The sequence below is a fragment of the Rhopilema esculentum genome, chromosome 13 (genome assembly GCF_057945365.1).
Source record: "Rhopilema esculentum isolate cy_ngs chromosome 13, ASM5794536v1, whole genome shotgun sequence".
Classification (NCBI taxonomy): domain Eukaryota; kingdom Metazoa; phylum Cnidaria; class Scyphozoa; order Rhizostomeae; family Rhizostomatidae; genus Rhopilema; species Rhopilema esculentum.
Genome location: NC_142827.1, coordinates 8798377 through 8849944, shown reverse-complemented (window position 1 = coordinate 8849944; position 51568 = coordinate 8798377). Strand labels below are relative to the sequence as shown.

The 51568-nt window shown below is 36.7% G+C and overlaps 3 protein-coding genes across 8 annotated transcripts; 1 reads left to right on the top strand and 2 right to left on the bottom strand.

Annotated features, from left to right (window-relative positions):
* The first annotated feature begins 950 nt into the window (after nt 1-950).
* On the top strand, nt 951-4721 carry LOC135692317 (uncharacterized). The gene has a single exon (XM_065210432.2). The coding sequence runs from the start codon at nt 951-953 to the stop codon at nt 2532-2534; it is 1584 nt and encodes a 527-aa protein (XP_065066504.2). The 3' UTR covers nt 2535-4721.
* Nucleotides 4722-10760: 6039 nt separating this feature from the next.
* Nucleotides 10761-32985, bottom strand: LOC135692313 (FAD-dependent oxidoreductase domain-containing protein 2). 6 transcript variants are annotated; one of them, XM_065210427.2, is made up of 23 exons: nt 32754-32985; nt 25885-25996; nt 24462-24533; nt 23995-24057; nt 22146-22261; nt 21422-21573; nt 20882-20939; nt 20425-20491; nt 20048-20114; nt 19455-19502; nt 18961-19019; nt 18193-18264; nt 18021-18079; nt 17389-17506; nt 16666-16737; nt 15450-15565; nt 15031-15076; nt 14120-14182; nt 13754-13826; nt 13264-13440; nt 12629-12725; nt 11882-11936; nt 10761-11605 (listed from the first exon to the last, which is right to left on the bottom strand). In XM_065210427.2, exons 2-23 carry the CDS (start codon nt 25982-25984, stop codon nt 11526-11528), a joined length of 1830 nt encoding a protein of 609 aa, XP_065066499.2. In that variant the 5' UTR covers nt 25985-25996; nt 32754-32985; the 3' UTR covers nt 10761-11525. The 6 variants fall into 6 exon arrangements, with proteins under 6 accessions (XP_065066499.2, XP_065066497.2, XP_065066500.2 ...); XM_065210425.2 differs by lacking the exon at nt 32754-32985 and adding an exon at nt 32625-32753; XM_065210428.2 differs by lacking the exon at nt 32754-32985 and adding an exon at nt 32336-32467.
* Nucleotides 32986-34463: 1478 nt separating this feature from the next.
* Nucleotides 34464-50473, bottom strand: LOC135692315 (rab11 family-interacting protein 3). Its single transcript, XM_065210429.2, has 14 exons — nt 50165-50473; nt 48851-48944; nt 46985-47070; nt 45891-46225; nt 45311-45355; nt 44547-44676; nt 44098-44201; nt 40957-41047; nt 39375-39424; nt 38799-38880; nt 38511-38648; nt 37871-37984; nt 37203-37280; nt 34464-35906 (listed from the first exon to the last, which is right to left on the bottom strand). The coding sequence occupies exons 1-14, from the start codon at nt 50294-50296 to the stop codon at nt 35745-35747; spliced, it is 1641 nt and encodes a 546-aa protein (XP_065066501.1). The 5' UTR covers nt 50297-50473; the 3' UTR covers nt 34464-35744.
* Between the last annotated feature and the right edge of the window lie 1095 nt (nt 50474-51568).

The following is a 51568-nucleotide window of genomic DNA, read 5'->3' as shown; positions in this document are numbered from 1 at the left end:
AATTCAATTCAATTAAAAATAAACGTAGATATTCAAGTTTATCATCATATTATCATCAACCATTATTATTATATAAATACAATAATTAGGAAATAAAGCTTGTAACACTAGGCTATCCCTGACAAATTAGAGCTTTTACCAGTAAAATTATTCAAAGAAATACAATGGCTTAGAAGCAACAGCAACAACAGCAAGAATACATTTTATTTTTTAAGCAGTAATGAATACAATGGTTAAGACTATTTTTTGATAAGACATTGAAACTAAAAATCAAAAGCAAAACATCACCAAGCAGCACAGAAGCTACGACTTTCAAGAAAATAAATCATGTTAAGGCCAACGAGAGAAGGAGCAATGCTCAAAACAAAGGAACATCCGGTCGTAAGGATCGTAAAGATGAAAAGGCTTTTGATATGTCTAAAATCGGTTGAGATATGGCTAATGAAAGATTTGAAGTTTGCTAACGAATCACTGTTATTTTGGCTCTGTTCATAAAGTTATGAACAGAGACCAAAATACAGAGGTTTGATGGAGAGAGAACCAATAAAAAAGGGGCCATATCTCTGCCATTTCGTAATACACTTGCTTGATTTTGCACATTTAGAAGTATTTCATGATGCTCTTTCAGGCTATGGGATCCAAATTAAAAAATTCTAAAAATAGATTTCTGTGACGTCATCACAGAAAAAATAGATTTAGAATTATTTTACGATTATGATTCTTGGTGTTTTCACTTGATCATGAGCGTCATAAAATCTTAAAATTACGCTTCTTACGATCCTTGCGACCCTTATGACTCTAGTGAAAACTAGGCTATAGAATACGTAGAGGCTCTAATTGCTAAAGTACTTTTCTATTGAATATGATTTCTCTTTTTAGGTTAACTTCAGCTTCTCACGTCCATTGCCATGCTTGCTGTAGCCTAGTGACAAATTATACTGGTTTGGACAATGCTGTTCCAGCTACTGCCTCTTGCACTCCTATCTTTAGGGCTTGCACAATCTGCAAACAAAAATGGCCTAAGTAGGCTTGAGGAGGCTTTGTACAAAGGGTATGACGAAGTTTGGCCTTTCTCAGTGCAATTTCCAGCGGTCTCTGACTTAAGAGTGAAAAGAACAGACCTGTATGAAGGCATTGCAAACCTAGGACAGTGGTCAGAGTATTCCTTAGGGAAAATCTTAGAGAAAGCCCTCGATAAGAAGAAGATAAAGATTCTTGTTGTTGGTGAATCAATAACACTGGGAGCCAATTTGGGCTGTCACAATAACAAAAGGACGTACCACTATGGCCTAACCAGATGGTGGCTAAGGACAATAGTAAATGCGACTGGCAGCAAACTTGCGAGGCATCAGATTGCAGTAGGAGGGGTCGGTACTAATTACTTTGATCGTTGCTGGAAGGAATACCTGAACGCGAACGAAACATTTGATCTCGTCCTTTGGGAATTCGCCTTTAATGATGCACAAGCTGTCAATCAAAGCAAAGCAATCGAGAGGTTCACACGATCTGTGGCTGGTCTACCAGAAATACCTGGCCTTATTTTCATTAGCTTTTTCAGGAAAAGCTTTTTCGAAAGTTACACCTCTCGGAAATCTGTGAACCCGTGTGATAAAATTGTGGATGATATAAGCAAGAAGCATGAATCTCATGAGCTGACAATAAAAACAGTAGCGGAATATTACGGCATAACATTGCTTGACCTGGAGCGAACTGTTTGCAGTGCATTGGAAGGAAACTCTTCAGCTCTGAGCATGCAACATATGTTTAATAGAGACCATCCCTCGTTTTTAGCGCATGCTCAAATGACATTCATTCTAATACACTACATGAGAGCGACTTTTGCTAATATCGTTAGAAAACTGAAATTTTCAATCCAAAGAGAATCAAAAATGAGTAACATTACGCGGTTTAGATTCAAAAGAAAGCTACAACATTTCTCTAAAAGAAGCAAAACGATAAAATTGGACGGTTCAGCCAAGTCTGCTTCAAAGCATCACAAAAAAATTCTTCTTCCTTCAATATTTTTAACAAAGGAGGAAGCTGATGTTTATGACGAGCCAATATGTTGGACTGCAGTCCTTCCAAACATCCACAAAAAGCCGAAACATGACTTGTTTGACCTGCAAATAAAACATTCTAAATCTTTCATGAGGCTTAAGAAAACTGATTGGCGCGACGCTGATGAAAAACGATATGATTCAACTGGTGGATTTTACACAACTAAAGCAAACCAGACTATTATTTTTGATTTCACAATACCAAAAGTCGAAGAGAAATCAAAGTGGCAAATTTCCGTTGCAATTAGAAACAAGTTTTTTGGCGGGGATGTTCAGCTTTCGTTGAGAAATCACGTTAATAGGAGAGACACTGACCGGGAAGAGCAAGAAGCGACAGATGTCATTGATAGCTCTGTGAAAGTTTACAGTGGAGTCAATGTTTTTGAAATCTTAAGAAAAACTGACCCAGGTAAAAAGACTTTGACAATAAGAACATTAACAGGTGGTGTTCATATATGTGGAATCATCATAAGCTGATTGAGTCTGTTTAGCGTTTGCCGAAAGCGGAAAATACTGGTCAAGGGTTCACACGATCGTACGATGAGGGATGACGCTGGCATTTTAATTCTACTGAAAGTTGGATATGCGCCTATAGATAAGTTTGAATCGTAAACACAGCTAGGCACCAAGCTCAAATTGTTTCTACGAAGTTTATATACGGGGTGTGGCAGCCTAAAAACATACCCGTCAATGTGCGTCAATCAAAACATGTGATAATACCCCGGCTGTCAGATTTAACTGTATCCCAATTTTTCAAAAGTATTGAGCTAAGTTCCTAACTGTATACTAAACTAAACGGTTAACAAATATGCCTAACATGGAATAATATTGGCTGCAATAAAAACATGAATTCGACATTAGCCTCCACGAGCGAGGACCATAGTTTTCATTTTCCTCGTTGCTACGAATCTGAGGGTCTTTTCTTGCTACGTGTTCTAAAGTCTTTATGAAAACAGTTCCTTGAGCAAAACTGTAGAGCCAAAGACCGACTCCCGAAAGATAGTTTCCCTACCTCAAAAGATACGTAATGCTTTCAAGGAAAAAGATCTGTAACATAAAACAATTTCTTGCAAATAGGCAGATCTATAAAGTGCAACACAGAATGCTCGTATGTTGACTTGGTCCACATTAAAAATGTCCAATTTGCTTTGTACTTAAACAAATTAGGCCATAATGTTACCTTGAGTTATTTTGTTTTTTGTCTGCTTTTCAAAACAACACGAAAGCTTGTAATTTTAATGGGAGCTCGGGCAAAAGGTGCAGAAATCAAGCCAAGTAGCTTACGAACTCAGGCAATTGTTGGTTGCTGGTGTGTAAGGTTTTAGAACTTCCTTCAGCCCTATAGGTGGGGCACCAGAAGGTATTGTAGACTTATTCGGAAGCAGACTTAAAATGTTAAGTCGATTTATCGGCGATATGAAGCCTGTCATTAATGGATTGTAAAATTCCAGCTGTAAGCAAGTGAATAACGAATGAACAGAAAGGTCAACTGCTACATTAATTTTAGAAATGAGGTACAGGCAAAGCTGATTTCGTTGTATTGAGTCAGGACTTATAGAATTATTTTTGCTAAGAAAAAATTGTAGACGTATCCAACACAAGCTAATGATAATTATAGGTCTTGCAAAATACCTGCTTTACCAAAATGCATCTTCTTTGTGTTGTGAAGTGGCCTTGAGAGTGTAAGGCATTTCTGTAAGACAAGGAGAGATTTTATCTAAGACAAAAAGGTACAGTTTAATCTCAAAATATAATCATTTCAGACATAAATTCCTACTTATGACTGTCGTGTGCCATGTATAAAACTATTTTGTCTAACAAGCTGAGGAAAAAGAATGGGGTTGCATTTATTCAAGAAACAATACGAGGGAGAGATTCTCTTAAAATCAGCAATCTATTCAGAAACATTGTCAGGTTGAAGTTTGAGAGCCAATGCAGAAAAGGAAAGTGTATTTTGCAACTAACCCTATTTTGATAAAAAAATTACAATAAGCAAAAACAGGCCTCAAAAACACAGACTTACAAGACTACATTCAAAACTAGGTTATTTACATGATCAGATCACTTGTTACGATCAATGAACAATCCTTTCGTCGACGAAGAAAAAGCTCAAAGAGGGCAATCTGAAATCCTCAAAAGAAGCAATGATTTAAGGTAACCATAGTGTTTACATTTTGTCATCCTAGCAATGCTTCTTACCTTACACCAGTCAGTTCACAGGATGGTTTGCAAACATAGCACATGGTCCAATCAGTCAAGGCTACTTTTTCTTTACTTCCTACAATTTCAGCTACACAAGAACATTTACGGAGATGGAAGTGCCCTAACTTCATGGTAAACAAACTGGTTAAGAACTCTTGATCGTTGAGCAAAGATTCAATAACGTTTACCTTTTAAAAGTTATCATTACTCCTTTAAAAACATTTTTTAAGTGTTTTCTACATGAAACATTAAATATACAGGAAATATTCTAGGTTAGTCACACTACTGCATCTCAGTACACGCCTATCTTAGATACTAAGATGCCACTATGCAAATAAGGGGCAAGGTAGGTTGACCACGGTCGGAGGTACACAACGCGCGATGTAACGGGGAGCCGTAGAATCCCCGGCCCCGCCGTTGCGCCTTCTCCCTGCGGGGACCCGGACTGGCCCGAGGAGTAGTAAGCGAGCTTTTCTTTTGCGATCTGCCTCGGTTTTCCTGGTCGAAAATCTTAGATACTAAGATGCCACTATGCAAATAAGGGGCAAGGTAGGTTGACCACGGTCGGAGGTACACAACGCGCGATGTAACGGGGAGCCGTAGAATCCCCGGCCCCGCCGTTGCGCCTTCTCCCTGCGGGGACCCGGACTGGCCCGAGGAGTAGTAAGCGAGCTTTTCTTTTGCGATCTGCCTCGGTTTTCCTGGTCGAAAATCCTTGAAACAAACTTTTTTTCGGCGGAAGTTGCCTTGCTTGCGGACCTAATTGCTTCTCCGGAGAAAAGGTTACATCGGGTCGTTAAGCGTGTTAGGCTTTGTCAGCGAGGTCGTTAACCGCCACCTCTTTGTGCCGAGGGCAATTATCTCCGCAGAGTTGCTCTGCCAAGGCTCTGCTAATCACCATCGATTTTTTTGGCACGAAAACGGTGTTGCGTCACAGCTCGCTTCTCCCTTCTGGATGGAAGTTTCGATTCGAAATTTTGGGAATCAAAACCGGTCGAATGCGACACCTTTCTCCCGAAAACTCAGCATCGTACGAGCAAAAGTTATGATTGTCATGATCATCGCCTGTACATCGCTGTACAGTACATCACTGTACGAATCCTTTGTGTTCGAGCTCTGGCTCGACCGTGATTGGTCGAAATTTGATCGTTATCAGTGCTAAGAATGCGATCTCATTGTCTAAACTAAGCGCTCATGGTTATCATGCTCAAAGTGAGCTGTACTTTTTCATCACGTGTCCGTTTTTGCAAAGCTAACCAAATCCTGTCCGAGCCGAGTACGGGGTCGCGGGGGTACGGGCCCCGCGACCCTGGAATAGACTGCAAACAATTGGCCGCTCCGCCCACAAAAATCAACAAGAATTCCCTATTCACATGCACTAAGCACATATAGAACAGCCAATTGATAACGTTTCACGAAATCAAAAAATAAATGTCAACCCCTTGAAAAACTCCGTGATTTGAATGAAAAGCAAATTAAACACCAAAAATCCTAGCTAAAAGGGACAGTTTATCATCGACTAGAGCAGCGTAAACGACAAACTTAGCAAAAATCCTGTCCGTGTGGCGGTACCAGCCCCCCGACCTCTTCATAGACAACAAAGCACTGCCCGGTCGCAAAAAGTTACAAGAATGTCCTATTCGCATGGACTCAGCACAAAAAGAACAGCCATGTGATTAACCTTTAGATTGTGAAGGGGTCCCTAGACGAAAATGAACACCATCGGTCAAGAAAGCGAATTTCCAACTGAGGTCGCCATGAAAGACGCCATTTTCAATATGGCGTCATCAAAGCATTACCACAACAAGCAAAGCATCGAAATTTTTTCAAAGGAACAAAATACATTGATTGACCAAAGACAGACGAAATACGATTAGGAATTATGAGGTGGGACACTGAGCATTCCAAAACATACGTTTGAAGTTAACACGGGCGTAAAAATGCCGAATTTTTCGAAAATCAAAGTTTACAAAAAAGTTTGTTTTGGTTGCGGACGATTCAGGATGTTTCCCTTTATAATAAAACTATAGCATCGACGCGAGATCATTAAGCGCCAACTTGATTGTCAGTGCGGGTCGTTAGCGGTACTTAGGTACTCATTGACCTTTCCTTCTGCAAAGGTCCAAGGTGGAAAGCCAACTTTTTTGATTCGCTAAACTTCCTGCGTCATAGCTTTCCCCGCCGTTGTTTTACGCATTATAAATCTGTTGACAACATTTTTATGTTCGAAAAAACATTCTTATTCGTTTCAAAAACAAATTGGAAGCCTATCTTTTCAATTTCGTTTTGTTTGATTCCAAAGCATGAAGGATGTTTCCCTTCGTTATCAAACTATAGAATTGAGGCGAGAACATTAAGCGTCAACTTGATTGTCAGTGCGGGTCGTTAGCGATAGTTAGGTACGCATTAATCATTCCTTCTGCAAAGCTCCACCGTGGAAAGAGAACCTTTTCGATTTTCTAAACTTGCTGCGTCATAGCTTGCCCCGCCGTTGTTTTGAGCATAAAAAATTAATAGACGGCATTTCCATGAAGCAAAAATCGCCCTTAGTCGTTTCCAAAGGAAAATGACAGCTTATCTTCAAAAAAATTTAATTCGTGATATGGGATGATGATTATGTTTACTTTGATACGTAACGGCTCTTTAAGCTATTCACATTCCCTTTTAGAAAGAAGGGCGATATCCACTCATAGAAAGGTCCTTAATTCGAGCCAAAGGGGCCATAAGCTTGCAAATGAAGGTGGCTCCCCTATGATTGCCCTGTATCGAGTGCATTTGTGAAGGACGTATTTGGCATGGTTTCGAAATTGCTTTTTTGGCAGGTTGATTAATTAATTAAGTCTTGCTTGATGCATATAGGTACAGTAACGTGCCTGCAACATTAAAAAGGATAATTTGGCTACCTGGACCACACTTTCGATAGAAACGATGTACCATCAAAGCAGTGCCGGTTGAATTCGAAATTCGTTTTGAGGACGAAGCAATGCTCAACAGCGAGTCGCACTTAATTATGTTTGATTCAGATACCTGGGCACTTGGCATAGTCAAAGCCGTTATATTTATTATTGCTCAATATAAATGACCAAACAATGGTACCAAGGCCGTTGCAGTAAATAACATTAGGTCCAGATATCTGGGCACTTGCCACAGACTGAATCATTATATCTCTTATTGCTCATTAGGAATAAGGAAACAATGCTACTCAGTCCCTTGCAGTGAATGACCTTAGGTATGGATATCTGGACACTTGGCACAGACAAAGCCGTTACATTTAATATTGCTCATTATACATGAGGAAACAATGCTACCCAGGCCCTTGCAGTGAATGACCTTAGGTCTAGATATCTGGGCACTTGGCACATACAGAGCCATTATATTTATTATTGCTCATTATACATGAGGAAACAATGCTACTCAGTCCCTTGCAGTGAATGACCTTAGGTCCAAATATCTGGACACTTGGCACAGACAAAGCCGTTACATTTAATATTGCTCATTATACATGAGGAAACAATGCTACCCAGGCCCTTGCAGTGAATGACCTTAGGTCTAGGTATCTGGGCACTTGGCTCACTAGAGACATGTCAATCAATTGCTCATTAACAACGTCTCAATTACAGCTATTTGCCAAAATTCATTATAAGATTGAGGCTTTGAGCATTCACCTACTTATAATCCGTACAGTAATAAGCCTCCCACATTTAACCCAATAGTTAGGCTGCGCTGACGAAGCATAGGAATTTTCTTGAATCTAATATATCCAGTATCCCGTAGTTTTTTAGGGTACAGCTTAATTGCATCAAATAACACATGCGCGGCCCATACGGTCCACACGAAACTCCGATTATTTTATATTCAAAACAATGACTGCATTATAACCTATTCAGGTTTTTCAATCAAAAGATACAGCCTTTTTCAATGGCCATTTTTAAACTCACTACCAATTCCCAAAACTACTTCAAACACCCTTTGAAAGAAACATAGTGGCGATAGAAGTAACCAAAATTCCCCCTCCTTTATTAGGAAATCGGAAACTATTACAGCATATAAGTTTTATCAAACAAAATATCGTCTCAAATATAAATATTATTTTAATTGCAAGAGACTACATTTGAAAATCGTCACTTCCAAATACGATACACTTCACCACATACAGTAGAACATTTGATTCTTGCCCAAATACATCTCAATAAATTAAACTTTTGAACTACGTCCTTATTTATAGTTATTGATATTTTTTGCCTTTTTATGGAAGGAAGACTAGCTTTTCTTGGAGAACCCGCCAAGGCGGGTTCTTGCAAGCCCCTATACCCGAAACTTTTTTCCCTTCATGGAGAGCCCGCCAAAGCGGGCTCTGGGTGGACCGCCGGCCCGCGGCACGCCGAGCCAGTGGACCGCCGCCCGCGGCACGCCCACCCAGTGGACCGCCGGCCCCCGACACGCCAAGCCAGTGACCCGCAAACCCCCCCCCAAGCCGAGAAGCAAATTAGCAAAGAACCAACTAACGCCATGCCCAACACACAAACCCCCCCTCACACAAAACCCCAACACACACGGCTTCGCCCCCCGCAGAGGCGTGCCCCCCGCAAAGGCGTGACTCCCGCACAAAAGAGGCTCCCACCAAAAAGAGGCTGTGGGGTGCTCCCCCGCAGAGGCTGCGACAACCACGCCCTCTGCCATCACAAAATTTTTCCTCAAAAAAATGTGCAAAAAACACTCGCACTCCTGCAGAATTCAGCGCAAAAATCACTCGCGCTCCTACGCGATTTTTACTCGCACTCCTGTCACAGGCGCTAGAGGGCGGGGACCTTTTCTTTCCCCTCTCCTCCCCGCCCTCTAGCGCCTGTGACAGGAGTGCGAGTAAAAATCGCGTAGGAGCGCGAGTGATTTTTGCGCTGAATTCTGCAGGAGTGCGAGTGTTTTTTGCACATTTTTTTGAGGAAAAATTTTGTGATGGCAGAGGGCGTGGTTGTCGCAGCCTCTGCGGGGGAGCACCCCACAGCCTCTTTTTGGTGGGAGCCTCTTTTGTGCGGGAGTCACGCCTTTGCGGGGGGCACGCCTCTGCGGGGGGCGAAGCCGTGTGTGTTGGGGTTTTGTGTGAGGGGGGGTTTGTGTGTTGGGCATGGCGTTAGTTGGTTCTTTGCTAATTTGCTTCTCGGCTTGGGGGGGGGTTTGCGGGTCACTGGCTTGGCGTGTCGGGGGCCGGCGGTCCACTGGGTGGGCGTGCCGCGGGCGGCGGTCCACTGGCTCGGCGTGCCGCGGGCCGGCGGTCCACCCAGTCTATCCTAACAAGCCTCTGTTAAGTCTAACGTATCAGTGGATCAGAAAGGCAATCCGGGGACCAGAAGGGGGTTTAATCAGCAAATAATATAGGATTTGTTATTTCACAAACTTAAGGTAACGTCATAAAAAGTCAACACATATAAAATATGTCCACCCATTTCTATACAAATCCATGATGCACACTTGAAACTTCTTGCAGTATATTCTTGAAAAACCGACAAATAATTGATTTCCTCAATAAAGCAGTTTAACAATGTTAATCTTAATCTACCTAGACATGTTTTTAAATGCACTTTAAAAGACGTATATGTCTTTGCTGCATGGAAATCCGGGAAAAGCTTGGATAAAGATCATAGAAAATATCTTAGGCAGCAGAATTTATCTTCATATGTTGTTGTATGTTATTTCTTTGGATTTTAATGAAAAACCCCAAAGAGTGAGTACTTAAGCTCTAAAACTTGACTCACATTTTGTTAAGTATAGGTGCCCCAAAACACCGTTCTCAAAAAGACCCCCTCACAGCTTCGTTACGCCACTGCCACCCCCCCCCTAAACGCTAGCACCCGCTACGTCTATGTATTTTAGCGATGAACGGGCTCAAGGCTCTAACTTTGCAATCCTTGACGCACTGTTGTATTGTTTTAGGGCAATTGGAAAACCGAAAAAATGCTCTATCTCATTTTTTTGCCTGCGGCCACCGCTAGCGTTCATGTGGGAACTCTCAAAACTTGTCTCGTGCGATATTTACTCCGATGACTGTTCACGAGGTGAATGGGGAATGCACAATCAGTTCCTATTCAAGAGCCTCTTTTCGGTGTAGTTCTTTACCAAGCCCCTTCTGAAACGCTGCATCGAACAACTTACAGACATTTGGAAACAATGAACATGAGAAAACAGCAAGCATTGCTACTAAATACAACATTCTCGACATCAATACAAAAAAGAAAGCAAAAAACAAGCACAACTCACCAGCAAACGGCAGAGTAGCAGCAAAACGGCTATCTTGACTACTTGGATACCGTTACATATATAGCTAGTTCACTTAACTGAAGGCGGTGGTCTTTTTGTAAATTTCTCACTCTTAAATAAATGAGTGTATGGCTTGCTAGTTTCGAAAGGAAAGCCGATTTCCAAACACAACCAAGGATTGGTTAATCATGGTTACTTGATACCATATAGTAATTGGACAAAACTGACAACGGCGAAAGAGAAAAATGATTAAGAATGAAGGAACGTTATTTATTGCAAGCTATAACACAATAAAATTGGATACATGTGAATTTATAAGATAGTTAGAATTTAAAATCTTCATTATCAAATAAGTAGACAGGATAAGGTAATAAATAGCGGTTAATTCTATAAATCTCCACCAAGAAGATTTGTGTTTTACCAGTAATTCACAATGGAAACGCAAAAGATACAAATCGAATAGTTACAAGCTAAATCATACAGAAGAATGAGTCCTTTCACCCTAGCCAAATTTCAGCCATGGTTTAATTGTTGGCTAACAGTGTCACATCAGAGCATTTAATACAAAAGATTTTGAAACGTCAAACGGTGGTAAACTTGGCAAGACATTTATGTTCGCGTTTTTAAGATAGCACTAAACAGGTAAGATAGACACCCCCCTTGAATTCTGCATAATAGCTCTAAAAATACCTTTTTAATACAATATTGTCAAAAACGTAAATCAAGTAAGGGGGCATTGCTTGTTGTTTGAAGACATAACTGATCTTACTTTTTGGGAAAAAGTAACAACATACAAGGTAGAGGTGGAATTTTATGTTCCGTTTTTTTTGTTTGCAATTTCATTCCTCAAGACTCCTTCCTCAATATTAAACAACTTAAGCTCAATCTCAAACATGCAAGCAAGAAATGGTATAGATGTGTCAGACTTCATAGCTTTGGTTACCAGTCGTAGACAAAATAACTAGTTTACAGTTGTTTACATTCACGTTGAAGAAGAGTCTAGCTAACAAGCTCTTAAGCTGCCTCGGATGCCTTCGCCTGTAACTCTAAAACAAGTTGATCATGAGTCTCGGAGGGTCTATCCAACATCGATCCTGAAATCAATACACAATAGACTGTAAGAGACTTCTAAAAAAGAGGGTATACAAGTTTGAAGACAAACGTCAAGATAGACAGCTTACAAGACACTATAGAAACAGGAGAAAGTAAGTGTCTTGCTATAATTTGGAAAATTAATTTGTAATAGAAAAAATTCTGTTATAGAAAGAAAAAACGACATTAGAAGGGAAACACAGCAAATAACCCGCTGTTAAAACTCAGAAAAATTAAAATAATTTTCAGAGCCAGCTTTAACATCAAAGATAGCTCACCTTTTAAATAGTGCTCTCTGCAATAAACTGGTAAATTCTTGCTTATCATAGCGATCTAAGAAATAAAATAGACTTCGTTTAATTACGCGGAAAAACCAACTTTCAAATAAATCATATGTAAGGTATCTACCTCTATGCTAAATACGTATTAGGCCTAAAGATTATTTTCTTATAAGAATTTGAAGATGCTGTTGCTTATGTAGTTCCTTTGGGCAAAACCTATTACAGTTTTCTCCTTAATCAAAAAATAGTCTTTTATTGAGTCAGGCAACCCTCCGTCCGGGAGGAAAAAAGCATGCGCACGCAACGAGGCAACCCTCCGTTCTGGAGTCAAAGAGCATGCGTTTGTACATAAGATGTGGGGCTTCTATCGCATTTCAAGTTGAGCACTATTTATTAATTTTCCAAAGCTGACTCGTAAATTAACTTTCTATAAACACCTAAAGACTTCAGGCAGGCAGACTTAACACCTGGGCCAGTGGTTCAATGTCCCATCGCTTCAACGGGTTTATAGAACTTTACTTTGGCCTCCATTTATAAACACTATAAGTAATATAAACCGAGTAACTGTTGGAAGAGAACGACAGTGAGCAAATCATTATTAAATGCTAGAATGTTTTTGGTCATGGCAGTTAGCAGTGATGACTTTAGCGGTGGGTTTTTACTTTATCGAATCTTGAAACAAATGCAAAAGCCACAGTGAATAGCTTTATTAAACGTCAGTAGCGGAACTTTATCAAAACCAACCTGCAAACAGTCTTCAGCAAAGAAATGCCTCAAGTCTTCCCCAACAGCTTTTTCCAAGAACCAACGCAAAGGCAAATGGTGATGCAAAAGGGCGTCCCTATTTATGACAAAAATGTAACATTAGCAGGGGGAAATCTTATACAAAACTTTATTTCTATTATCAATGATAAAGGATCTGTTAATTCTTTAGAATGACATAAAAAGTTCATTATTTATCGAATATCAACCGCGGGATTATGAAAGAAGCTCGAATGTTGTTCCTTGGATGGAGTGAGTTCTTTAATGTTGCAAAACTAAAGAAACAGAGAGTGCTATAGTTGAAGCAAGCAGGTTTTTGCATCGCTTCTTCAAGGAGGCCGCAAGTTTTCGGATTGCAATTGAAAAAGTTCTGTTTCCAGTTCCGTGGATTATATGCATAAGGAGTTCACGTCAGGGTTGATTTCAGGCCAAGAAACTTTTGCATTGAATCGTTATCAGCTTGTTCGTATTTTCTAAAAAAATTCTTCACTAAAAAGTGTTTAAATCTCATTTAGAGGACTTCTAATGCTCATAAACATCAGTGAATAAACATTACTTCAAATAAACTTAATTTTGATATGAATCAAATTTGAAATATAAAACAAATTTATGCATACCACATAGCCAAAAAATCTTCGAGAATATGATGAAGGAAATCAGGACGAGGCAAGTCTCCTTCTGATGTTAAATTCGTGACTGGTGAGCTGTAATAATACAAAACAGGATGCAAGAAGTTTGAGAGGTGGGCGTCCACTACTTCACCGACTGCACGTTCTTCTTTGAACGGATCAGAACTGAAACGAGACAGGAAATTCAAAAGAGGCCGGTAACAGATATACTTGAAATCATAGTCATAAGAGAACATTTGATAAATTCTAGGTTTTCAGAGCGATAAACCAAGAAATGAATGACAAAGATACAAGTGGGGCAAAGATACAATAATTCAAATAGATGACACTGTAGATGAATTATCAAGAATCAAAGAGGGTACCAGACAATTATTTTTCTGGGTATTTGTGTCATTCTGACTCCGGATACATATTCACATATTATTGTCTTTAATAAGTCTATTGCAGCTAAGCACAAAATGTTTGTGGTCAGACATACCCTGGGCCTGAAAAATTCTTCCCGTATTCTAGATTAAGAACAATTCCTCTTTTGAATGGTACACCTGTGTGCTCTATAAAGAAAGACAGCAAAATAACACATTGAAATATAAGGAAGGAGGTTACTGAACAAAAAGAGTTCTGGCTCCCTAAAGAATACAGATTCTTGCTAATCAAACCATTAGCCTCAAATTTCTGACAAAGAAGTGTGATGACACAATCTTAATTTCTACTTTTAAAGTTGCTATTTTGTAGAATTCGACTTCCAAGAAAAGATAAAACAGTTAACTGGAACATTCAAAGATAACGCATTAGGTGACGTGAAAACGTTTAAAAACTAAAATGTGAAAAAAGATTGCTATCATACTTTGAAATTCAGGTATAAGGCCCTTTGGAAATTCTTCAAAGTATTGAAACTGGCCATCATCTTCTAGACGCAAAAATATTTTGTTGAATAAACAGAATTAGCAATGTAAACATTTGGCTTCACGCCAGAGAACATGAAAAGCAAAATAAATTATTTTTCTAAAAATGTATACATAAAATCGCTGAAGTGGATAAGTCAGGGAGATAAGATGCTCACTACTTTTGGCCAGTTACTAAACAACCTTGAAAAGCTGGCAGGTGAAGAGAATTGTTTATGCTAACCTGCAAATAACTGGTCTATGAGCATCAAAATGGTGCTTAATTAGCTTACTCTTCAATTCACAAATTTTACCGCCATAACAGATTACTTTGTACCTGCGTTGAGTATCAATAAACTGGCCAGCAGCGAAGATTCATAAACTATCTTTACCGACTTCAAAGACGATTGGACATAAAATGGTCAACAACCAGACCAGATATTTCATATTAGTTCACATCATTACTCAAAAGCACTAGGTTCCGTCGGTCAACCGTTCAAAGTTAAAAATACAGCATGCCGATTGAGAAAACGTTGGGAATTCGTCTTACGTTGCCGATTGGCTGCCTATCAGTAAGTCTATTGTACTGTCCAACCAATGGGGAATTAAAATGGCCATCGAAATGCGTCGCGACATAATGCCTTTTAGACCTAGATGCATGGCCACGACAAGAAAAATACCATCAAATAATCAAAGAGCAAAGGCTCCCACAGATGTCCTAGTTCTGAGGGAGAGTATTTTGCTTCGAACAGACAACTTAAATCTTGAAAAATGTAATGAAATGCCCTGCTTGTGTTATTAGACCATCAGTTCAAATCTTGAAACTCACAAAGCAATGATCTATACCAAGCAAATATATGAAAAAGAAACTCACGGAGTACAATGACATCAACCAAAACGCCGAACATTTGGTAAATGCCCTGAAAAAAAGTGCTTACGTCATTAGTGTCCAGATTCTTTGTTCCATCATGTGTTCTGCATTCGTTCTTTACTTCTAGCTTAAGTTGAATCTTGAACCCTAGCATTAACTTACTCGTTTTTCGACATAAATGGAAACAGCCAGTGAATGGTGGGTTTGTCCACAAAACATAATACTGGGCAAAAATCATTCACTCAGTTTTATTTTAGGACGATTCAACAAACGATAAATACTATGACTGTATTTGAGGTTACAAATAGGTTCGGAAACAATGCCATTAACCAAATCATATGATCAATATGGGTTTCAAGATCTGTGCACGCTAACTTGCAAGGTTCTTAACTTATTTTGATAAGATTTTAAAAGGTACATACGGATGCTTCATTGAGTCTCTTCGTTAAAGTATTTAGAAGTTCAGTATTTGGTAGTGTGAGGTGTGGCCATTTAACGCCGTGGTTGCGGTATTCCAACAAATGATGCAAGGCTCGAGCTAAATTGAAGGAAAATAACATATAAATGACCCTATCAGTGCTGGTTTTTCCTGATTCAATGAGGAAACTATGGAAAATTTAGATAAACCACGAAGTATTTCTTAGCAAACTACAGGAAGATTATCTGATTGATTTACTAACCACCAAATACCAGCGAAAACCGACATAAGTTATATATTATTCAGTTCATAGGCTCAAACATTAGGATCTCAATATGAGGACCTGCACTTTCCAAGGAAAGACAAACGCATTAATTTGTTGTTGGTCACAACATACTCGATCATTTCTTTTCTGAAACTATATTATGTAACAACTTGAATGATTCCTTCACTATCTGCCTTATCGGTGTCATCAGTTGGCTTACTGCCATCCGTCGTCCCATTGACAAAATGCAAGTAAATATGTAACCCGCGTAGCTTTAAAGGACATTTTGAATGCAGTATCATTTGAGATGTAGTTTCTGTAGGGAAAAGGCGGCGGAAAAGAGAGAAATTAAGTCTATATATCTGAATCCTTGGCTTTCCCCTTCTTGCTTGTCTTGCCACATAGAGAAAAAAACAACCGTGTGTGGCTGCTGGGATGTGCTTCGACTACAAGCAAGCAGTGATTATGATTGGCCTAGATCACAACCCTAGGTCGTTATCCTATTGGTCGTTCATTGATTGACAAGCTTCTTTTCGCCCTTTCAGAATCGTTGTGAGATTTCCAGTGATACCACAGACATCTACCCAGTAATCCAAAAATTTACACTATATCAAATCTTAAAAATTTTCTATTGTATCTCTCTCTTCCCCTCTGAAAAAAAACCTGCTGTATGTAATGCCATGAGATTTGGTGTACTCAAATTAATTCCTGAAACACAACTCTACAAGTAGCATGTCTTAAAGACGAGCGAGTACTGCATCGGATATTTCAATGTAAACTGTATATTTTTTCCCAGCAACACTTAGACAAAAATAATTCTAAGGACTTGAGACAGCGATCATATCAATGTAGTAATCCTTTAAACTAGGAGAGACGATGGTTAGATATGATTTCCTTATCTGTAACATAAGCTATCCTTTCCCACAAGTTTCAAATTTTTACTTGTGTTACTTACTTGTATATCTGAATCCATGGATAAAACCACCGGCAGATTTTCGCCAGTCTAATGAATGGGTTATTGTACCAGCTGTGAAAAAACAACCAAAAATTGTACGTTTTTGGGATATGTAAACTATAAAATAGACATTCGCTGTTTTTATCAATTTAACAGATGCCTTTGATCAAGACCAGTCAATTTTCTTAGCTGTGCTTGTTCAAAACTAATGAAAAAATGAAATATTAATTGCAGACGTCATCTGAGTACAGTCGATTGCCAGAGCGTTAAACTTACACAGCTAAAACTTCCTCAAATGAAAATACACACAGCTGAAAACACTTCAAATTGGAAGTGCAAATAAGCTTATACAGTTCAATCTCTCACTAAATTCACTCGATATTTAAACCTCGTAATTAACAATACATGAAAAGGTGTTGGGATTTTGAAAAGTGGGATGCCTTGTCTAAAGTCCTGGCAACACGACGGCCATTTCAATTAACATTTCACTAAACATTTCAATCAACTTTTCTTGGAAATTGTTTTAGGAATTTTTGTATCTGATGAATTCATGTCAGATTAGTATGCTAGCTAATTCTACAACTAACAATATTTGACGGAGAGAAGATGCCGTTAGCGGCATTACAAGAAACAGGGTATTCGAAGCAACAGGGCGTTCGAAGGACCTTTGCCAAGAATTACAGGTAATTGAAGGCTATTGCTGGAAATGAAAGATGCACTTACCGAAAAAGATATTTTTTGTCACTGTCGATTCATAATTATGGTGTATCATTGGGTATTTCTTGCGCGGACCATCAGCCCTCTTTGGTCTTACTGGTTTGTCAAAGATTCCAAAATCAAACTAAGGAAAGAAAAAGCTACTTAACAAAACTTAGGTAAACACCAATGGATGAACCTTCAAGATAAAATGCGGTAATGCGAGACATGAAGATGAAAAATCAACGGTTATCTTCTGATACAAGCTTCAAAAATTTGGAATTAAACCCAATTGGTATTACTTGCTATGATATGAATTTATCAAAAATATAAAAAATCAAATATATACAAAAATGTTTGGTCGACACAATTGAATAAGAAAAGTCAAGTCAAGTTTAGTTTCACTTGGAGGATGGCGGGGAAATGGATTTTATGTATTACCAATGATCAGAAAATTCCCAGAGATTCATAGACTTGGAAATATGAATTTTGCTTTCAGAATTTTGGTTACGTCCTAAGGAAGACCATCTCATGTAGGCCTGAATAGGCATAATTCTTCATTCAGTGCATTGTAGTGGTGAAAAAAGTTGTAGAAAAGATACTCAGAAACATGCTCTTGCATTCAATGGAACATTGTATATTTATATATTTATATGTACCTTGAAACCCATGCATCTAATAATGACGTCATATGGCTCTCGAACAGCACTATTGTCAGCTGCGAAAAAAGATGAAACTTAGAAAGTAAACCACAACTTTTGTTACAATTATCCAGATTAGAAATTATGATGCTCTAAACAATATTAGTTACAAGAGTAAGAGGGTTCATACGTTCTCCTGATCCTCCGACTTGAATTCTTCCTTCTTTGTTTTTATTGAAATTCATATGTCGTATGTCACCCTCTAGAACACAAAGAAATTGTGAGCACATTGAAATTGAAAAAGATAATAGTTTGAATTCTCTAGCCTGGCACCTAAAAATAGGGGCTTCGCATGTCATTGTTAATAATTCCATCTACGCTAAGAAGGACTTTACTATTCCCGCCTTGCGATCTTTATGGTCGAAATGCCAAAAATCGGCAAAGTCAGCTGCTTGTGTCATTACACCTTCGATACCTCATACATCTTGATCAATGTTTTTCTTTTGTTTTTCCAAAGACTCTTTGGTTTTGTAAGCCCCCCCCCCTTATCCCCCTAGTAACACGTCTAAAAACTCTTTAAATCAGTCTTCCAGCGTGGCTATATAGCAACATAACTTTGCAGGTGAACATCACCACGACTTTAACACACAAGAAACATGATTTGAATTATATGACGTCATTAGAGAGGGGTAACATAGAATCTCTAGTGTAACACAGCTAAAATTTGAAAGCTAGGGTTTTAGCGTCATTAAACCCTAAAACATTTGAAACAAAACAATTAGGACTTTTTAGTAGAAAAATAATTCCAATATCTTATAGTTATAATAACGCGCTGTTGACCAGTCGCTAGAGATAAAATATAATACGATAACTAGGTTTAATCTTTGAACGGTGTTCAACATATTGGCAGGGAATGAGGGAATGTGTTACGAATGCTTGAGTCCAAAAGGTGTCTTACCGAACTGGCCATCAAGTGACTTGAGCTGGTATGTGTCAATTGGTCCATCGTTTACCGCTCTGTAGATGAAACAATGCCTCTTAATAGTAACTTTTCACCAGCAGCAAGTTGAAAAGAAACAAACTGAGCATTGCTTGAGTAGCGAGAAACCCCTACACTGAAGTTGTCAAGAGTTCTTGAGTATCGACAAATTGTTGTTTTGCATATTAAAAAGGAACTTCCAAAAAATTTCAGGAGATTGAGCTCAGAATGAGAACAGACCCAGAATTTTGTATTGTGTAACTTGTTTACCGACTACTCATAGCCCGGGGTCAAGGGGCATTACTGAACAAAAACTTGAAAGCCAGTTATCTTAATCTAAAAAACTGAAAGTTCACACCGTTAAATTATAACGTGATAAGCATTTGATCCGAAAAGCCATAATCTTATCAATTACTGTTTCATTGTCCAGTTTACTTAAAAACAAATAGAGTTTTGGTTCAAACGAGGCCTACCTTAAATCCCCAACGTAGTGCGTTTCCCAAGAGAACCTCGCTCTTTCCCTGAAATTTGAACAAGGTTATTTACAATAAAATGGTATCATTGATCGGCTCTGTAAACAAGAAAAAGGAACAAAACAAGAAAAACAGAAACGAAAAAAGAAAACAGCAATAACATATATTCTAGCATGAGTTTCAAATGAAAAAGAACTTAAAAGAGCCTAAAAATTTGACCTAAACACCAACTGCTGTACGATAAAAACAAAGAGCCACAACGGTATTGTGGAAGGTTCGTACTAACCATGTATTACAAGGGAAGAAAAAACACTGTCATTGTTTCAAATTGCTTGACATATTGCATACTGGCAATAGGGTCAAGTTTGGAAAGACTTCACTTTGGCAATGAAGCCTAGTTCGTCGTGACAAAAATTGTTTCATAATCGAATAGGTTCTGTTGACTCTGTACGTCGCAACTAAAAGTAAATTAATTTAGACCGTCTTATTATCTTTATGTATTGTCTGGAATACAGTTTTTTGGCTTCTGAGAATGTCAGACGATTCCAACATATTGTATTCGACTTTTTTATGGAGTGAGTGAGTAGTCATACCTTGACATCATGTGGATGTAATTCGCTGCACCCGCCAAGTGTTGAGCTGTCTCAAATGCGGAATTCCCTTCAAAGGCAAAAAATTTCATTTACTTTTTCTTCTTGTCATGAAAAAAAGTCCACATAAAATTTTTTTTATAACAAAACAGATGAACAGGAACTATATCCAGTTCTTAATCAAATAAAACTGTGATTATATTTTATCAAACTTTTCGAACAATATAGCTGTAGACATCGCTACGGATATATCCGTAGTTGAAAAACTTCTTGAGCTCCACAACAGTCATCACTCGATCACTCAATCACTTGATTAATCAAACATTCGATCGTCTACTGTGATCACTGAAATTTGATTAAAAACTCGTATAAAAACAAACCTCGCCCAATGATAAATACAGACTTTCCCTCGTAATCATCGGCATTAACAGACATTTTCGAATAAGACTGCAAAACATAAATCACCAAATGAAGAAACAATTTAAATTGCGAGATGAAATATACCTTAAGAGCACTTTTTTTGAGATAAAACACAGACAATGCAAGACTGAACGCACGACATATCCAGTGACAAGGTACAGTGAAACCCAAACCCTAATCCATGTGGTTTTCTCTCTTGAGGAGGAGTCAAAGTGGGGTAATATTTACACTACAATGCTTGCTCTAACCACATCAAGAAATCAAAAAGATACTCTGAATTATCTTTCCTTATACTGAAGGCAAAACTTAGGGCACAAGAACACGAAATTATCCACGGGGCTCTTCCTTGAATATCCCCGCATTTTCTTTCCTTATATTTACGATAAAAACAAAATAAAAATTATTCCACTCACTTACCACAGTATTTTCGATCCCTGATATATTTTTTGGATTATTTTCAACCCAAAGACCAGTACTAAAAACAAATATATAAAATCAGAAATGGTTGCTTTCATCAAGGTTCACAATATTTTGCATATTTAATAAAATCTCTGATACAGAATAAGCAGCCTGAACGTACCTTCGTCCCAAAATAGGCAGATTATGAAAATACTTTAGCCAGTGACAGCAGGGACGAAATTGGCTAGGGTGCAAACCAAACTCCAAAGATTTCCCTAAATGGTTAGTTATTCATAGAGGAAATTACAGAACATTGAAAGTGGATGAAATTGTTATTTTGCACCAAAATTGTCCCCTCCAAGGCGCATACTCCTAGCTACGGTCTGCTGGGTCGATATATTAGTTTATTTGGTTCTATTAAAGATGTATTTTTTCAAACTTTAAAGAGAATGTTTGTTTTATTTGATCGTTCTTTGTGGTATTCGTTTGTTGTTCCACTTTTCACATTTAAGTCGCCTCTATAAACAATATTTTATCTTAATTTATTAAAAAGCATACCTGACAATCAAATATTTGCACTGATATGGGTTGGTTTTCTTGTCATACAAAGTAAAAGTGTCATTTTCAGGATGTTTAACGACGCGCCTGATGTTGACCCCATACTTCGCCTTTAAATTCAGACGTGTCGCAAAGTCGCGCAGGTATTCAACCTGGAAGCAAAGATAAGTAATAAGTTAAGAACAGGCTAAAAGTGGCAAACTACCAACAACAGTATTTGCAATAAGCTCATGATAGGTATAGTGACTCCTTATATTATGGGCCCCTGAAGGGAGTCCAGAATCCAAATCATACCCCCATAAAATGAAATTTGTTAAAACAGAAAAAAATTCGCAAAAGCTGGCTGGTATTTGAGTGTTAGAAACACAAGACTTTCTAAAAAACGACTATATTGCCAAGAGCTTCTGACACCTGAAAAACGTGATAACATGCATATTTTAGCTAAATTTCTAATCCTGTGAAACCTTAGAGCAACCTTCTAGCAAGGAAAAAATTATCTATTATTTTCATTCCTTAGTTTTGAATGAAGCGGGCATGTCAAAGGTATGGGTGGATGCTAATGAATGATGTCTGGGCATAATAGGCAAACTCTAAAGACAGCTTGACAAAAAACTAACTTCAGCATGGAAATCATTCAGAATACAAATTAAATCCTGCCACCCAAAGATTTTCTCTAATTGTTTTGACTGGTGGATTTTAGAAACGATTCAAAAAACAAGCATACCATTTTGTCAGCTGGTGGGAAGAATTCTTTTGTATAATGCTTCAAAAGCAGGGATTCGTCGTCTGATATCAATGAATTCCAGTCATGTCGCATGTTAAACTCTTTATTTGTTTGTCCTAGAAATCCAATCAAAATACAGATTTTCTGTGTAAGGGCTAGACAGGTTAAGAAAAAAATCCAAATTAAAATTTCATCAGTAGGTATTGTTCATAATGGTTCCATGCTATAAGAAACTCATCAGTTCAGGGCAAGGGTTGTGACACATAAATGAAAGCATACAAAAATCATTTACAATATTTCAAACGAAAAAGGTTAATTTTTGAATAGGAAATTGTAATAGGAAATTAGTGAGAAAACAGTATTTTGAGCTGCCAAAGCTGAACAAAATAATTCAAATCCGTTTTTAATTTTATTGGAAAGAGGATCTTTTTACTTCTGAAGAAGACTTTTGTAGGGTACTTCATCATTTGACTTACAAAGGGGACCCAAGTAGGTTAGGGACTAAGGACTGGGATACTAGGGGGAGGCAGGGGGCCTTAGCCCCCCCCAAAAAACCTTAAGTAGCATGAGTAAACTACTTTTACTTTGTAAAATATTGCTGTTGTTTCACTTACTTATCACGGCTGGCCCTCCCCCCAAGCAAAAATTTGTACCTCTGTCTTTGTTAGGGACATCAAATTACTGTCACCAAATCAGACTTTACCATGAACTTTGATGTAGCAATTTTGACCAGCCCTTTTTTTAACGATATAGGCTACCTCCTGGGTAGAAAACAGCAACCCAAGCATTTTTCAGAAAATAATGTTGTGTTTTGTAGTTAACAGAGGATTTCAATCAAACATCAAAACTTGTGACAATGCTTTAATAAATAGTTTGAGCTTTGAAAACTTGGAAAATCTGAGACAACTGCCTTAGTTTTGCATCACTGTTGCACCCTTTCACAAAAGAAAAAAGGATAGCATCATTTCCTGGGATTGCCTTTGTTTAATAGAGATCTAGATATGAGTAGCATTGTATAAAAATTGAAAGCTGCTTCAAGGGGGCATTTAAGTTTCCTTCCTTTGCCAAGGGGGAAATACTTCACAACGGGTATCTCTTACGGGTGAACTCAGATAGGGGAGAACCAGAAATGTTTTAACACTCATAGTGTATAAGAAATTTGGAGCTTTCTGCAGTAAATGCCTCCTTTCTTACCTACTCCAATACAATCAGCTTAACAGTAGGATTCAAAATAAGTGCCCTAGGCAAGTTTAAGCTTTTCCAGACTATAATTTCCTATTCAGAAACCTTGCAAGGTCATTTTATTGCAGGTATCTTATCACTTCGCTTATGTGCTCAGAATACTGCAGTTACAAGGTCAATGCTGTATGACTTCATATATTTTGTGGGGGTGTGGCTGGCTTTCTGCAAGTGTACTTTCAGTTTCAGTATGAAGGGCTTTCGTTTAGTTTAGATTTGGATTTCTTAACATTAATAAACAGGATCAGAAACTTGTTTTGGTGTATATAAACAGCATATGGTGCCAGCAATATTGACACTTCATCTAGCACTTTAACTGCCTACTGTCCCCTTATCTATCCAAAGCGTTTGACTTTGAAGTCAGTCAGTTTTCATTTTCAGGGAACAAACTCTTTTCTGTGGTGGCTCATATGGATGGAAATATTTACCTTTTTCATTCTGCTGGTTGCAAACAACTTTGGGAAAAATTAAACTTTTGTGTTCCATGATTGAAAATACTGTTTAATGAATAGCTCAAAAGTTATTGTAGTGTCATTTTGGTTAACATTAAGAGAAATTGTCTCAAAAGAGCTAGAAACTTGAGAAAAAAAGCTTTTGTTGTAATACAAACCTGTGAATCTTTTGTTTATTGATATTAGTGTTCTATGTCTGGGGTATTTTTTGTAAAACCATCCTAAAATGTAGAAATTATATTTGCATTACAAATACCAAATAATTTTTCACCACGACTGCTCTTTGTGAATTCTGTACTAGGAATTAATTCCTGTAAATCCATCTTGTGACTGCTATGTTTTGAAATAAATCACTACTGTGTTTAGGCTACAGTGCCTGCCAAAGTTACCTGGAATACACCACAACTTGAGTTGTGTTTTTTTCTAAATACTACTACTTACACCCTCTCTCTTTCCCAAAACAATTGATAGTTTAGATATCATACAAGTCAGAAGAAAAAACATACTTCATAATATCCTTAATTATAGTTGAGAAACATTGTTCCTAGGGGAAGAGAGATGGAAAAATGGAATAAGCTTCTTTCATTATATGAATATATGACAGAAATAATCCAGCATTCTCTACCTGCAGAAGTGTCTCTTTCAAAAATTACATAGTCTCTGCCAGCACGCTCCAAAAAATATCCCATTTGAAGCCCTACAAAGACAAAAATCCTCATTAAAAGCAAACAAAACTTGATGACAAAACATAATCAAATGTGATTTAAAATAAGCAGGTTGATGAATTAATGGAGAAAACTTATAAATAAGTCATTACAAAAACCTTTTAGGAGAGGTATGATATTATTTTTATTTCCTACCTAACCAAGTAATTGAAGATAGAACATTGATTTACAGGAAGGAACATATTGACTGTCTAGACATTGTATGTTATTACATCTTTCTTCCTTAATGTGTTTTCATCTATTTTGGCAAGGAAGGATAAATTTGACAGAAAATTTGCCATTTCAGTCTAAGGAGACTTTCAAGGAAACATTTTTATGATCAGTGCAATGAGAGTGTATAATTATTCCAAAGAAAAGTGTTGTGTTGTCTTGGTTTGCATAAACAAACAAGTCATATCTATATTGTAAACAACATGTAGCACTCATTTTTCAGATTTTTGTTGTGTATTGACTGCACTGAAACGTAGGCCGTTTTCAAAAAACAATTTTAACCAGCCGTCCAACATAAAACTGCACGACAGTCACAACCCTATTGTCTGTTTATGTTTGCAATTTCGTTGTTACATAATTTGGCGTGTGACGGAAACCAGGCACGAGCGATAACTATATCATATTTCGAAAATTAAACCATTTCTCGCTTCATTTCCTTGTTTTAACAACATTAAACTGCTGGCTGACTCGTTTACTGCGAGCGTATTTGTTTCGTGAACGAAAGAGCTGCTAAGATAAATAAAAACCCGATTATGAGGTTGAAACCATCAACAGATAAATCGAAATTGACTCGTTTAGCAATTAGCAATGCTACAATTTTAAAACACAGCATTAAGCCAGGTGCAGAGTTAACACTAGAGCGCTTCAACAAGAGTCTAGGTGAATTTGCACCTGTCCGTGATTACGAATTCAATCATGTATGCAGACAATTTACATTTCCAGCGTCCACAAAGAAAAACTTTTTACAAGGAAAATCTGTCTTTATGATAAAACTAAAGCAAAGTTTGGCAACAGATAGTGTCGAACGACTCTTAAATCTCTAAAGCAAAATACAGAAACTACCTGAAGCTTGAACAAATCTTGAGCTTAATTTTCGAATAAATACCACATGATACAACTAAGCTTATTTGGTATATGCATAAAGTTGCATTGTGCAGAACAAACAAGACTTAAAAGTTGGGCTTGACATCATGTATCGACAATTCTATTAATATTTACAAACACAAATGATCTGTTAGTAAATTTAAACATAATGTGGCATCTAAGATACCAAAACGAACTTGGAAGTAAAAGTGACTTAACATCCGACTTGCTAATAATTAAATTTCTTACCTGAAGGGCCTGCACCTATAACGCAGTAATCAGTTGCTGTTGAAAGTAAGAATTGCAGATTTGATATCAAGAAAATGAGAAGGAGTTTTTGCTTTTCCATCTTGAGGATAGCCTGAAAGAGAAACAGGATGCTTTTACCATTTACACAAAACTTCTTCCCCCTACGGTCATGCTCAATTACTTCCTTTCCTGTGATGTTGACGGGGGTAATATTCAACACTTCCCTTTTGCTCATTATACAATCATGTGAACGGGGGTAATATACCATGACGATATCAGGTGGACATGTTTCATTTTACTAAATCGAGGAAAGCTTTAGTTTACTAAATGTTTGCTTTTTTCAAAGCCATTTACAATTTTCATTTTATTACTTCAAAATTTCAAGACACAGAATACTCAATTCTGTATTTCATAAAGTAAATAACTGGGACATAACGATAAAAGAAACCCAACTTAATAGAATAAACGATGCACAAGGGGGACTTAGGTCATAAGCACAACTGGTGCGTGATTCTGACCCAGCAGTGGTTTTAGAGCCGGTAGTCAAAAACATATGCGGGGACCTTGTTCTTCAGAACTTTGATATTTTTTCTTAGTTGCCAGGCCTCTTTTGGCTACTATAAGAACGGGGCCTGGGACCATGCCCCCCGGGACTTCTAAAAATCGTCACTGTTCTGACCTTTCATTTAAAATATAGGCGTATCATAAGTACCACAAGACCCAGCCCCCCTCCAAATAATTTTCTAAGATATCATTTTGCCACCCTTTTCAAAAAACCTGCCATAATAACAATGTCAAGAGCATCATCTTCAAGAAAAACTTCTAACAAGTACCCACAATTTCTAGAAAAGGTTCTCTCTAATTCTTAGTATCCAAACTAGATCCTACAATGTGCCCCAAAGCCAGTGCTTCCACTGTTCAAATTTAGATTTCCTTAAAGCGAAGCTGAAATTTTTCAAAATTCCTTAGGATTCTTTAAACCGGAATTCTATTTTCTTTGAATATTCCCTTGTTAGTTTTATCCCAAAATTAGTCATGCCATGACTAACGGTTAGTATGCATCTACCAGTTTTGAACGATTAATGAAGAATTCGTTCATTTTCTACTTCGAATGGCCTTTAAAAGAATAAGGTGTTAAAACAGTCAAATAATTATCATAAATTATAAAGGTTGCATAATTATTATACAGTAGAACTTTAGTGTTCATCGGAACATCGATTGCCTAAATTTTCCATTAAACGACAAACGTGCTGTTTTCAACCAGTGCGATCTCATTTAACGTGCAGAGGACACGGAGCCAGAAAGATGCAAACTGTTTGTACAGGGTGTAACGTAATTTTTACTGACTGATTATAATTTACAAAAGTGCGTATTGATATAGAAAACTGGCAAACTTAATTAAGAGCTATACAAAGGAAAGGATATGCTCGATGGTTAACAATGGTGTGATGGGTTAGGTTCAAATGACGTGTAATTAGCAAAGAGAAAGATGAATATAGAATTACGTAGGTATGCAGAAGAAGCAATGATGGATTGTATAAAATGGCCTAAATTGAATCACTACAGTTCCAGGTAAAAGAAGGACAGCAACAAAGAAAAAATGGAAGCAGACTTTCCCATAACAAAATATATTAAATATAGTACTAGTTTTCATTTATTGGGATTAATGATAACATTATATAAAATAGGTATAAAGTCAAAAATATTGATTAAAGTTATAAAGATCGAGTCTACAATTCCTTCATAAATTTTCTCCGAAGTTTTCTTGTATCGGCATCAGTTGCATTTGCCTCTGTAACGATATGCGTTAGGTTCGGCAGAGAGATGCGAGAGAGAGAGGTAGGCAACGTGTTTTTTCAAGTGCTTCTCTTAATCAACTGAACTTTAATCAAGTACAAAACAACTTAAAAGAAAGCCTTAATTACAGATCAACACAATAGGACACCGATACAGATCAAAACATATCATGACAATTAAACTTGAACAAACATCACTATATTGGTACGACATAACTCGTCAATGTAAAGACACGAACATGTTACGATCGAATTCAATTCAATATACAAACGTAAACATTCAAGTTCATATCTCCATTGAGAAGGGATCCCGAAATTTTTGCACGTATCTCTTTTCTTTCCCGTTGTTAAAGCTGCACTTTTACCGTCAAAGAAATTTCGGTTCACTGTGACAATAGATAAACTCGAAATGATGTCTTAATTCCAACTGTTTTGGCACAAAGAAAGGATTTGACTTATTCAAAAATAAAGCAAAATTTATTCAAAAACACATGTTTCCTTTAGAATTGGTGATGGTTCATCATCACCTAGAAGCGCTAACGACTCTATAATTACAAGCTTCAGATATAGGAAATTCAACATCCGACAACCTCTTGTGTCGTTATTAAAAGGTCATCAACAACACTTTAGACCCCGTTTACACTAGCACGGATCCAAATGGATCCGTACCCAAACTAGCACAGATAGGCCTCCCGTTTACACTAGACCTGTGGATCCGTACCCATTTGGGTCTGCTATCTGGACCCATTTGGGATCGCTTTCCAAGGTGTACTCATTTGGATCCGTGCTCGTTTAGGTCTAGTGTAAGACCCCGTTTACACTAGCACGGATCCAAATGGATCCGTACCCATTTGGATCCGTTCTAGTTTAAACGGGGTCTTAGTCGCTATATCTCCGCTGTTACATTACACAACTGAAAAAGCAAACATTTGAAAATAATTTAAACTTTTGGAAAAACAGTTAATACTCTAAAAATTTCTTAAAACTTTGCAATTGCTTTTATGACATGAGCCCTTCCTAGGGCCTTTAGCAATAGACCTATGATGAAACACGAAATACTAGTCTTTGCAAAAAGTAAATGACAAATATTGTAAAAAAGGCGTGAATTGATAGATTTGCAAAACAATGGTCTAGGGGCAAATCATCGGATATCTTGAAATTTGGAGAATAGGTACCCGGAGAAGCAGACAGAATGCGTCGTATCAAAAACACTGTGCAAGCTTTACTATGTACATCAACTGTGCTTTCATAATCAATGTAGCCTGAAGTAAAAAGATCTGTCAAAACCGAGAAGTGAAATAATCAATAGGCCATTAGCAAACTATGCTTGTTTGCTGACACACACGTCTATCTATAAAGAAGCTCGAGAAAATATGGAAAGAAAGCATTGAATGATTGTCCTGAGAAGACCGTAGCAATGAAATCTCTAGGAGTATGCGATAGTTTAGGGAGTGAAAATCTGAAAAAGATTGCTTCGCGATCCCCTACAAAACACCCCAAGTTTTAGTCACTGAAATCTGATAGCAAATTGAATTTATTTTTAGAAATTGGAGTCAACTTCTGTAGCTGGGAAAGAGCTTTCGGTCAATAAAAAGTTGATTAAGAAAACAATCATTGCCCAACGTCACAAAGAAAAACAAGCACATTCCGTCCAAGTGAAAAACCAAGGCGAGAATCCAATTGAAATATTAACAGGTGGCGAATGATTGCACAAAAAAAATGAACACGCAACCAGTTCCGAACAGACGGCGAAGATCTTCCCAAGCTTTTGAATCATAATAATATACTTAGAAGTTTGTCATGTCATGATAAGGAGCCACATCTTATACTTTGAAACATTTTGTCTAAGACTCAAGGGAAAAGCCTTTCTACATGTAAACGAAACAGTGATTTTCCCTCTTATCCTTAACTTTTCAGCATGACACGACTTAAAAACTTTGTCTTTTCTGAATCAATCTCCTGTGATTGATGAAATCGGTACCAAATCTATTTTTAAAAGCACCTTTTCTCAAATTCGTCTACCTACGCGCTAAATTTACAATGATTCAAGTAAGCTTGTCTAAAGCACAAGATTCCTAAAACTCAGTGTTGTGAACAAAAAAGCGAATACATTAGGCATGCAAATGGAATTTCCTCGTAACATGTTCTATCGTAAAATTTTCTTTCAAATTGAATAGTCAGCATAAATTTTACTCACAAAATACTCCTGTTCGTGGTTGTCTTGCCTGGAATAAAGAAGTACTCCAACGAAACTTTCTCACAGAATATCAGATTTAATTCGTTTGCATCTGATCTTAATCTGATTGCTAAGATAACACGCAAATTGCGATTACTGTTTGCATAGAGACCCAAAGAATAGCGAGCAGCTAATCAAACATCTCTGCTGGACAACTTCATTTGTTTCTATCTACGCGAAATCAAATATCGAACAGCGTTTTTCAAATTTCTGCTTGAATAAAAGCTATTTTCGAGATTTTGATGCTATTGCCCTTAAAGCTACAAAAGGCTCTGTAGGGAACTTCTGGCAAAAATGGACAAATCTATGATAAAAATGATTACACGTACATTTGATTTACACAGTGCATTCTTTATGTTGATGACTTTATAGCACCGATGTCGAATTGAAGCGCGTCATGTTTTGCCTAATGCCAAAGGAATACGTGTTTGCTTCAAAAATGATTCTTATCAAAAAACTCTTCCTATATGTCCTATTGTGAATGACAAATTACCTTGTGGCATAGGTAGATAGCTCGCTTTTGCATTTCTGCCTAACCATATCGTGTCACCATAGATGATAGAATGCTATTCTGGTTTACATACCTTAAAATACCCAATCATTTGTCACGTTATCTTAAAATGGGAACTTGCAAAATCTGGAAGCATTTTTTTTCATTTTTTGTCATTTCAAAAATCTTTACACGCGAATTCCCTATCAGCTATAATACAAATAAAATAAACTACTTCTATTACAATTACTTCTTTAATATATATAAAATAAAGGTGTTGCTGTTCTACCTAGGGATCGTGTTTTGTTTAGGGAATTTATTAACTTTGCAGGAATCCTTTCAAGTTTCTTTTAAACATGGAAATTGTGGGGCTCATTCTGATGTTTCTTGGAATCTCATTCCATGTTTTGGCCCCAGAATGAAAGAAACTTCCCTTTGAGAATTCCAAATTTTGCCTTGGGATGTCATGTACAGAGCAGCCATGTACAGAGCTTTAGATGCTATAAAGTTGCAAAATGCTCTTCTTTTCTCAACTCACTGTGCAACTTCCTCAAGCCCATGTTGAAATCACGTGGGGATTTGCCGTTGGTGTTATGCAATAATGGATGATAGTCATTTAGATTCAATTTCCCTTTAAGATAGCTATATTGTGAATTTTGGTATAATCTATCAATGTATGGTTGTCATTGTTCTTGACAGTTAATTCAGTCTTGTACAGTTATAAAAAGAAGAAATGAGAGGAGTGGACAGCTTTTTAAATTAATCAAATTCTATTTATCTGCAAAAGGCTACTTTTTTGACCATATATCTGTGTCTTGTTTCATTTTCTACGTTTTCGCTCAACCAGAATCTTTTAAAATGTGTATTTAGATAACAGCGATTTCTACTGATAGCGGAATGCGTAAATTTTTTCTCACCTTGTAAGTATGCTGCCGCTCTGATAAATGGAAAAATCAAATCAGCGGTGTGCTGGATCGATATTGCTAATTTGGAAATGAAAATAATTAATCAGGCGAAAGGCTCTTTGACGTCATCAAGTTGATCTTCCTAGCGAATCTATCAGTTTCCTTACAAAGACACTGTTCCTTTCTCTTTTGATACCGACATTAGTTAGATTATAATGATCTATGCTGCTACATCTGCTTCAGAAATACTGAGATAATTCTAGATAAAGGAATAGCAATTTGCTCCAGAGTACAAGCTTGCATAGGCTGCTGTTGCCTGTAACGCCCAAAAGCATTCTCACGTTGCTTATGTAACATTTATATTTTATCAAGTTGGTGTCTGTTCCATTGATTAAACGCTCTCTTATGTAACTCAAATGAAAGAATAAAAAATTTAAAATACAAAAGGCAAACAAAGTATATAAATAAATAGTTAAAAGTGGAGAAAGATATGAATCTTCTTTGTGAGAAACATTTTTTGAAGAAAATATGAGGCGTCGAGAGAAATGCACTTTGACTGGGAAAAACACATTTACAGGCCGTCTGCCAAGAATCAACCGTTACTTTAGTCTCAAAGTTGCTTATATGAGTACAAGATCAATAAGGCAAAGGAAAGGAGCCTTGTGGAGCTGCCACCAAAAAGAAACGCTCAAGTTACATAATAGTATCGTTCGAAAAAACACAGTAGAAATAAACTAGGTACGGTCCTCTCCCTAGTTTTCATCGATTGTATATTAATGATCATGATTTCTAACTTTCACATTAGGATATAATGGAGCCTTGATGACATCGTAGATTGTACGATCTGTTCAACACTTATCAAAGATGGTTAGCATACGCAATAATGAACACGTAGATCGTCATGAAACTAGAAACTCAAATGAAGCTCAAGCTAGATCTCATAAGATGTCCTGCTCCTGAGGAAATCAAACAAACGAAATCAACGAGTAATTGCAGACAACAATCGAGTCAAAATTGATCTTACCGTAGCTGGAAGTACAACCGTACGGCTTGTTTGTTGATTCGAATCTGGACTAATTCTATCTTTAGGTGAACTTTGATATAACTAAATGTCTGTCTATAGATCAATTCAAATCAAGCTGACATCGTCTAGAAGGTAAACCTTGTAACGGTAATTAATTTATTGTATTCCTGTTAATTTACTTAATAAAAGTTGACAAGAATTATGTGTTATGCGTGCGTTTCGTGAGAAATGACAGCTTTCTTTGTTCAACTAACATTATCATGCATTCATTCCTGATATTTGCACGTACCTGACTGCGAAAATCGGTCTGATTGTATCCTTTGGGAAATCGTTGAATATGAAATAATAAAAAATGCAATTAAAGAAGGCACCTCTTCTTGCGCAAACACAAGAAAAATTTATTATGATGAACACTCACCTACCGGAAAGGCTACACGCGATCAAAGTGCCTCTACGCGCAAACCCAACCTTTCTGAATCCAGTTAGTACAGATGCAATTCTATTGACAGTTATCCTCTTTTCTGCTCATCTTGTAAAAAGGTAGTTAATTTTGTTTTGAAACGGAGGTTGAAAGCGGATGGTGGGTTGAGAATCGAGGCGAATAGACGGCCACTCACTACTAGCAACAAAAAGCGATCATTGATAAAAGGCAGGCTATTGTCCGTTGTTTCCCTCCACCATCGACCAACGCTTCTTCTTCTTTGTCCTAAATGCACCAAAACGTTTAAAATCACACTTAAAATGTGCTGTAACTATTACTAATTAATGCAAAGGACAACCTCTTTATTCAAATGATAATAAACATACAAAAAATTTTCCAGGCCATTCAAAAATTGTGAGATAATTTTGCCCTGATTTATCTGAAGCTGTTAGCATCTGCTTCAATTCATTATCATTTGAAAGTTTCGAAGGCTAGTAGGTCACGTGTATCTAAAACGTATCGATTCTTTGACTGTTAGACATTTTCTACTTCACAATATATTACGAAAGACCTGATACATTTCACATCACCTCGTGTATATTCAAATCCGATTGGATAGCCAGCTGTCTTTTTTCAAAGCGCTCTCCAATATTTTAAATCGAAAACAGAAATTCTTCTAACCTGTTCATCGGACCGTCTTGTTCAATATACAAAGTTTCAGAGGACTCGTTTGGGGAATCTACTAGAGCTTTTTTCCCATGAGAAATTTAAACATTCCTGATGGCAGCCAGGGCTAGAACACGGAGCCTAAAGTTACTACCAATGTAAACTTCAAAACAAATCTACTGTCATATTTAAGTAAAGTTTCGTGTCGCATACTGATGAATGCTTCATTATGAAAGTAAAAAGAAGCCAAGAAACAGCTGTCGAGAAAAATTTCCTACACGCATGCTGGGCAGCATTCGCACGCCCATTTAAAGCATGGATGGGCGTATTCAAGAAGCAAAGATTCACATTGCCCGCTCAGGTTGGAAGCTACAAATTTTGTTACATAAATTGAAGGCAGGGGAAAATCACCGTCGAAAAAAAATATGCTGGATATTTTCTACAATTCTGAAAGTTACTCTTTTCGCTCTTACTATATTTGCCATGTACGGCGAGAACGTAGGCGATCATGGTTCTCTACAACTTCCTATCGCTAGTTGTTCTCAGCAATTAAAGGCTGGTACCTTTCTTCTCTCTTATCTGGGAGTCAAGTTGCCGTCCCTTCGCTTAGACTGCCTTTGTCTAACTCTGCTCCTTTATACTTCGATTCACTCCCTTTGTGTCAGTTTTTCTAGCCCTTCCTTTCTCATTATATGCCAAACAAACAGGAACTGTCTTTCAGACTGATTTTACTAGGCCTCTATTCTTCCCGCTCGATCTAATATTTCTTCGTTTGTAACGTGGTCTCTCCAAAATATTTGCCTGAGAAACCAAACTTCTACTTCTTCCAGCCTTCCCTCAACTGCTACTTAAAATTTCTGACCTGCAACTACATTGTTCAAACAAGTTTACCTGCACAACCAAAGGGTGGCGATGCGATAAATACAGCCTTATTTAAAGTAAAATAATGCTTTAAAACAAATGGTTCGATGATGAATTCATATTCTTCAAAATATTGTCACCTTTATTGGCAAGAACTTTGAAGAAGAAATAAGCCACAAATTTAGACAGCAATTCTTTGTTAATTTAACCAACCGAGCGGATTTAAATTAAACCTAGTCGTTTATTACCAACCAAAACCATTACTAAGAACTCTAATCGCGAATGCCACACTAAAACACACTTAATTACGTTGATAATTTGCTTAGCATGTGTATAATTATGATGTTCGGTATATGTTCTGGATTTATTAAGTTTGCTTCCTCATCACGAAAATGATCGCTCAATGGGACGGTTGATTTAAAATACAAGCACAATTGGTTAGCAATACAAAAATTCAATTTTGTAGATAGTCTTGCAAAAATGCAAATGAAGCTGCAGTATCGAGCAAGATCACCGTGATAAACATGAAGGGGGGTATATTCTCAGTTACACACAACGAGATTTTTGTAACATATCTTCCGTAGACCATTGCAAAAGGAAGAAATGGTAAATTAATTGGAGAAATGATCCTTGGTCGAAAGATAGAGCTCCAGGGCCTCAAGGCCGCAGCTGGAAAAGGGAATCAACTAATTGCTGTATAAAACGCTGTTTGTTATTTAAAATGGCATTCACGAAAAGATTGATTTTTAAAATACACAATGACGTAATAGAGCGCTTATACATGATCAAACCTTAAATCTAATAAAATCCCAATTTGAAATACGAAAAACTCCTCTAAAATCCACAACTTCAATCTAAAGCAAAACTATCATTGGAGACAAAATATACATACCAACACTACAGATAAATTTACAAGTTCTTGAACTGACTGTTTACAAAACCTTTATGATCTCTATCCTGCGGGATGGGGTTTGGGGTTGAATGAAAATACAAGGCCTAGATAAAATTCTACGAATCAACCGGTGAACGCAGATAATATAAGAATACCTAGTAATTTGCGACATAACAAATAATGGCTACTGTCAATTCTTTTAGCTACTCTTTTAGCCTCTCTTGGAATAGCCAGTCTTAACCTTTGTTAACTTAGGTCACTGAAAAATATTTAGGCTTACCAGGTCATTTGCGATTGAGGTCACGGAATCTAATTCTAAAAGGGCTTCCTATAAACCAATCTCTAAAACCAAAAACAACTTTGGCACTAACCTCACTACAAATGATCTACTCAGATATTGCCAAATTAAAATGATTCAATCGAATTCGATTTTTCTTTAAGATACCCTGATTAAAAATATCATACAGCCATAACTTTGTCTTTTTGATATATTCTTGTGAAAAAGTGCACGGATAGAAATAAATTAAATGAATGAAAGATTCAGAAATTAACTTAATCACAGATACTATTCACATCTTCTCCAGCAGCTCGGGGTTGCTTTCCATAATCAACATGAGTAGCATGTCAATGTACTGCTGCATCCGATGATTAGCTGTTTCTTGTTTTTTTAAAACTTTCAAAACTTCATCTTTATCAGCGGAGAGGAGCTCATCTGCCAATGAGGTTTGTTTCTAGAAAAAATACAATAAGTTAAATTCAAAATGTTGAAGGAAAACTTTGGTTGAAAAATCGTAAGTCGGGTTTGGGTTTGATTCGCTTTGATAGGTATTGAAAATTTTAATCCTCTCAAATGTTCATCCTTGGTTCATTATATGCTTACGCCAGGTTTGCAGTTTTACAATAGCACTTCAACCGCGTTTACAACATTTTTGCAACAGCGCTTACAACAGTTTTGCAACAGCGCTTACAACAGTTTGGCAACAGCGCTTACAACAGTTTTGCAACAGCGCTTACAACAGTTTTGCAACATCGCTTACAACACTTTCAACTTTTACAATTTCAGCTGCAACTCATAATAATAGACAATACCAAAGTAATCAGCCAGTCTTCTGAAGTTCGAAGAAAAATACCCAAATTAATACAATAAAGGCGCTAAGCATAATGACTATTCCATGGTTCATTACAATGTGAAAAAATGTCAACGAATCATAACATAACTGCATTACCCTAAATGAATTTGAAAAGAAAATCAAAGCCCGGAATGGCGAATCTTGCACCTGCAGAGTACACACAATACACCAATTTAATTCATGGCCTAGTTTTAGAAAATTAGTTCAAACTTCTTTGTACATAATCATTAAATTTGGATTCGGAATAAGACCAAGATTCTAGTCTACATGAAGTTTTCATGTTGATAGTGCTGGGGACATTGATTTTATGGTGAGATAAAGTTTAGAGTTATTAGGAAATGAGGCAGACGCTGAGTAGGTGCATGTAGTCCAAATATTGGGTTTGTTACTTTTGTTATTTCGGGTTGTATTTATGATTTTGGTGTATAGAACAGGACTGTTCGAAGCAAAGTAGAACCATCCCTGTTCTATACACCAAAAGCATGTACAGCTCTTCCTATATAAAACAGACCGAGAGAAAGCAGTTTCTATCAGATCTGCATTCACGCAAGCGGTGTATTGAGATTTTTCTTTTGAATTTGTGTAGGTCGGTTTATTGGTTACAGTCAGCTTTTACCTAGAATTGTAAAAATTCAAGAACGTGCCTGCAAAATTTTATATGATGATCATGTCAGCCCATGTAGTGTTTACTCTCTAAAACTCAGTCTCTAAAACTTTGTACAATACAAGTTTCGCGTCCTAGAGCATTTTGCATAGAAAACTTCAAACTATAGAAACATCATCTAGCTACTCATTGATTAATCCACAAAGAAACATTCTAAAACGCCTCGAAAAATGATTTCAAAATAATCGATAATTCAAAAGGACTACTTCGACACCAAACAAGATTGCACATACCTGTTGATCGAAGAATGTTTTGTGCTGCAACAACTGATCTCGTAGGTCGTCTTTTGAATTCTTCAATTTATCGTTTTCCTTTAAAAAGATTACAAACCCAAAATTAGCAGAGCTATGAAAACGAAAATGAAAAAAAAAACAGACGAGGAACAAGAGGTAGTCGATTGTAACAGGGTGGCAACTGTCGGATAGGCGACTGGGGGTAAACAGCGAGAAATCTTTGAGAGCAGTTGCAATGGCAAAGGAAGAATGCAAAGAGGAAAAAACAAATTGATTGTTCTTTTACCTATGAAAAGAAGTTGGAAATTCATCAAGTTTATTGCGAGAGTTACGACGGAGGAAGTCTATTGACTGGAATTGAACTTGGAACAAGCACCTCCCATCAGGACTATTTTTCTAGAAGTATCACAACTATAACTGACTTTTTTGCAAAGCATGATAAAGTAGCAAACGGCAATTATTTCGAATTTTTATTAATTTTAAATCAAATTTTTAAAATTAAATAATGAAATTCATTTTAATTGACTCAAGTTTGTTCATCGCCATCACAGCTATGATATACATCTTTTTCATGATGATGGAGATCAGATATTTGGATTCAAGGTTTGCTTGGTTTTGTCATAAGAAAACTAAAGCTGGGTCGCTGAAGAAATTTCTCCTGGCCTTACCATTTTAAGTCGACCGATTTCTTTGAGCAATTCGTTTTTCTCGTCATACTGGAGGCTGAAATCTCTCTGCTGATAACGCAGTGATTCTAGTTCATCCGTCAACGCGGCTATTTCCTGTCGATCAAAGAAAAGCAGACTTCAATATGTTATCAAAGACGACTTGCAAATACAAGGATGTCCATAAACAAGCATGCTAGAGTCCATAAATAGTACTTATCGATTTCCTAAATGCCAATAATAGGATCTTTGGTTTAACGAAAAGCTTCGAATATCTGAATGCCTAGTTTTGCCTGCTAAACCGAAACAAAACAAGTCTAGTATTTCAAACTATTGTCAACCTTGAAAGAGTATATTGAACAACATAGAGAAAAATGTGTAAACATATTCTAGAAGCGTGGGTGTAATGGATATGATACCCATATTAATAGAGAAGTCTTCCTTCCTTTTCTGAACAATAAAGCCCTCAAAATCGCAACAAGAAAATTGCGTTAACTGGATGTGGTAATAGACATTTCATTTGTTTCGACTGGCCTAGCTCACGATCAACAGCTGTCTGAGTGCCACAAGATCTTGTCCATATCAACCCGAATTCCTGGAAAAAGACAATATTTATGAAAAATGATATATACAACAAAAATACCTGTAGTTTATCATTCCTAAGCCTTTCCAGTTCTTCATTTTTTAGTCTTATTCTGTGTCGCAAATCTTCCAGCATTCGATCTCTTTCAGATAACAAGTCGTTCAATTCATCAATTTTTAGTTGGGCGAAGCGACGGTCCTGTGAAGGAAAATATTCATAAATTTTAAACAAAAAGTTGCGATAAAACCTGGAACAAGCGTTCATTTATAAGCTAACACTAGTTTACAAAATGAAGAAGAATCGAGACAAGAAGATGAAAATCAGTGCAAAATAAAACTAGAGACGTACCTCTAAACAAATCTCAAGCTCTTTTCTTAACATTGGTTCTGTTGCATTCAATTCCGCGATCTTGGTTTGTGCAGTTCTTAGACTATAAAAAAATTGCCTATGTTTATTATCAATTCAAAATAGGGTTTATATCCAAAATATTTGACTTGTAAGGGTAAAAGCAATACAATACACGAAGACTCAAAATAGCAACGGCTAAGAGAACAGACGATATTCTAATATCAGGGTTTTCTATAACGATTTTTATTTCTTCTTAAAAGACAGAGATAGATAAACATTGCCATAGAAAGCATAAGAAACACCAGATCTTGATAACAGATCTTGAAAAAATATCAACATGTCCTAAAATATAAACTTTTACGTTTGAGGATTTTACACTTAATACAACTGTTAGTGAAAAAAATACAATATACATGATACTCTGGACCCTTAGCAAAGTAACGCTGGAATAAAAACCTTTAACATATAAAATATACCAAACGTAATACTTACACTAAGCAAAACAAAGGTATAACAAATCTAGCAACAGACTGTAAAACAAAGGTATATTTTATGGATACTCAAGTGGATACATACTCAGAATGTATCTGTTCTAAATTCTTTTCATGATCCCTCTGAACCCGTGCCTGAAAAGCCAAAACACAATGCAATAAAAACATCACTCATAGTGATATTCATATTATCCTTTATACTGGACATCAAAACAACCTACAAGCTTTCTATAGCGATAGGTGCATTACGTCACTACAACTCTCACTTGAGGTCTGCGGGGTTTGGTAACAAAGATTTACGTCACGTCACGCCTACTGCAGAAAAATACACTTCGACTTCTACTTGAGGTCTGGTAGCACAGATTTCCCTCATGTTTTCATCAGCTTTTGCAGATTTGAAGTCCTAGAGACCATTGAAATTCAATCGAATGCTACTTAAGAGAAAATTGAGCCACGTTGATACTAATCTTTAGACAGAGTCCAGAAAACATTACGGTCGCACAGTGATTGTCCGGTGGAAGGTTTGAGAAATAATAGAAATTGGGAGGAAGGTTTTGGTAGAAAACAATTCTAAAAAAAATTATTGAGACACCTTTTTTTGCACTTGTTTCTTTGTTTCGCTTTAACAACGCACGTTGAATCTATCGCAGACCGATTGATGGTGCGAGCCACTAGGCTTTGATGGGGGGGGGGGGGGGGGGCGGGCGCTGGGTAGTGGGACAAAAAAAATTTAGGCCAAGCCCATTTACCGCCAGAAAATACATCCGAAAAGAAAATAATGTTTGTGTTCCACGATTTTAAAATGTTTCAATGTATATCATAGCATTTCTATATCGATTTTATTATTCGACATATAAAAGAAAATATTATTCTTGAGCGGTAATGTTTTGAATGATATTCTAGCAAAGTTCAATCGCATGCGATAATTACCATTGACCCAAACAAATGTCTCGATTTATAGCGTCTGAGACCCCTTATGCCCTAGCTACTCCCCAGATACGCCCTATCAACGGTGGGTGCCTGAAAATTGGAGGAATGTTTTGACAGGGAGAAATTTTGACTGGAAGCAGGTTAAAGACATTTCTGGACTCTGTCTTTAGAGAGGATATCAATGCAACCACACAAAACAAAAGGAAACATTATGATAGGAAAACTGCTTAGCAATGACTCAAAGAATATCTGATTACTAAGTTGCATTGCTTAAAGAAATATATTAGACCGTATACCACAAACATTTTCAATATAAGTGATTTTGCTTGTAGCAAAGAAATTTCGACAAAAAACATTAGCAATAAAAAGGAACACAAAAATGCAAAAACTCAAACTTATGCCCCAAGTATTGCCAACGATGAATAATATCATAGATCTATGTTGCTTGGAAGGAATAGTATATAGAATAGAAAAGCTAATGTGACGTCACTTTGTATAAGCAACCTGATTAAGTTCGGGTCATCGAGAAGTTTTCACATTAAGCGAGGAGACCCGAGGTATGGATTAAAAAAATGAACATTTATTTCCGGGAAGCTATAGATTGGTCATTTTAAGCAAGTGGTTGCTTGCATAGATACGGTCATTTCATAAAGTAAGATTGAAGAATATTAAATACAAAACAACAGCATTAAATAATGAAGATCAAGTTTGGAATAAAAGTTGTATTCAAAACTCACCAATGCAGAGGTGTACTTCTGGTTGACTTCTTCTACTTTTTGATTAGTCTCAGTTCGAGCCTCATGAAGCTGCTCTTCTAATATTGTTATTCTAAAATTTGCAAAAAATTTATTATAATTAACGAGAGGTTAGAAAAGGAAATCATAGTTGAATGTACTTGTTAATGGAACCCAGAGAAATAGGACAAGAGAAAAATATTCTGGAATCTGGCACGTACATGGCCTACTGATAATCTGAAACTGAAAGTTCATCAGAAATTCTGACAGTTCAAAGCTCTAAACACCGAGAGCAAGGATTCTGAGTTATGATGTGAAGGCCATCGAATTTAATCTTCAAGACAGAGATGACAGATTCAAGGACAAAAAGAAGGTTGACTGATGAATTATGCACGATAGTTGGGTTTGCTGGGAACAGAATATAATAATTATAAGCTTTAACAGTTGACTGATAACCAAACAACATTGAATTTTATGATGATACACTTGACGAGTTTCAACTTAAATTCAGTTAACATTGTCAGTAGAATCGTGATAGACTACAAAAAAGGTCTGCGATGCTGCCCACGCTATGGTTTAGCATACAATTCCATCAAATTTTACAAAAATCAAAGTGCTTAACGATACAAACCAGAAAAGTTTCCATTTGTTTGGATTTTCAGAACAAAAAACTCCGAATGAAATTAAGGACGATGTTAGGAACTTTCGTAATGATTTCCAGATAGTCTAAACGACTAACCTAACGTAAAGGACTGACTCGATTTGCATAAAAATGAAGTACATGTTGTTTGCGATTGCCTAATAACTTGCTTTAAATACCTGCCGCTCTCTGTGGTGACATGCTCTTATTGCTAAAGAATCTCAAAGGATCGAAGAAGGTAAAACTCGATAAAGCCCCAACGGCGCTCAAATGCCTTTGCGATAGAGATGTGTAACAGGAACAAAAATTTACTGTACCCTATCCAGGAACGAAAAGTCAGGGAAAACATATCCATTCCCGTTCCTTCAATTTATTTGCGACTCAACTCAAACAATTAAAATTTCTAAGGGCAGTTTATTGTTTATAGAATTTCGATGGATCCACATCTCACTGCCAGAAATCTGGAGAGAAAAAGCTAACATTTACAGTGGCATGCTTCTGAAGACCAAAAGTTTTGAGTGTTCTTTTAAGGAAAGAAATATTGAGCGAAACTTGATTGAAGGTGTACTAGAATATCATAGAGACTTTGAAGCTGCCATTGTTACTACTTTTATCTGTTTAACGTATTTCTTTTCATTACAGTGAGGGAAAAGTTGATACAATTTCTCTCCATTTACTACTATCTTTTGCGAGATGCGAGCTTTCAAGGTTGTCAAAAGATGTTTTTGACTTTCAGCTCATTTAAAAGTTGATTGTAATGGGGTGTTGTTATGGGAAGACCCCTTAGTCTTGGCACAGCTTGTTGTAATTCGTTTATCGCTTGTTTACATGGTGTATTTTCAGGGAGGCTACCATGTGATTTTCAAACGAAGATAGTCAAAATAATGTAAATTTAACCTATTTCGGCCTAATGCAAACGATAACAGAGCTGTTAAGAACTTAAAACTTGAGAAACAGTTCTTAAAACAGTTCTTGGATTGACATTATAATTCTGAATGAAAAATCGACTCCTGTAAAAAATGTAGAGTGACTTATAAAATAGAATCCCTTTGAATACATAAAACAAAAAAATCAAGTTAGGCTATCGTACCAAAGTAGTTGCTAAGGTTTTCTTCCCATCACTGGCGTGTTTGACAAACCCGAGCAGTAACAACTTCAACACGAATACTGAATGCAAATTAATGATTTAGTTGCCACGGTTAGGTGGCGTTCATTCAAGCAGAATCGAGTGGATTATTCACCATAACTGAATCGCTGTACACAATAAGAAAATTATATGTTTCCATAATAGACTGGTTTGTCTTCTTAGTCCATTCAGACTCATTCATTAACATCTTCAATAAAATGAGCTGGAGCTATTATGTCGTCCGAGTTTGTTGTAAATTACAGTCAGCTCTGCCTTATTCGAATTCGTGTGACACAATCTTTTATTAATTCGAGCAAAATTCTAAAGTCCCGTGAAAATCCTCTAACAAACGCTGACAAAAACCTCTATAATTCGAATTTTTCGTAAGTCGACCATTTTTTAGGTCTCTTGAGGAATAACAACCTTTCCAGTTCAGATTTTTTGCGAAGTTTAAGAACTAAGCTTGTGATTTCCTTCATCAAATTCTCCCAAATTGACGGTAATTTAATTTTTGACTGCCTTTTGAGTCATTTCTATCAATATTTGTGGGGTTGGGGGATGAGACGTTAATGTTTGAGATAATCTCAGCCTACCGCAATCAACAGGATACGCACAAACGACTACATCTCAAACTGCTGTGCAAGTTGCAATTTTTCGCAAAACACGTATAAATCATCCATCTTATAATTCAAACATTTTAAAAATCTCTCAGAGAGTTCTATAATTACACAGATTTGACTGATTCTTTTTTCGTAAGCTTTCGGCAATAATGTGCCCATCACATTCAAATTCAACGAAAAGCTAAGAATTGCCACCACTTTGCCACCACAAAATATCAGCAACAACAACAACAACTGAAGGAATGTCAAACGAAAACAATGGGCAAAGGTGGTATTCAATAAACTGCATCTCAAAATGACAAGACAATAAGGCTCTAGAGCGACCCAGTGCACCCTGCTTCATTCAGTTTCACTCTCCATTGATTACACACAATACACGAGACTGACTTGAGGGCAACAAAATCTTATTGCCACAAGGTGGAATCTGCATCAAAGCCTACATTGAAGGAAATTTCAAACGAAATGATGGTTTCACTTAAAATTTACATTTGTTTTTGCTGACATGAGGCTGGCAGCCTCTTTTCCACAAATAGATAATGGTGCTAAGAATACAACTTGAAACAAATACCAAATTAGCATTCTAGTAAACAATTTAATCTCAAGAACAAAATTTCAAAAAAGCCGAGGGTTTGGTTTTCTTTTCGCCCTTCAATGTGACTTTGACTTCACACAAAAAAATATTAAATATGCATTGCGTATCTCACTAAAAAAATCCTTCACGATAGCTTTGTGAATGCCGACAAAATAATTTTCCTCACCTTTCCACTAATTTTCGGTTGTCACTTTTCGATCGCATTTGCTTTTCACGGTGGTTTTCCTGGTCGATTTGAAGACTCGACACTTGGCTGGACAGTGCTTCTATCTGTAGCAGATAATATTAATCTTTTAAGGCTTCGAATTAAAACTAGGAAAAGAGGAACGCGTCAAAGCTTCCTTGAATCAACGAGTGAAATTCAGCTACAAATTGTCCTAACAAAAAACACAAACGATTATGGCAATTCCTCAATATAATCAGCATTGCAATGAGAACAAATCACAAAGAAAACGAGATCAAAGGGTAAATTCTAAACATTTGAAAATACATTTTCGACTAATTCTAATATCTAGCTTTGATAAGATAAAAGCGTACCGTGTGACTATTTTTTTAAAAAAGCACAGTTGAAATTTATGAAAAAAATTATGAATTGAACTACCAAAATTAAATTACCTGGCTTGCTAACGCTATCATGCTACACTCACTGTCCGAATGAGGTGAGTTATCAAGATGAATTGGCAGACGAAGTTCTTCTGTACTGTTTTGAAGGCTGCAATGAGCTGACTGTACCATTCGAAGGCGTCTGTAGTAAAAATAATAGTGATCACAACTTTTATCCAGATAAAATGATATAGACAGGTGATTAAATGATATAGACCAGATAGTAGACTTTGGTTCTTAGAATTGGATGGTTCTAACTTGCTAGCCCGAGATAAATGCGTTGATAACTCTAAATTAGATAGAAAGTGTTTACATTTTTATCTAAACTCCATGATATCATTCTAAAAATATTTGGAAATAAATCTAATTATATCAAATGATAAGATTATTAAATGACAAAGTCCAGCAAAGAAATTAAGGTATCTAAGGCAAAGAGATTATGTTGTATTTTGAAAATATGTAATATTCTTAGCAATATAGAATGCAAAGCAGCTAGGAAGACACAAAGGTTTTATGACCAGAAACAGTCGTTTTAAATAACGTTCGAAAAAAATCACAACACGTAGACTTGTGTAGTCAAATTTCGAGTCTTTTGTGAAATTTTGCACGTGTCTTTTACTTTTGCATATGTAACAAAATAGCAAAACGTGTATGAATTAATGATTAAGGGCATATGGGAGTGGCAGGCGAGATACGGATGTTTTAGAAGGGCAAAGCTTTTCTCTGCGGGAGAAACTCAATGTTCGTTATATGATTATAGTAAATGCTGTATTTACCGCGCAACTGCTGATCCCGAAACACGTCGGTGGTAGTATGAATGACTAGAATCGAAGATTAACAAAAACTGTCAACAATAACATCAACATATAGCAATAAAATTTTTGTATCAAAATAAATCTGGGTGAGATTCGGTTGATTATTTTCTCTTTTTCGTACCCGGCATAGATTCATATAGATAATGACAAAAGATTTGGAAATACAAAAAAATTCAGGGCTGCAAATGAACCGTTTGACATGAAAATCTTGATTAAGCCGCGTCAGGTATTTATTTCAGCCTTCGGTGGCAAGCGTCTGCTTTGTTTTTTGCGATTAGAATGATTTAAGAAACTCAATACACACTCTAGGGGATATTACATGTGCAGGGACCGCGTTGAAAAGGAGGGGGGCTAAGGGGGTAAGGGGCTGAGTGCCCACGAGACGCTCAACATGTACTTAAAAATAAAGAATGAGCCATCCTCCTGGCTTTCAGCATTTTGAATCCACTTAAAGATTATTCAGTCCCTTTGATATCTTCAGCGGTGCCTGTGTATATAATAAAAAACTTGAAGGGGAACTTGACTTGACTGAAATTTTCACCTTCTTTCGGGTGTCGAGTAGTCTGAGTGGACTGACATTGTTTCATCCGCATCACTTGCTTGACCCACTCCTTCAAAACCTTCTTCTTTCGATTGATGTTCACTCGTACTTCCAAGTAAATGATTGTTTTGAAATATCGATCTGTGCTTATTTTTACGCTTATGCATTCCATGGAGAGGATATGTAGAGTATATCGACAAATAGTCTTTTCCTTTTGATCGGACTTCAGTGTTGTTGTTGTTGTGATTGACAAGGTCTCGAGATGGGCTCATCAAATCATCCAAATCACCATAGTAATCGTTAGTCGACGCTGTGCTATGGGTTGGACTATCCGGCTAAAATTGCAAAACTCGTAATCAAAACAACGAAATGCAAAACTTGCAAAAAAGCTCAGCATATTGAAAATGGGAATGTTGGGAAATAAAACCTGCTCTGGTAACAGAAAATCAAATCTCCATAGAAACCTGTACGAATAAATAAAAATATTTGAGCAGAACAAAAACAAAATATATTAATATAGCATATGGATTACTTTTTACAATAAAACTTTACACAACAATTAAAAATTATGTAAGCATGCCAAAACAACTCTGTAATAGTTAGAAAAAAAATTCAAAATTGCCATCCAAAGTAAGTCTTCGACATCAAAATCTCAAGACTCATTGGCTCTAGGAGGGAGAAGGGTCGCTTGGCAACTTTTGAATCAAAGAAGAATCTTTAAACCAACTTAAAGATTGATCATGTTTTCTACAAGGATGCATCAACAGATAGACCTTTCCTTCAGTTACCTGTGTTGAAAGAAGGCATACCTCACATTATGGAGGACAAAGCTCTTCTCCCCTGCATATCACAAGATTTTTCCATACCCAGGCAAATTAATATCTTTGCATACTTTTTGAAAGCTTTGCATGAACTTTCAAAGGAAAACTTCAATATGCTGTATTTCATGAATCTTTATTCAAACCAAAACTTGTGCTTTTTAAAAAAAGAGCCAGATTCCTATGCATATACAATTTCTAAGGATTGACTACAATAGCAAGATCTAAGGCATCAAATATTCATGCTCCATTTGCTGCTTTTTCTAAGCCACTTACATCATCAAAAAATCCTTCACTGTCTGTATATGATCTGGCTCGTTGTTCAACCAAAATAGGCGAGTCTGGTGGATGCTCATTCTCACCTAAAATTTTGCAAAAGAAAAGCGAATCAAGACAAGGAGATCAACTTAGGCCAAGCTGCTTGAAGTGCCTATGTGGCAATAGCTAAATAGAGGACTATAGGCTAAAACACCTGCACCATCAGTACTCTATTTATATTCAATTGAACTGAATGGGCTGCTCGGTTTTGGTCTATAGAATAAAAATGTTGCTAAAAAATTGCCACAGTGGATAAATAACAGTGTTAAATAAGAATTGTGGTAAATTTCATAAAATTATGATGAAAAGACTAATAAAAGAGAGATATAAATATACAATCAAAATCTCACTAAAGTCCTTAATCAAATTAGCATTGGGTTACCACATTTCCTCTAATGAACGCTGCCCTCTGATAAACGCCGCCCTCTATTGAACACTGCAACTTCAGCTAACCATTTGGAAAAAACGTCACCCTCTGACAAATGCCCCCTTCTATTGAATGCCACATCTTGAAAAGTGGCGTTCATTAGAAAACACACCACTATTCGAAAGCTATGAAAGTTTTTATATCATAGAGACGAGGACTCTGACAGAGACAGGGATATTGACATTTCTTGACATTTCCACAATGTGAAGACATCTTTTATAAACTTTAAAAATTGTTCATACAATCTATATTACGTGTTTGTAGGAAAAAATTGTTCAAAGTCTGTTTTTATTTTTTTTCATCACACTTTTCTTGCCATTTTTCATTTTGTATTGAATGCTGCCCTCTGATAAATGCAGCACTCCATTGAATGCCGCATTCAAAATTTGGAGTTTGTAATAAATGCTGCAACGTTTTTTAGAAGAAATACGGTAGTCAGATTTTCACAGCAAGGCCAAGATAGTTCATCTCAATAACTCTCTAGAGAAACATTTTCGAAAGGAAACACATATGTCAACATATGATTGTAGAAAGATGCATCACACTGGAACTTTTTGAATATTATAGGTACTGAAAAGGCATATTCATTCTATATTAACTTCAGTTGCGATGCTTCATACATTTTATCAATTTCACATTTTTCAAACATTGTAAGTCACATTTATATTTGACCAGCATGTAAATTGGACTCAACATAAGTCAGATTATTTTGTATGGTTTAAGGAGATCCAATTTTTGCAAGTTTGACTGTAAATAGCACTTGTAATGGAGTCTTTAGGCTATAACAATGTGATGTTTTGATATCCAATTACAGACAGGGGATTCTTTAACATAAAACTATGAAATTCTATTCCTTATTAGCCTAAGACTTCCCCACAAGTTGATCCATGATAGCCTACTAGAAAGTGCAATTTTCTTGCAAATTATTCTAAAAACTAATTTTGACCATCTCCATTTACTGTTAGCTTTTTGCTTTTTTGGATGCTTCAAATCATTTGTTGCTTATTTTCAGTCTCATCCATTATGGTAAGCGGTGCAGACACCCCCTTCATTTTGTTTTTTACCTCAGCTGTGTCTCAGCAAAATAAACAGAAGGAGCTACACAAGAATCATGTGACATGTTTTATTCTTTAAGTACTCATACATCATGTGAGCTTTGAGTGACACTTCTTGATAAGAATTGTTCGTTTGGGAATTAACTATAATATCAAATTATTATTTGATTGTGGATTGAAATATAGCCCCATAGATTAAACTTGCATCATAATAGAATACAAAATATTGGAAACATAAATCTATTAGAACCATAGACCAACTATCTTGCAAAAACTTGCCTGATCTTGCCAAAGTCTTTTTTGAGGGGGCAAAAATATGATAAATTTAGTTTTTATATTTACCAATTGTGATTTCCTTCACCCTTTGACAGAAGTCTTGAAAAGTTATTTTACCATCCCCATTTGGATCTAGCTGTTTTAACAGAGGTTCAAGTTCCTGCAAAACAATCATCAAAACATGATTTAGCTACATCATAACCTTGATAGCTTTCTATTTAAAGCATTTCTAAGAGACACAGAAAGCAACACAATTGCATATCATATTTTTCTGTCTAACAGTGCTCAGATTATCCATGCTTGTTGTAACAGTTTCCTGGTTTTTACCAATTCTTATCCTGCCTTCAATTTTTTTTGACAACATGCACCCACAAATCAAATATTTACTCTTTTAGAAAAAATAATAGAGTATTCTTCTGGCTCAATAAATGCATTGCGTCAGGCAACATTACATAAAAATTTTACAGGGCTAGAAAAAAAAGTTGCTCAAGAATAAATCGCTTTGACTAGACAAATAAAATTTTGAGACAAAATTTTCTCTAAAACACGATAGCTAACTTTGGATGAGTAAACTCTGCACTGTCTAATGAGCAACAATTTACGACATATTACTTGAAGGGCTGGAAAGACATTCAGAGTGATTATTACATCATTAAAATAGGGAAGTGTATTATCATATTTCTCATTAGCTAGCTCTATTCAATGTTTTCAAAATTGCAGTTCTTTAATTAAATAGCTTTCTTATGAGTTCAAAGGAAACACATTATTCTGCTGAAAGTGTGGCTAAATGAGATTTCAGAGACAGTTGTGAAAGTTGATTTAAATCATGTAAAGGACCATGTTATGGTTTCCTGTGGTGACCATTTTACTGATTTCAAAAGCCTTGTGTGCAGTACAAACCAGTCTGTAATAATGTACAATTTTACATTGCATGGAAAAACATTGCATATCTCTATAGTTAAAGAATATATATTTCGATTACAATGTAAGCGATAAGGTTTTGGGTGGAAACTTATCCCATGAATGCTGCTGTCATGAGCAACACCGCATTACAACGTCACGATGGATTACTAATAAAACAGTTCACTTCCTCTTGTTAAAAGTAAAAGATTCTTCCCTATTTGCCTTAATTTCAGTAAATCAACTTCTGTTAGACCTATTTTCAAATATTCAAGAGCAGATCAGAACAGAACAGGTCTCTTCATTTCAGCAGAAATCAGACGGAACCACTTCCGCAGCTCGAGGAAATGGCCTCAACCTTCACCTACTAAAACATACACAAATCTGAATGCCTCACGTAGGCAAACTATAACACTATCAAAATAACGATCCTGGGGAAAAGAAGATAAATTCCAAATAAAATATAACAGTGGTCCTTACGTCTATATTTTCGAAAGCATGTTGTTTTCCAAGTTGTAATAAGTCCTCTATTTTCACAAAGCCATCGCCATTAAAATCACACGAATCAAAAACTGGCTGCAGCATTTGCACTACATCACCATGTTCGTCCATCCTCTGAGCACCGAGTCACTTCTTCATTCAAATTACTTTCTATATTTCATTTCTCTGATGACTATAGGCTGTAGGTCCTCCAAAAACAATTTAAAGGTCCCTTTCTTCAATCGTCGTTAGCCTCTAATTGCATGGTGAAACATTCTGATTGTTTTTGACAACAACCACTTACCTATGCGCATGCTCAAAGACTTCCTCCTCCGCAAACAACATGAGTCATGATAGCCCGCAAACGACATGAGTTTGTGTCATAGAAACCACAGTGGTGACTACGATACGATTACGATCCATCAATTAACTTTATTATTACAATGAATTTCGCAACAAAATGAACAGATTTTTAATAACATTTAATAAAGTGCGAGATTTCACAAAATGCAACTGCAAAATACAATTGCGGTAACAATGATAATAGAGATGGGATGAGGAAGTAATTGTCCGATTTTTTAGCTATCTTCAGAAGCCGATATTTCACAAATTTGCTAAAGCCTTGTGTAAAATGCAGGAAAACTAGCAAGATGCGTTCTTTAAGTCGCACATCTTAGGGGCCTTGGAGCAGCCAATAAGTTCACTTCGATAAAAATTGTCTTTTCGTGTATTTAAAATCCAATTTTAGAAAGCAATGATCATTATAGGTGATGAATTTCTATAATATCTAGGTAAACAATGTCTACCAATATGAATCGTGGCCAGCACATGCATTGCCCGTACACTCCGTTTCACGTATCAATCTTTTGATGTGTAATGATACATTTCTTCTGAGTGAGTGCAAAATAATCCTTGAAGTGACATGTGTTTTCCAACGCTGTTAGTCCTCAGCCCTTTGAAACCAGATGGCAGTCATCAAACAAAAACAAGCCTTTTGTTAAAGACTATCCCTAGGGGGAAACAAGTGTTGCTCTCTGTACAGGGCCCATAGAGATAGGAATATATGACAGGGCCCTTCTGTACAGGGTATACCGTTGGGGCCAAGTATGAATGTATTTACAGGGAAATGGCGTTGTCTGCCATCTGTTGTTTGCGAGAATGCACATGCCCCGCGCCCATGTTCGCAGAGACAAAAAATTTGCTTATACTCTCTTTTTTTTATAAGAACAATTTTATAAGAACACGAGCCTCAAAATGGATCAATATTTAAGAACAAATTAAGAACAAGCTGAGGCTGAGCTACTGTAAAATGAAATTTTGAACAACGTTTTATCTCAAAAACGAGGATTTTCAGCCATGTGTGGGTGCTTTTTCGGTGAATATTAAAACATGGCGGCAAATTAA

Coding starts and splice junctions, on each gene's coding strand:
- LOC135692317 (XM_065210432.2), top strand. CDS start 951: ATGCTGTTCCAGCTACTGCCTCTTGCACTCCTATCTTTAGGGCTTGCA.
- LOC135692313 (XM_065210427.2), bottom strand. CDS start 25,984: ATGGAAAAGCAAAAACTCCTTCTCATTTTCTTGATATCAAATCTGCAA. Junction 24,534..25,884: donor TATAGGTGCAGGCCCTTCAG/GTAAGAAATTTA, acceptor TTGTCTTTGTAG/GGCTTCAAATGGGATATTTT. Junction 13,441..13,753: donor AAGAATTTTTCAGGCCCAGG/GTATGTCTGACC, acceptor GTCTCGTTTCAG/TTCTGATCCGTTCAAAGAAG.
- LOC135692315 (XM_065210429.2), bottom strand. CDS start 50,296: ATGGACGAACATGGTGATGTAGTGCAAATGCTGCAGCCAGTTTTTGAT. Junction 46,226..46,984: donor GTGAAGGATTTTTTGATGAT/GTAAGTGGCTTA, acceptor TTGCAATTTTAG/CCGGATAGTCCAACCCATAG. Junction 35,907..37,202: donor AAACATTCTTCGATCAACAG/GTATGTGCAATC, acceptor TATTTTTTCTAG/AAACAAACCTCATTGGCAGA.